This window comes from Crinia signifera, chromosome 1 (assembly GCF_055691185.1).
Source record: "Crinia signifera chromosome 1, ASM5569118v1, whole genome shotgun sequence".
NCBI classification, from domain to species: Eukaryota; Metazoa; Chordata; class Amphibia; order Anura; family Myobatrachidae; genus Crinia; species Crinia signifera.
This window is the reverse complement of record NC_139217.1, coordinates 453,485,085-453,557,173: the sequence shown is the minus strand read 5'-3', so window position 1 is coordinate 453,557,173 and position 72,089 is coordinate 453,485,085. Positions and strand designations below refer to the sequence as shown.

The 72,089-nt window shown below is 46.7% G+C and overlaps 2 protein-coding genes across 2 annotated transcripts in view; one reads left to right on the top strand and one right to left on the bottom strand.

Moving 5' to 3' along the window:
* Positions 1-2,349, bottom strand: part of ADAMTS12 (ADAM metallopeptidase with thrombospondin type 1 motif 12) — a 405,749-nt gene extending 403,400 nt beyond the window's left edge. The window contains exon 1 of the mRNA XM_083151803.1: positions 2,147-2,349. Coding sequence (XP_083007929.1) covers positions 2,147-2,273 — 127 coding nt within the window. The 5' untranslated portion in view covers positions 2,274-2,349. The remainder of the gene's footprint in view (positions 1-2,146) is intronic.
* A 52,163-nt stretch (positions 2,350-54,512) lies between these two features.
* Positions 54,513-57,412, top strand: RXFP3 (relaxin family peptide receptor 3). The gene has a single exon (XM_083155014.1). It carries the CDS (start codon positions 54,937-54,939, stop codon positions 56,209-56,211), a length of 1,275 nt encoding a protein of 424 aa, XP_083011140.1. The 5' UTR covers positions 54,513-54,936; the 3' UTR covers positions 56,212-57,412.
* The last annotated feature ends 14,677 nt before the right edge of the window (positions 57,413-72,089 follow it).

Genomic DNA, 72,089 nt, shown 5'->3' with positions numbered 1-72,089 from the left:
GCTCTAGGGTAACTACACGCTGTGCGCATGTGTCTATTCCAGGGGACAGAGGGGCTCACAGAGCCACTACTGGCCATGCCTGCACAGCATCAAAACAGGGGCCATGCCCCCTTGTCTCTAGGCCATGTATCCAAATTTTGGGCGAGCAAAACGGGGTGGTATTGGATGCATGTGGATTTTATCGTATCATTGGGGGACAACCATTAAGATTACCAGCGCTGTGAAGCCGGAGATGTGTCCAAGATGGTGAAATTCAATGCAAATGGTGTTATTCAAATCCTGTGCCTTGAGGACTGAAGGGTTGATGTATCAAAGAGTGCAGTAGTTACCCAGAGCAACCAATCATCTTTCAGGTAGCATTTCTCGAGCTGATTGGTTGCTATGGGCGACACTTGAGTTTTGAAAACACTGCCTTAAAGAATATCTTTCTTGACCCATTCCAGGAGGGACTGCGCTGCAACCACCTCTACAACTGCCACTGTATTGTATACAATAATTGTACCGTATATGGGCACCTTAAGCACTGGGCCCAGGCCTCTGTCAAATCCCAGAAGTGCATCACACCCACTTCCTAGTGAAGCTGGCAGGATAAGAAGAATGGAGGGGGCAGGGTTCGAAGATGCAAATATGCCTCAGTTAGCCCCACCTTTTACTCGCAAACCTGAAAATCAAGGCATTCTGGGGGTGGGGCCTAGCGATGTGCAGTCCATCCCCATCCGCAATGGCTAAGAGGAGATGACTTTGAGATGTACAGTAGAAAAGTATAACCGATGATGATGATGGTAACAGTAGTAGTAGCACTGACAGCAACCAATAAGAAGTCTACAGTACAAACATACAGTACAACGCTACAGTGTAAATATAGCCATAGACAGTCTTGGATACTTAGGATATTATACATTAAGCCAAATACAAACTGCTGTTTCTCAACAGCCGTAAAGTGAAGACAGTTGGGGAAGTAGCGCATGTTTCATCTGGATATTTGGCCGGAGAGGTGCCTATGCACCTTTATTACTGATTCAGAGTCTACCCATCTCAGACATTTTTCTGAAGCAGTACCACATCGGCAGCTGGACATCAACAATGTAAAGGCTCAATAGTGAATCATTTTTTTGGGTGTGTTTTGGGCCTGTAGCCAGAAGACTTGTGCCTTATCCTGTGCAGGTGGACAGTACACACCAAATTCATTTGCATGTCCTACGTTTAGGGGGAAATTTACAGAAGCTTCTAACCAAATTCTGCCTATGATTTTTTTATTGCATCCTAGAAAATGATATAAAGGAACCAAATTGGTCACTATGGGCACCTCTTGTAATTTTTAGAAATTTTGGTGATGTAGTCACAGTAGCAATGACAGCTGCTTTTTTGGACAGAGGACTGGGGTTAATAGATGCACACAGCTCAGAATGTGGACATGGGTGAGATTTAATAGGATGAGAGATTCAGAAAGTGAGAGATTTGGTAAGAAATCTCCAGTTTTTTTAAAGCGGCAACCATTTACACTGCAAAACCAGTTTGATTTTGCAGTGTAAATGATTGCCGCTTTAAAAAAAACTGGAGATTTCTTACCAAATCTCTCACTTTCTGAATCTCTCATCCTATTAAATCTAACCCACTGTATCATTATATTCTGTGGTTGTACTGGAATTGTCCTAGTGAGCATTGCATGACTAGACCAAGAGGTAAAAGATAGGTCAAAGCAATAAAAAAGAAATGATCATTTGTTGCTATCTATTATTAAACGATAAACTCTAACAGATAAATTACATTAGTGCTTTTCCATCACACTACATACAGTATGTGGTCTGGAAAAAGATTATCAAAATGAAATTAAATTCCATTAGCAGTACCGAGAAAGTAATGGAAATAAAAATACAGTGAGAAATAGTGTATAGCATAAAACCGCAATTAAAAAAAAATACTCTGCGTGTGTTTATGTATTGTTATTGCAAAGTTCTAAAGTAAATATTTACATTGTAGCTGAATACAACAAATAACATTGGTCTGTTAGGACATTATTTGAAAACTAACAAACAAAATAAAAAAAACAATAATATTATTTCACACACGTAACAATCTGTTCACAATTAGAACAACGCAGCAATATGCACAGGAGCTGGGGAACACTGGATGTGTAGTCACTGACCTTGTCTGTTGTGCGGAAGGTGCAAATCAGTCTGCTGGGAACTCTCAGTGGGACAAGGAGTTAAAATGTAAAGGAACTGGATGAAAATGGAAATATTTGTAATCCAATCTCTGTGCACACATTGCATGTCTGAGACAGCCAGGGAATAAAGAAAAACTATACATTAAGTTAAATAGAAAGAGGCCAAGAAATGTATCAGGAAAGCGAGGAGATAGTCAAGTAAATTGTTCTTAAAAGAAGAAGAAAAAAATACTGGAGAGAAAGTGCATTCCTCTTCTTTTTTTTTTGGGGAGAGGGGAGTGATTCCGGCCCCTAGTATCTGGTTTCTTAAGGGGAGGGTTTTATTTTTGGAGTTCCCAGGGAGTCCCTCTCCAATTTTATTGACACACTCACAGATTTAGTTTCCAGTATTAGTTTTTCATTAGCCCCAGGAAAATATTCATTTTTCCAGCAGTTGTTCGAGCAACCTTTCAGTGACCCTAAATCCCTCGCCTTGCACTGTCATGCTGCTGCAAGCAAAGTCTTGTGAGCAGGAGCCTGTTACTAGCATAATGTGTTTTTCTGTAGTTAATGCATCTATGATCGTATATAGAATCTGCCCTTATACTTTATGTTTGTGCCTGCTGTGGTTGAGCTAACGGGCCGCAGAATTTAAAGCTCATATGTCCTGCTGCTGAAGTTCTGGGAACGTTGAGTGTGGGAGTGTAGGATTCTAAGAAATCCTTGAAGTATTTTATATTCTGTAAGCCCTATTTTGGCAATGGCAGTCGCAATGGGAACTTACACTTTGAATTTGTGATAATTGTAATAAAAATGCAAACTCCTTTCTGACCAAAATTCTGGGTCTATCCCGGATCACTTAACATGGAATTTAAGTCATGTCACAGCGACTTGAAACTCGTTCACGCCACAGGCTGGACCCAGGATAAATCATCCCCAAGTGCCAAGGATCCAACTCTCCATAGAGGACTTGGGTCGAACAGGGCCGTCTTAAGAATATAATGGGCCCCTGGGCAAAATAATTTGAGGGCCCCCCTCCCCTCATAACCCCCCTCCTTTCATAACCCCCCTCCCCTCACAAACCCCCTCCCCTCACCTATGTGCAGCAGCAGCGGGTGGCGGGGATCCGGGCAGCGGTGGGTGGAAAGGTCTGTCCAGGAAGTGGCAACTCAGACCTTGATGTAGTGCTTTTTGCCGCCGTGCGGGAAGCGCTGCAGATTTTGGAAATAATGGCTGGGCGCTGATTGGCTGAGCGTCCGGCCAATCACCATATGGCCAGTCTTTTCAAAATCAGCACAGCAGCGCTTCCTGCCCGGCGGCAGACAGCACTACATCAAGGTCTCCGCTTCCTGGACAGACCATGCCACACGCTGCTGCCCAGGTCCCCTGCACCCGCTGCCCGGGTCCCCTGCACACGCCGCCCGCTGCCCGGGTCCCCTGCACACTTCGCCCGCTGCCTGGGTCCCCTGCACATGCCTCCCGCTGCCCGGGTCCCCTGCACACGCCGCCCGCTGCCTGGGTCCCCTGCACATGCCTCCCGCTGCCCGGGTCCCCTGCACACGCCGCCCGCTGCCTGGGTCCCCTGCACATGCCTCCCGCTGCCCGGGTCCCCTGCACACGCCGCCCGCTGCCCAGGTCCCCTGCACACTTTGCCCGCTGCCTGGGTCCCCTCCACCCGCCGCTGCCAGGATCCCCGCTACACACCGCCTGCCGCCTTTCCCTAGGACAGTGCCATCTTCTCCATTGTGGTGGGCCCCTACTATCCTTGGGCCCCTGGGCAACTGCCCATTAAGCCCAATGGGAAAGACGGCCCTGGGGTCAAATGACACTGGTTACCAACTCACACTACATGGTAATCCCAGTCGCCCGGTGTCCAACCTACAATGGGTCAGAATCAACTTCAATGGCTGCGCTCGCCATGCTTCGGGCACACTCGCTGTACTCTGCACAGTATTTTATCCTCCCATCATGCTATAGTGAATGGTAGGGCATGAAATACCCCCTGTCAGCACATCGGCTCAAAAAAACCTGAATAACTAATTTATTATTTATTTATTTACAGTTTCTTATATAGCGCAGAAGGTTCCTTTGCGATGAACAATTCTAGACAGCGATAAAACAAACTGGGTAACAACAGACAGACATGGAGTTAGGAGGGCCCTGCTGCAAGCTTACAATCTATAGGGATATAGGAGGGAAACATAAGGACAGGCAACAGTAATACTGTAGCATAGCAGTCCAACCAAGTTACAAGGCCAGAAGGGAAGCTATATAATACATAAGTGCCTCAGAGGGTTATGCGTGTAGAACTTAAATATGATAGGCTTGCCTGAAGAGGTGAGTTTTCAGGGAACGCTTGAAAGTTTGGAGGCTAGTGGAGAGTCTTATTGTGCGTGGAAGGGCATCCCATAGGATTGGGGCAGCCCGATGAAAGTCCTGTAATAGTGAATGGGAGCTGGTGATCCGTGCAGAAGAGAGACGCAGATCTTGTGTAGAGCGTAGTGGTCGAGATGGGAGATATTTTGTGATAAGTGCAGAGATATATGCTGGTGCAGTATGGTTAATAGCTTTATATGCTAATAGAAGTGTTTTATATTGAATACGGTAAGATACAGGCAACCAATGGAGGGACTGGCAGAGCGGATCAGCAGACGATGAACGTCTAGCTTGGAAGACTAATGTTAACCTATTTACCGTTGACCTTCCGACCCTGTAGACCTATCCCATGTCCACCTATTTCAGGTATCTACATAAGGCCTGTCGAGCTTCAGTGGTTGACCCAATGCATATTGATCTTAATAGGGTTGTCCTAATGACCATATACCTGACAAATATGCACACTCGAAAAGTACATGATACAATAAATAATTCCATTCATTAAAACTACTATATACAAAACATATCCTACACCCCAACAGTAACACAGTGCAGATTATGTTACACATCGCTCCTCGGGTAAACTGCTTGTAGGAAACACTTGTAAGATGTCTCGCTGTCTTATAGCGCCTGCCTGATAGCAGCGATTGTGACAGATCACAGCCAGGATGCCACTGATCCCCTGCAATATTTCATGTCCCCTGCCAGACCAGGCATGTCCAAACTCCAGCTGTTATGAAACTACACATCCCAGCATGCTTTGCCATGCTTTCAGCATAATAGCAAAACTGTGGCAAGGCATGATGGGACCTGTAGTTTCACAACAGCTGGAGGGCCAGAGTTTGGACATGCCTGCCCTAGACAAATGCAACTCTTGAACGGGAAGAATAATCCTTTCACTGGCTCAGCCAATCCCATCTCAACCAATCAGATTGCAGGTATTATCTTCCTGAAAGTACTAGGTAAATTATAAGTAGAATCTTCACTTAGTAAATATAGTAGTTGGTGCTGCTTTGGCAGTCGGGATGTCCCCCATCATGCTGCAGCAGAGGTGATTGTATTCATAGCAACTAATCAGTCTGTTTATAATTTTTTGGTACTCTTTACCTAGTAGGGTAAGGAAAAAAAATCGCGCCGGTCGCATCGCATGCGACCAAAAAAATCACATGCAATGCGACCGACGCGATGACCGCGATTTCCCATAGGGAACAATGTTAAATGTCCCAATTGACCCGATTTTCCATAGGGAACAATGTTAAATGGCCCACAGAGGCCAAATAGGCACCCTGAAGTGTGAAATGGCCCCCCCAATTGTTAACGCCACCCCACGATCAACGTCAACCCGATGCGTGGCGAGCGGCGGCGGTACGCGTCCTACGACCTTTTCACACCCCCACTATCCACGTCGGCGTGGAGCTTAGAATATAAAGTGTGGCGAGCGCAGCGAGCCACCGAGCCCGAAGAGTGGCGAGCGCAGCGAGCCCCGCGAGGGGACGCGGACACCTGTGAAGCCCGCGAGGGGACGTTTATACACCTGTGAAGGTGTCCGCGTCCCCTTGCGGGGCTCGCTGCGCTCGCCACACATTTCGGGCTCGGTGGCTCGCTGCGCTCGCCACGCTTTCTATTCTCAACTCCACGCCGACGTGGATAGTGGGGGTATGAAAAGGTTGGAGGACGCGTACCGCCGCCCCTCGCGGGCTCGCTGCGCTCGCCACGCTTCGGGTTGACGTTGATCGTGGGGTGGCGTTAACAATTGGGGGGGCCATTTCACACTTCAGGGTGCCTATTTGGCCTCTGTGGGCCATTTAACATTGTTCCCTATGGAAAATCGGGTCAATTGGGACATTTAACATTGTTCCCTATGGAAAATCGGGTCAATTGGGACATTTAACATTGTTCCCTATGGGAAATCGCGGTCATCGCGTCGGTCGCATCGCATGCGATTTTTTAGTACATGGGATGCCCGCGATGGCCGCGATGGGCACCCTTCTAGGTAAAGAGTACCAATTTTTTTATAACGCATCCTAAAAAATTAAGCCCGAATCTGATTGGTTGCTACAGGCAACATCACATCTTTTAAATTTTAAATGCTTTTTTATTTATCTAAGGACCTACCGGGGGGGGGAGGGGGGCGGGGTTAGGGTTTAGTGGGGTAGGGGGAGAGGGTAAGTATACTTATACCCAGTCCATGTTGGGATCCTGATAATTGGGATGCCGCTGATTTTCTGACCGCCGTCATCCCGACAACCGGCCCCATGTGTGTATTCCACCACCGCTACTCTGTGCTGATGGGGAACCCTGCGTCTTTCACTATATAACTCCTCATCGGATAACATATATAACATTCTTACATCGGAATGAACATTGGAATTCTGTGATGTATTTATATGTAATTTGTATATTTACATATTTAATGTGCCCTAATTCTCTTGGAGGTGGAGAGAACCAGTCACCTCCCCCATCGTGCAATATAATAGCTCACACAAAAAGCCACAAAAGACTAACTGACTATCAAACCCCATCACCCCTGTCTCACTAACCCCCCCCCCCCCTCCTGTGAATGTCCAGTAGGGATTACAGTCAGGTGCGTATATAGATATTCGTAGGCCCCATAGCAAAAGTTTGTAAGGCCCCCTATTTAGCAAGTGATTTGTGATAAATGTATGTAAAACATATTACTAGACAGTAAAGGTGGGCCCCCTTCAGCTCTGGGCCCCATAGCAGTTGCACCCCTTGCACCTATGGTAGTTACGCCCTAGATTACAGTATTGCATCATAGAACTTAAAGTAGACATCCCATTGGTGGCTGGTCGGCCAGCCCTTTAATCAGCAATGATCAGTCAGTGACTGTGGCGATGGAAATTGTTCAGGAATGACGATTTTTGTAAATAGCTTTTTGTTTCTGATGGTGATCAACAAAAGTGGGTTCATATTCTTTGATCCAATTTTATTCCTGGGCATTTATTCTTCCTTCAAGCTACATCCACATTAATACGTTTCTAGAAGCAAACAGGTAAAGAAACAATAGCATGCAAAGTGTATCAGTCTTTTTCCAAATCAGTGCACTTATTACACAGTATAAAAGTCATATAGTGTGACGAGGTGGCCCGTGCATGGGAATGGGCCAAGACTCAATTTTGAACAAACAATTCAATGCGAAATTCTAAATGAACAATTTATCAGAAGGGGAGAACTTATTTAGATCTGATCGCAGTAGAAATTTGTTCTCAAAATGGGCAAAACCATGTGCACTGCAGGTGGGGCAGATGTAACATGTGCAGAGAGAGTTAGATTTGGGTCAGTTATTTAGTTTCTGTGCAGGGTAAACAGTGGCTGCTTTATTTTTACACTGCAATATAGATGGGTGATTACTATGTTAAATGCACCCCCATTGTTAACGTCACCCCCACTATCAACGCCAACCCGAAGCGTGGCGAGCGCAGCGAGCCCGCAAAGGGGCGGCAGTACATGACCTCTGACCTTTTCATACTCCCACTATCCACGTCGGCGTGGAGTTGATTTTATATAGTGTGGCGAGCACAGCGAGCCCGAAACGTGGCGAGCGCAGTGAGCCCCGTGCGGGGACGCGGATTACTTCACATGTATTCCGCGTCCCCTCGTCACGCTTCGGGCTCGGGGGCTCGCTGCGCTCGCCACACTATCTAAAATCGACTCCACGCCGACGTGGATAGTGGGGGTATGAAAAGGTCGGAAGACGCATACCACCACCCCTCACGGGCTCGCTGTGCTCACCACGCTTCGGGTTGCCATTGATAGTGGGGGTGGCGTTAACAATAGGGATGCATTTAAAATAGTAATCACCCATCAGGGTGCCTGTACAATTAAAAATTGGGTCTGATCGCATCGCATGCCATTGTAATGGCATGCGATGCGATATTAAAATTGTACAGTGCCGCTCTTAAAACCCTAATATCGGGTCCCATCGCATCCCATCACATACCTTAAGTAGTGGTATGCGATGGCATACGACGGGCGCCGTGCTAGGAAACAAGTACCCAAATTTGTACTGCGATCAAATCTGAATAAGGGCCTTAGACCTCCTAGACCCCTAAGCAAATACTGGTTTGGGGCTCCCCGCCCTCAGACAATCCATAGCGCTGTACTTTTGCTGCTGATTGCAGGAGGTAGCGATAGATTACCTTGGCTCGGGCACAGACTACCGATAAATGCTCCGCTGCGTGAACATCGGCATTGTGTACAAATCAGAATCCGGCTCTAGGGTTAGGGTTAGGGTTTGGATGAAGCCTTAATACCTCTGTCCGCATACAGCAGATTATTAACCCATTTTGTAAGTCCAAGCTATTTTATCCTATCAAAGAATATCGAAGGAACTTTGGGAGCTTGGGCAGAGCCATGTGATGTCATGACGTCCCGTGGTAGCCGCACAATGCTGCTCTAAGAACGTTTTGCATGGCCAGGATATCTTAAGACTTACTGGGCCCTAGGCAAGCGTCTAGGTTGCTTTGTTAAAAAATCCACCCCTACCTCCATTCACAGTGACTAGTTCTGTCCCACAGCTGCGACAGTTGTGTGCATACAGTTAAAGGAAATTGCAGAATTATCACATTCCTATGACAACAGAGTTTCTTGCTTCACACCAAAGACAATTTTTGAAATCTACTCAAATGGCTCCGAATTCCTGGCAAGACAAGTAAACTAAGAGCACAGCCAAACACACAAGGCCGGTTTGAGAGATACTGTTATTTCAGGAACAAACATGCATTCCTGCTGCACATACTGGGAGCTGTTTGCTTCTCTCATGGGGTGGTGGGGGGTGAGGGGTTCTCCAAGGTAAACTATTTTGAATGGAGCCAATTAAATGAACATACAGTACAGTAGCTTTATAAAATACGTAACATAGGATTATACTTACGCTGCTGCAGTATGATAAAGTAGGAGAGCAAACAAACAAGGAGCATCAAATAACCTTGTGATTGCCTCTGTGTTTGTGCATGTGTGAGAGAGAAAGAGATGTAGGGTGACATTTAATGAGATGCAAAAATTTGATTTTTGCGTTTTTTTTCGCCAAAAACAGCCCAAATCGCACTTTTTCCCGAATTCGCATATTTGATGAGATGCGAAAAACTGCAAAAACCGCAGATTTTGCCGCAAAATCGCACATTCTGAAAGTGCGATTTTTAGTCGCGCCGGAACTCTCATCCAGATGGTTTCCCATTGAAAAGTATTTTTTTTAACACAAATTCGGGTACTTGTTTAGTTTCATGGCTGCAGTTACGTAGTTTAGGTAGTGCTGTTTTGAGAATACCAATACAGCACTATGATGCCTACGTAAACTACTTTACTGCTTCTGGAGCCCTGAAACTACACAATGGTTAATATCCCCACTATCCACGTCATACCCCAGTGTCCACGTGGGCGTGGAGTTGATTTTGTAAAGTGTGGCGAGCGGCCGCGGATACGCACCCCCTCGCCGGGCTCGCTGCGCTCGCCACGCTTCGGGCTCGGTGGCTCGCTGTGCTCGCCACTCATACTTGCCTACTTTCCCAAACACCTAAAAATAGTGTGGCACTCCAAGGCCCCTGAAGAGTGGGCAAGTCTCCAGACCAAAAATGAACCTGCCACAGCTGCCAATACCTCCTTTTGGTTGTTTAAAAATGGATAGCACTGGCGGCCCGATGGCCTAATTGGTATTGAATCGCGACCCCCTGCCTTACAATGTCGGTAGTCTCTGCATTGTCAAGTGAGATGGGGCCCACAATGATGTTGCGGTGCAGACAAATCCCCCATCACCGTCCCTATTAGTATCACACTTCCCAATCCCACCTCCCATCCAATGCAGAAATATGCCCCCCAATGTGCCAAGCTGGCTGGAGGGTGGGTGCTGCATTGCTCTGGCACTGTAGTGTAGGTTCTCTCTACAGCATCAGACCCAGTACTCCACTGTTCTCAGTAAGCTCAGCTGAGCTCACTCTGACGGGACCGGTCAGTCTGTCACTGCCCATATCTTCTCCTGGTCCTGTCAGTGACTCCAGTCCTGCTGCACACTACAATTACACCTGTTACTCCCAACTATGAAGTCACAAGTTTGAAAAACAGATACAGTGGGGGAAATGAAATAGGATGAGAGAATCAGAAAGTGAGAGATTTGGTAAGAAATCCCCAGCTTTTTTAAAGCGGCAATCATTTACACTGCAAAACCAGTTTGATTTTGCAGTGTAAATGATTGGTGCTTTTAAAAAAAAAACTGGAGATTTCCTACCAAATCTCTCACTTTCTGAATCTCTCATCCTATTACATGTCACCCAGTATGTATTATTCTGCAGCCTAACCCTAACCTACCTCCAAACTCCTCCCACCACACCCACAACCTAACTGTAAGTCCCACCCCTAGTGGCCACACATAAGACACACAGACCACCTGATAGCAACTATCTGTCCCAGACAGGTAGGGAGTTGATCTATTCAAAGGTGGAGGCTTATGCCAACGATCATCCAACTGGGGACATCCAAGCTACAGTATAGGAGTATTTTTTGTAACCACCAATGTTTTTTTTCTATTTATTGTCTGATAAGAGAATGAATCTCTGTGATATGACAAAGAGACTGCAACTATAAGAAAGACTGGCGTTGAGTAAAGAGAGACACATAGTGGCCCTTGTTCTGATTGAGTCGGACGGCTGCGTGTGCGGTCGGACGGCCGATGTTTGGTGTTTGCGCATGTGCAGAGGTGTTTCTGCGTATGTGCGAACGCCTCACACGTCCGAACACAGCGTGAGTTCCATGCAGAAAATGATCGGTCGGAACCATCGGAGCAGAGGGTGGAGAGGGACGTGAAGGGATGTTTGGGCTCATTACCATATGCGTACGCTCCGCGTTTGATGGGCGTTCCCATGAAAACGTTGGGTGTACGTATGGTAATGCAGCAGTGACGCGTGTGTGTGTGGGGGGGGCGGACATATGACATAGCCAGATGTCAGCTGGCCGCCCATATCCCTGCTTTCATGCGGAGAAATGTACGAGTGTTCTGAAGCACTCGGTGCTGCCTGACCACTCGGTCCATCGTTCGATGATCGGCGACCATCGGAGAATGGGGGAGGTTCCCACAGATGGAGGAGGTGTTCGCATGAAACATCCACTCGCGGTCCATTCGCTCGGCGTCTTACCGCATTCGTACAGTGTGAGCGATTCGTACAGTAGGCGGGGCTAAGAACACTCGGTGCCCGTCTGATTCAACTAGAATAAGGGCCAGTGAATCAAATCTATTATTAGGAACATCCCCAGACATTAGTGTTTTATAATATAATAACTAAGGGGCCAATTTACCACTATCCGCATTCTCAGATGTGGATGTGCTGTGATAACATCGGCCCAATTTACAGTGTGAAATTGATTACCATGGATGTATCAATTATTGCATGCAGGAAAATATTTTGTGATACAGCTCTCTCCCTGTGAATCTGCTTCACAGCCAAATTCTGTGCTCTACAGTTCCCAGCACCACCAGCGGCGCTGCCACTACCACTGCTGCCAGCACACCCCTCCCATCTCAACAACCTCCCTGCATGCTGCAACCCCACCCCTGGGGATCAGTGATCAGGGCTCCTGGAGGGATTCTGGTCATTTGAGCTCCCTGCTGCTGTGACCCCCAGTGCTGTAAAGTGAGCTGCAACTTACAGCATCACATTACTGCATCATTATCACAGGAGCAGCAAGGAGCCCGATGACAGCGGCAGTCACCGGAGCACTGGACCCTGGGTAGGTATGATTATTTTTACACTATGATCAGCTTGTGTGTCCGTTGGACACACATACATGATTATACTAGCCCTGTGCCCGCATTGCTCTCGCTGGGCAGGGGCAGAGAATGCTGTGTAGAAATGGGGATTAGCAGTGAATTCGCCAGCTGAAGCTGGTGTTATTATCACAGTGCTCACTGTGTTTTTGTAAAAAAAAAAAAAATGTAGTAAGTTCACCCCATTATAGGTAGGGGAAATGTGATCTGGTTACTTATATAATGCCACTTAAAGGGTTTGGAGCAGTTTTTAACATACAGTAACTGGTCCCAAAGGATTTTAGGTGCATTTAGGTGATATTAAAATAATGTGAAAAGCTTGTACAGTAGTAAAAATAATCTTAATAAATCTGCCCCTAAACAAATTTCATACCATATAAAATTAATATAAAAGTACATAATAATTTCAGTAACTAAATGGCAGTAAAATCACATTTAGGCATATAGATAAAAATAACAAAACTCGATAAAGATCTTGATTAAAACAATACGCCAAAACACTTTGGCCAGGTAGCCCGAAGTACATAGAGGTGTGCAAAGACATCTTTTGGCAGACTGCTTCAAAGTGGAAATGCTTCCCAGTATATGATATCTAGCGCATCTATATCTTGAATTATGATCTTTATAATGTTTATCGAGGGCAGAAGTTGCATTATTTCCATTCATTTCGGTATACAGGAAGTGTTTGTTATACAAGAAGTGTTTGTTATGCAGGAAGTACTTCAGCAGCTTTATTCACCATGTTTGATCTGAATAAAGTCACACTTATGCAGCTCTCCAGAGCAGAGTATCTCTTTGTTGAATATCCTTGTGAGATCATTGTGGATGACATCCTTGTTTGGGGTTGCACCATGGAAGAACACAACATGCGCCCCTACAAGGTTCTCTAAAAACTCTGTTAAGTCAGCAAGCAGTTATAACCTGACAAGTTTCATTTCAGTTACTAAGGTCCCCTATTTCAGACATCTCTTAACTTCAGGTTTAAAGATGAACCTCTATAAAGACACAGGCTACCCAACATATTCCTACCCACAAAAATAAGTTTAGTCTGCAGATTTCAGGGACATGAACAACTTCCTCTCAAACTTAAAGTAAGGTCACAGCCAAACTCTTCCTAAGAAATGGCTTTGGATGGACTGCCATACTGCTATTTCCCGCCTCAAGACTGTACCCACTTCCAGTGTGGTGCCCCAATTGTTTGATGTGTGTGTTCTTGTTGTGATTTCAACATGGTCTTTGTTCTGTGTGCCAGCAGCATTTCACTCCAGGGGCCCTCATTGAGACATGTTATGCTGAGATAGAGAAGGAACTGCTGGCTCATGAGTTCAATCATAGGCATCCAGCGTTGGTTGAGACGTCAACTCCTGATTACCATTCTCCGCAAACAACTGCACACTTCCTCAGAATGAATTTAAAGCTTCATGCTCACACTCCAAGGTAATATCTGTATGTAGTGGACAGTAACTCCATGTTGCGTATCACGTGCTCACCTCCAAGTCTCAGATGTCCATGATGGAGATGATGGACGGTATGTTATGGAGTCTAATGTCCACTCCTACAGGCACTTGGAGGAGATTTGTGATACTGCCAACAAATGTCCTCTGTTGTCCTACATACAGTAGCTGACCTTTTACCTCCAGGAAACTGTCTTGTAACCTCAAGTTTTTCTTTGCCTACAGTGATGAATCAACCTCTCAGATAACATTCTCCTTCAAAGTTTCTCATATGATCAGCAGCCCAGCACAGGCGACCCTGGGTGTGAATACACCATACGGTGGTCTAAAGATGCCCTGATTTGTCCCTGTATGGCTGCTGATATTGAGCAGGCTGTCTATGCTATTCAACCTGCACTTCTTTATGGGCCCATCATGCCAAGGAATTGCTCTCTCTCCATGAGGTTCCTGACCTCTCTTGTTCCATCATTGTTGTTGATTTCTTTGAATATCGGATTGAAGGGGAAACGCTCATTAGGTCTACAAGCATTGGGTCGACAGTCATAAGGTCGACATGCATTTAGGTCTACATGCATTAAGGTCGACAGGCAGGAAGGTCGACAGGATCATTAGGTCAACACAAGCATTAGGTCGACATGGGGTAGGTTGACAGTCAAAAGGTCTTCGGTCAACTCTTAGGGGTGAGCCAACATTTCCACTTTACATGACCACCCATCATTATGGACAGTCCCATGCCCAATAGTGAACCTACTCAGATACTGGACATACCCCCAGCCCCTTTTTGTTACCAGGTATGGGAAAATGTACAAGGTTGGGTAGCAGACTAGAATGTGAAAGCTCTTTTGGAAATGACACAAAGTCCATCACAGTGCAGACCCCATTCACACCGCACTGGCAACCCAGGTTATTCCCAGGTTGGTGCCATTTACACTACTCATGGGTGAAGTCATGGTACTTGTGTAGTTTCACGGCGGCAGCTTATGCTACATTTGAAGCTACATTATTAGCGTAGCCCAATGGCTACCTTACTTGTGTAGTTTCACGGCGGCAGCCTAAGCTACGTTATCAGCGGAGAGGCGCTCCATCTGTCTGAGACGCAGGAGCGTCTGAGACGCAGAAGTGTCTGATACGCTTCTGCGTCTGAGTAACTATTGCGGCAGGGTACAGTAACCCTGCCGACAGGTTTAGGGGTTCGTTAGCGCGTGCGTCTCCTGCACAAAGAGGGGGTGCAGACGCAAGTGCGTCTCATGCGCAATAAAGGAGGCATTTGCCAGTGCTCCATGTTACATACTGGCAAATGCCTCCATTTGAAACTCCCACTATCCACTCCAGCCCAAAGCGCGGCGAGCGCAGCGAGCCATGCAAGGCGATGCGTTCAACATCCTCCCAACCTTTTCATACCCCCACTATCCACGTCCGCGTGGAGTTGATCTTATAAAGTGTGGTGAGCGCAGCGAGCCTAAGAGCCCGAAGCGTGGTGAGCGCAGCGAGCCCCGCGAGGGGACACGGAATACATGTAAAGTAATCTGCGTCCCCTCGCCACCCTCCGGGCTCTCCAGACTTTATAGAATCAACTCCACGCCAACGTGGATAGTGGGGGTATGAAAAGGTCGGGAGGACGCGGAACGTGTCCCCTTGCGGGGCTCGCTGTGCTCGCCACGCTTTGGGCTGGCTTGGATAGTGGGGGTGTTTCAGGAACACATACACACCTGCCATAAACGGCCTCTGGAACACTAAGCTATGCTGTGTTAGGCGCCGCGGGTCCCGCCGCCGCCTCCTGGTTCCGTCAGCTGCATCTGTATTGCAGGGACGGCGGCCATCTTCTTCCACGTTGCTAGGCAACGTCCCAAACTTCCGCCGCAAGCGCCACAGCAGGGGGATGTTTATTCACAGCGCACCTGACGTCGCAGCGTCACAGGGGGTGGCACTTTTGAATAAAAGCCGGCTTGCCTGACAGTCAGGCGTCGGTTATAGCGTCTTGCTAGTCTCAGCATTGCTGTGTTCCTGGTCCCGGAATCTGCTTCAGAGTCACCCTGTCTTGCTGGTTCCCTGCTGCAGTTGCTCCTGACATTCGTGGGCACCCTCTGCTTTTGGAGTCCACGATCCTTGGAAGCTTGGAGGTCCTTATCTGTGGTCCATTCATCGTCCAGATAAGTCAGGGGTCACCCTGCAAATACCTCTTTCCTAATCTGCCTCAAATTATATCATCTTCTGAGCATTGTTTATATATTATACCATCTTCTGAGCATTGTTGCCATTGTCTTTTTGTTATACCATCTTCTGAGCATTGTTGCCATTGTTGTATATTATATCACCTTCTGAGCATTGTTGCCATTTGTTTCTGTATACCACCATCACGAATTGTTGCGATAATCCTCAGTCTTCTGAGCATTGTTACCATTGTTGTATATTATATCACCTTCTGAGCATTGTTGCCATTTGTTTCTGTATACCACCATCACAAATTGTTGCGATAATCCTCAGTCTTCTGAGCATTGTTGCCATTGTTGTATATTATATCACCTTCTGAGCATTGTTGCCATTTGTTTCTGTATACCACCGTCACGAATTGTTGCGATAATCCTCAATTATCTCCTGGTGTAGTGGAGTCCGGGGCCCCTGGCCTTGTGTGGGCTTTAGGTAGCTGTCCCCTTGCTCTCCTCTGGCCTTGGTGGGCGTGTTGTCTCTCTCAAAAACCAGGTGGCATCGGGGTTGGAGCCGGACTAACTGGCTCCTTCGGACGCGGCTATTATTGGCGAAGTCTAGTTCCGCACACGTCCGCCAACCCCAGCTCGAGGCAACGGAGGTAGGGCAGGCTAGGTGGTCCCCGGACCCTTACATGTTGATTCTGACAGGGACGTTCGCGGAAACACTACGCTACTTTTAACTACGCTGGCCGCAGAAACACTACGCTCATTCTGACAGGGACACTACGCTGACTATGTAACTGCCGCCGTGAAACTACACAAGTACCAAAGTCTGTCTTTTCTGCTGGTGCTTGGAGAACAGATCATCGCCAAGTGCTGGTGATCCAGCTACTGTATGTCTTTACTTTTAATGGGAACCGTGGCAGATGACTTGGGTCACCCATTTACAATGCTCCATTACAGGGTTGGATTTACGGGTCTCGGGACCCGGGTTATTGTTTTTGGGAGCCGCGGCCTGGGTTATTGCAGCTGCGTAAATGTAGTATTAGAGACCCACCCTAAGGATCATGCCAGTATCTTGATATACTTTCACGGCATTCATGGTATTCATATTCATTTATATTGTATCAGGTACAATGGCCCTGATTATGAAATGGGAGTAAACCAAAAAAGATCACGTAACTGCGCACAGTCCTAGAGAAACTATGCTGTCCAGTTGCACAACAGACAAAGGGGCCAATTCATTGCGGCGCTCATTGCGATACGAATTTGCCCAAGCCCCAATGGTTGGGGTTTATACATGCACATTTCTACACATGTGCAAACACTGGCAGTGACCAGCTTCGGTGAGTTTAACAGTCGCCGCGCCTTTCGCTGCGGGGAATGAGGACCAGGATGCAGCGGGGAACAGCCAGCCTCTTATGGGCATCCCCATAAAAACGCTGTGCGTTGCCCTGTAGAAGCAGGCTTGGCTATGCCTGCGTGGGGCGGATGGCTGACATCACATGACCTCAGCGCCCGCCCTGTCTTCGGTAAACGGGGACAGAAATAAAAGTCAGTATAGACTGGATTTTATTACCGAAGGGGAGAGAAATTATTCAATAGTCAGCGACCACTGAATGATTTATCTCCCCTTCGAACGCATGCAATGTGAAATGTTGACATACACATCCGCTTGCATTGTACAGAGGGGATTTGGCGACGGGGTTGGGGGCGGGCATTCAGCCGGGCTACGCTTATGGGCTCGCTAGGCACCGAATGCACACAGACCAGGGAGCCAATGTGATTCAAGTCCAAAATGTCTAATCCTAACCCTGAACCCGAATATTATCATTTCTGTTGTTGACATCTTGGCCATCTTGGTGAACTTTTTGAAAAAGTTGCCAGGAGACAACGAAACGCGTTAGGAGCACTCTTAACCCCGTCTTGAACCAGCCTCCATTTCAAACCCAGCACCTCCAGTCCACTTGGTCTATCTGGATACAAAATTGAGAAACCACCACCTGCTCATTTCAGGGACTACAGCCTAAGGAAGATCTTTTCCTAAAAGTGGATACTACAAATACGACCACTTACACCCTGCCAGGTATACGGACACCCTGCACATCCAGCAGCTACAAAATTGGACCCTATAATTAGAGGACTGCTTAATCAAACAAGGAGGCATTTTAGGAACAAGCGGGACAGTCATAAGTATAACTAACTACTTTTATACTGTTTATATTCCCAAACTCTTCAGTATCCTAATATGTCTATTATGTGATTTTATATCTTATATTGCCTTGGCGTTAATTATACTCACACACATGTTTTTTTTTTTATAAATACATTTTTTGTGATACCCAATTGATCAGAATAATTGATAATATTCTTTTAAGCGCTCCACAAACTACTCTTTCTTTCTACATCAGAATGATGACGATACGATGGTTTGTGAAGATTAGTTTCGGGTGTTTGGGTATTTTGTAGATGTGTTTTGTACTAGTTAGTACAGAACAGATGATGCTTATTTGATTCTATACAAGATATCTGGCAAATTCTCCCAAAATTTGGTAATGATGAAGATGGCCCAGGGTGGTCATGGTGATGTTGTCATTCCAGACAGTTAATAGGCTTCTAAGGTAAAGCGGTTCACCAAAGAGTGAAAATATTTATTGGCATTTCTCACTGGTTGCCACGTTCTCCTCCAATCTCTACGCTAGAATCATTATTTATAAAGTATGTATATCATTGTTACTGGTTAGGGTTAAAGTCGATAATAAGTTGCTTACTCTTTGGCATCGGCTGTCGGGGGGGAATTTAAAGATCGTTTTGAAAATCAAAAATAAAATTTGATTCCATTAGGCAAAAAATATTATATTGCAACAGCCCAGACAGGGTACCAACCAAAGGATAACAAGACACTAAAAAAGCTCATCTGCATATAAAAATACAAATATATATATATATATATATATATATATATATATATATATATATATATATATATATACACACACACAATATGACACTGACAGGTTTATAAATAATGTAAAGTAGAGCAATGCCAGAAGAACCAGCTGCTTCTAAATAACGAGGTCACCACTTAACCCCAAGCAAATAATTACAAAATTAAATGAACGCTGAATAAATATGTCTGCCAATATTATCATGTACTGGAATTAACATGCGCTGTCTCCGAAGTGTAGACCTATTACTGAGTGCGACTGGAGCTGTGCAGCTGATCGGTACATTGGTGCCAACAGCTGACCCACTAAACATGCAACTTTTTCCTGCAGCAGCTTCGCTGTGTTAAGTTGATTCGTTTTTCTAACACACTCCGGCTCTACCGAATGGCCACCCCTCCCCGCCGTGCGAATCCCTTCGGTAACAAGCGAGGGGATGTGTTCTGTAAGTCAATACTTGCTTTCCAGATGGCCACTGTACTCCGAATTCAGGGTGGGTGTCATGTAATGTCAGCCGCCAGCTCCAAGCAGGCATTGGCACACCTGCATTAGCAGGGGTATGACCCTGGAATATTTTTATGGGGACGCCCACAAAAGGCTGGGCGTTTCTTTGCTCCCTCCCCCTGCCCGCCCCCTCCCCCCCCTTACTGAGTGAACACCATAGCGAGTTTGATACTTGCTGAAGCGTTCGCAGAGCAGGTTTGCACCTGCGCATATTCGCACATGCACAGGCCCCCCCCCCCCACACTACTAAAAACGGGGCTGAATCAGCCCTCAGTCAGTATTGCCTGGCATAGGTAGACTGTGCAGGTAAGGACATTTTGACTAGACCATAGACTATCAATAGGTAGACAAAACTGCTTAGTCATAATTGTCCATTAGCCAATATCTCACCGTGGGATACGGTCGCATTGTCGACCCGACTTAGGTCGACGGTCATTAGGTCGACACCGTTGGGCTGACAGCTAACAAGGTTGACAGGGTTCTAGGTGGACATGGATGAAGGTCAACAGGTGTCTAGGTCGACATGGGACAAGGTCGACATGGTTTTAGGTCGACAAATGCGTTAGGTCGACATGGGTTAGGTCGAAAGGTCGCAAGGTCGACATGGGGTTTTTCACTGATCTTTGAGCCGACATGTGCCGACAGGCGGTATTTCAAGCCCTACCATCCACTAGGGCATGGTGGGAGAATAAAATAGTGTGCTGAGCGCATCGAGGCACCGTGCCTGAAGCATCGCGAGCGAAGCGAGCAATGCGAGGGGCTGCGGTTGACTTCCAACTGTGTCCATGTCGACTGTGTTGACATTCGGGTCAAAAAACTGATAAAAAACCATGTCGACACGGCTTAAGAATTACAAGATGTTGCCGCAGGGATAATGCAGAAACTGGCCCTATGCCACAGGCCACCGCTTGCTGATAAATACACAAATTTGCTCATTATAAAGAGACAGAGCTCAGCATTGCATCTAGAGATTGATCATATACCATCTCTGATTGGACAGATTCATTCATTTAAGAATGCGCGGTTACGATATATTTGTTCTCCCAAGACCTGGGCTTAATTCATTCAGAGTATATTACCTCTCTGTGGAGATTGCAAATAAAAATGTTTTACCAAGTAATTACTTGTGTCTTGTGTATTTTCATGTAACTCTCCTATATACTGTAGTTTCTGATTAATATGACCTTGTTATTATGCACATTATTTATGAGCTTCTGATGTATTTGTTAAATTTACATATACAATAAGTATTTGGAATCCCCTTGTCCTTCTTGGCTGCCTTCATCTGTATAGCCTATTGTCTGCACGCTCCAACTTATCAACACCTCGAACTGTGTTCTATACAGGAACTGTTTAAGCTTAGTACTAAGGTGTAAATTGCTTGGCGTATAGGACCTTTGACAAACGATGGGCGTCCTGTTGTTCTTCCATCATTGATCATTTCACACCATTATCCCACATCACCTTACACCTGCATTAATGGACAATACATTTTGTCAGGTCTCTCTTTCTGCACATTCAACAAGCGATTAATGCTTCTCTCTTCACAGAAGGGGGAATTTGTATTGTGGGCTCATTTTTGGGATGGCCATCGCTTCTATCGCAATAGTTCATATGGCCATCGATAGTGCTAAACTATGCAATGGATGACCATCGATATTTTTACATATTGATGGTCATCCATTGTGTTTGACTGATTGGCCTGTGGGTCAATTTAGAAAAGGGGTGGGGCTTCGTGGGTGTCAGGGGTGGAGCTATGCTCAGTGTCCCACAGTGTCCCTTAGATTTCGCTGCTTGGTGGAAAGGTGGAAAAAGCTTTTGAAAAAGCTGCAGCCAAGCAGCGAAACGCGTCAAGGCTTACACCCCTGGGATCCACCATTACTGCTTACTCTCATTGCCAGTGTTCTGAACTGCATCTACTCTGCCAGTCCTCCACAAAGCTAGGGACTGTTATACACCCTCCCAGGTTTTCATCCTTTGAACCAGCAGCTTCCACAGCCAGAAATCCTCCATATAGGCGTCTCCAGAGGTAGGGGCTGAGACTGTCGCCCTGTGGCTTAGAAGGAACAGAGGGGTGTGCTATCCCCCAGAGGCGACACTAGGAACAGAGGAACCTGGATACGGACTGTACAGTACTATCTATTGGGCCCAATAGGAATGGACATTTGCATCAGAGCCAACCAGCAGCCATTAAGGGGAACCAGTGTGTTTATATAAGCAAAACAAAACGTGACACTTGAAACTTGTATTTTTATTAATTACACTTTTTTATCCAATTTTTATTTATCCGTACAAATGCATTACTAATAATAAAACGTATTAACATTTTAAATCCGGTGGTTAGCGCTGTTACCCTTTTTCCTTTCTTGTTCTCTCCTGACACTACTGCGACGGTTTCACCCTGTGGTGCTCTGTGCTGCCCTCCGCCATTGCTACAGACCGCAGCCACGCTGCATACAAACCAAAGTTCCCTCGATTCCCATGGTATGGGTGCGGCCATCTTGTATTCAGTAACATGATTATTTCCAGCCATTCACAGACTTCCTGTTTCTCACATCACAGACTCTAGCCAATCCCTGTGCAGCTCTCCCTATAAGTATAGTTAGTTGAGGCCTAGGAAATCGCCAGTACAGAGATGTTTCCAGAGTAAGCTGCAAGTCTCCACAGCTCCAGTGAGATCCTGCTGCATGGCCTGGCTTCCTCCAGTGTCCCTGGAGGCTCCTCTCAGTTCCAGCATTGCTTTCTTCAAAGCCGTCTGTCCACTCCTCAACCATCGATGTGCCTGTGGTATCCATTGATGGTCAGCATCATCAGACATCACTGACAACATCCATTCCACAGCTACCGCTGATTCCTGTTTCCTACCAGTTCCATTCTGACCAGAGACTCCACTCAAATAATATCGAAGCCACTCCTTTAGCTCCTGCTGATTCCATCCCCTACCGGTTCCACTCCGGTCAGGGACTCTACTTGTGCAAACCAGAGTCCAAAGACTTTACAGTTAATATTTGTTTCTTTCTTCCAAGTCTATTTTCATCAGATTCCGCTGGATTGGGCTGATATATCGGATGAAAACTGGCCAAATCAGACCTGTTTAATATCCGATCATGTGGATCATGCAATCATATGGGCAGCAGCTGATTCAATTAAATTACAGTTTTGAAATCATCTGCCAGCCTGATGCTACAGCAGTCTGTTCCCCAACGGCAGCTGGGAGCACATCAAGTGCCAAATCGTATGTAGCCCTCTTGGCAGAGCTGGCCCTAACCAATTTGATGCCCTAGGCAAGTTTTTGGCACCACCACTACAGCCAGCCTCATCAATGCTGCGATGTGCACACATGGGTATACTCTGTATTTTACTAACACACTGACAAACACTGACACAGGGGTGTAACTAGAACTTTGTGGGCCCACTAGCAAAATCTTGAAGTCCCCCCCCCACTCCTTTGTTGTCACTAAAATACCCCGGGGGGGGGGGGGAAGAGTGAGAGACAAAGAGAGTGTCAGGGCAATAAAGGAGACGAGACAGAGAGTGAGACAGAACTAAAGAGAGAGAAAGAATGTCAGAGATGGGCATAAGAGAGAGAGAAGGGGAGAGTGCAGGGGAGAGACAGAGGGGATGGAGAGTGAGGTATAGAGAGAGAGCAGGGGATGGAGATAAGCGAGACAGGGAGGGAGAGAGAAAGATGAGACAGGAAGGGAGAATAAGTGAGAGATATAGGGAGAGAGGGGTAAGGGAGATGGAGGGGAGGGAGAGTGAGAGAGGCATCGGGAGAGAAAGGGGGAGGAATAGGTAGAGAGGGCAGGGAGGGAGAGAGGCATCAGGGGAGGGGGAGGAAGAGAGAGACAGACATAGGGAGGGAGAGAGGCATAGGGAGAGAGCGATGAGAAAAAGGGGCTCAGGGAGAGAGCAGGAGAGAGAGAAAAATAGAGGAGGTGGGGGTACATCAAAAGTGCCATAGAGGAGGAGTGAGAAAGAGAAAACGGAAGGAGAAAGAGAAAGAGAAAAAGGAAGCAGAGCTAGAGCGGGGCAGAGAGAGAGAGTGGAGGTTTGTTGTGACAGGAAACACTGTATACCTCCTAACCCCCCCCCCCCCCCCCCCTATCCCGTATATGTGGCAGTGTATCTCGCTCTCACGCCACCCGTTCTGACGGAGCTCCCCGCTGCCGTCCATCGTCTCCCCGCCCGCTGTCGCCAGTCCCCACCGCCTCCCTGCACCCCCCTAACCCTGTCCATCTCCCTGAAGCGGAAACAGACAGGGTTTCTGCCTCCCAGATGCTGAGTGACTGGAACATGCGTGTGTGGGATTCTCATGCGTCCCAGTGTAATGGAATCCCTCTCAGCCAGCGCTCACCAGCGGGGACATTCTGGCAGGTGCTGGGAATGAATGAGAGGGGATCCATCTGTATTATGAATATGTTAAAACAGGATATACAAGAAAACGTGATCACGCGCAACGCAGTGTCTCCGCCCTGAAAACGCCACTGCCCCGTCGATGTGTAGGCTGTGGTTGCATTTTTCGCAAGCTGGGAGACATTCATTATATTGGATAAAGGGAAAACATTAAATGTTCTGCCACGTGTATAAACATGATTGTTCATTTGTAGTGTCTTGTTTTTTTGTTCCGTGTATTTTCACTTTCTTAGCATTTTTGTGCTATTTAATCCCCCCTCCTCTTCCATTTTCCATGATAAATCCACAATAAGATATTTTTCCGGAGTCCTTTGTGGTCACTGGGAAATAAATTCCTGATAACAGCTGCCGGGGGAACAATTAGCCTGCAGTAAATTGCTATGGCTGATTCAATCCCTCCCATAGTTTATGTATACTATTTATTCTCTCCAAAAATCAGCTTGGATGTAATTGCCTTAAAAGTCTTCACTTAAGCAGTGTATAATTATACATATCACCCCGCTGATAAAAACTTAAATTGCCCTAATAGCAAAATACATTTGCATATAATCTTATTCATGTAAACAGTATTTAATTATCAATTAGTATCCAAGACACAAACAAAGATACTGATCTCTGTATAGAGATATGTAATGGAAAGATCATATACATAGATCCGGATATTGGCCATTAATCAGCACAATTATTAGAACAATAGTCTTCTATTCTTCTATTGAGAACCAGCAGCTACGGTGAGTCTTTTTGTAAGCAATGGCCAGCAGGGACACCATCACATTTTAAGGTTGGGGGGTGGCAAAATATTATTTAATTTTAGCACCCCTAAATTGGCAAATTTGCCCTTCCCAGGGGTAGCTGGACAACCCACCGCACCACCTACCTCTATATGTATATATTTCTATCTTTCTAACTATCTGGGGGTTGGGATGAATGGGAAGAGGGGAGGAATGTATGAAGTGGAAGGTGAGAAGGACACAAGGCTGGTCCCAGACCAGAGGCAAGCCCATGATAACTAGCAACACTGTTAGGGCCTTGGAGGTGGGTATAGAAGTGTTGGCAAACAGGAGACCTAGCACAGATGGATGGTGAGTGGGAGACCCATCACTGCATACACTGGTGAGAACGAGACCTGCCCCTGCCAGAGGTACACAGCGTTGCTTGTACTGGGGAGTTTGAGGATTAGGAAGCACAAAGTGATACTTGTCAAAACTAGACTACACTAGGGGGGCTATTCCCACCTGGCGAATGCCGGACCGCCCCCCCAACCCCCCTCGCAGCACGGGTTCATAACATATACATCGATTTGCATTCTAGGGGGAACCACCCCCATCATTCGATGGTCGCCGACCAACGAATGATGGCGAAGGTGCACGCATATCTAAGTGACTCTCAGGTCACTAAGATATGAGTGTACCCTCGGGAGGAAGTGGGCGGGCAGCTAACGTCCGCTGTCATCCGGTTGCCCCCCCCTCCCCCCACACACACACTACCGGGTGATTCGCATGGGAACCCCCAGCATTCTCATGGAAACGGCCATGAAATGCTGGCCCCCTGGCCGCACGCCTATCCCATGCCCCCCCGCCTGCAATCCTGGGTGCGTGCGCCTGGTGAACACAGAAATGCGTCTGCACCTTAATGGGGGTGCTATGGGGACCACTGTTGAAGGCACGTCCAATCTGACAGAGCGTAGGCCACGGGCCGCTATCCCCACTGCTAGTACCCCCCTTGCACAGCCTCACCCGCTGTTGCGGGTTGTCTCTGGCCACCACCCCATCCATACCTCAACAGGGAGGGGCTGTGCCGCACGCACACAGCCCTCTTCATTGGTGATTCAGCACCTGCCCTGCTGCCGTTCACACAGGCACAGGCGGTGCAGTGGGCAGCAGGAACCGGGAGCCCCCAGAGAGAGCCCCCGCCGCGCGACGTGACATGAGTGAGGAGTGCCGCCCGGTAAATAACTAAATATAGAGAGGGTGCCGACACTGGGATTACAGGTATTAGATTGTCAGTCCCGAGCCCACCATTTCTGGTGGCAGCCCTGCACAACAGTAGTATACAGCCTGGATCTAACACATGTAGAGGGCCACAACATGCACCAGCTAAACGGCAGTAAACTTTAAACATTTGATACCTTTATTTAGATATGTGTCTGTTTAAACATTCATTTATCGGAAAGCTTTATTACTGTATTTCCTGCTTGAAATATTGTATTTATTATAGAAAGTAGGCCTGCAAATAATTTGGATACTGTAACAATTGGTCCTTGACCATTAGAATAAGAACAGTATCTTTATTTCATGCACATTGTGCCTCGTATGTCCGCAGCCTAGCAAACAGGTAAACTCCGCCAGCTGCTCTGCCGAATGCCCGCCTCCCCCGCCGATCCAATCCCCTCACTAGCGTGTACGCTAACATATCCCCTTGAATGAGGCCATTTCTCCAACAAGAAAAAATCATTCGATGGTCGGCAACCATCAAATAATTTCTTCTGGGCTTGCAAATATAAATCGGTGGAGACTGACTTATATTCTCTGGCTCCGGGACGAAGACCGGAGAGCGGGCGGGAGACACCATGTGATGTCAACCACCTGCCCCGTGGCACCATGCATCATGGCCGCATTTACATGGGAACGCCCAGCGTTTCCATGGGGATGCCAATGAAACGCTGGGAGTTCCCATGTTGGTGCGCCACCACCACCACCCCAATCATTAACCATCCCGAGGTGGAGGCACTTAGTTAATGGATGTGTGTAGATCCACTTCTGTTTCTTGAACAGGATGTGAGGTTAGATGAGGGCGGAAGTTGTTAGGTGCCCTCATAGCCTTATTTTTACTTCATCTGTAATTTACATGAGTATAGGGTATTTTATTGTAATATTATTGTAACCTTGTGGGCTCGCTTCACTCGCCCCAGATTTATATTCCCCTTCCTGGTATATGTGGACCCAGTGTATGATGGGAAAAGTCAAGAAACAAAAGTGGATCTAGTTCCAACCCGTTAAGTAAATAAGAAGTGAAATCTGATTGGTTGCTATGGGCAACATATAGAACTCCCATCTTAGCAAATTTACCACGCATTGGCCTTTATTCAGATCTGATCGCAGTACAAATTTGTTTGGAAAATGGTCAAAACCATGTGCACTGCAGGTGGGGCAGATGTAACATGTGCAGAGAGAGTTAGATTCGTGTGAGTTATTTTGTTTCTGTGCAGGGTAAATACTGGCTGCATTATTTTTACACTGCCATTTAGATTTCCGTTTCAACACACCCCACCCAAATTTAACTCTCTCTGCACATGTTACATCTGCCCCACCTGCAGTGCAGCATGGTTTTTCCCATTTTCTAAACAAATTTGTACTGCGATCAGATCAGAATAAGGGCCATTGTCTGTAAATTGTTCATAGCACAGTCTGCCGAATGCGCACAACAAAGAACAAAAGGAGTTATTATTATTATCGTCATTATCATGTTTTGTTCTAATACTTTGAGAAAAGTATAATAATATCCAAGACAAATGGGTTTTAATTATATAGTATGTATATAGTATATATATTACACTGGATAATGGGAAATAGTGAAATGTTCTGTCACGTGTAGGAACGTGATTGTTCATTTGTACAGTGTTTGTTGTCGTTATACAGTTTCTGCTATGTTATTATTTTTCTTCTAACCGTGTCTATTCAGTATGTACTTACTTTATAAATAGTCTTTACGTAGCATTTATGTAACAAAAAACATCTCAAGCAATAGAACATGGGGCATTTATTTGCCTGACGTGTTCAATTAAAATTCGCACATTTTTGCTTTTATCTTAAGTTCTATTTGAATTTCACTGCCGGAATGAAGTCCGCATGTTGACATTCAAAATGTTGACAATCATAATACAATGCCAACAGTTATTATTATATACCATGGGTCCTCAAACTGCGGCCCTCCAGATGTTGTGAAACTACAAATCCCAGCATGCCTTTCCACAGTTTTAACTCTCCCTTATAGCAAAACTGTGGCAAGGCATGCTGGGATTTGTAGTTTCACAGCATCTGGAGGGCCGCAGTTTGAGGACCCATGTTATTTACTGTTGTTATTGTTTATTTGTACGGCATCACAAGGATCCTGCAGCGACATACATAATGTAAATGAGCAAAAACAAGAAAACAATGAATTAAGCCCCGTACACATGGGGCAACTGCTGCCTCTGTGCTGAGCAGCAATAGCGTAGGGATGGCCATTGACCATCGATGATTCCAAATCATCAATGGTTTATGGCCGATGTAGAAAAGTTTTGCCATCGATGGGAAGAAATAGAAAGTTTCCCTCCAGCGATGGCAAGCATAACGGAATCGTTTTCTTTTCTCCCCCAAGGGACCAGGACACGGAGTATAGCTCCGCCCCCGGCACCCATGAAGCCCCAGGTTCTGATTGGCGCACAGGCCAAACAGTGAAAGACAATGGATGAGCATTGATAGGTAAAACCGTTGATGGTCATCTATTGCATTGCATACCACCATCAATGGCCAGCTGCACTATTGACATTGGATGAGCATCTTTGTAGCATTCTGGGAGAGAAAGGATCTGATCCTGAAAATATTTTTTGTGGTGGAAACGACAGGTCTGTGAGAGGTGCTGGATACGTGGTTTAAAGGATATACAGGCATCAAGAATAACACAAAGGCAGCGTACTAGGGGGCTAGAGGACATAGTTGTGGAGTGGAGAGGATAGAAGCCAGACTGAAATGGGTCAAACAGGGAATGGGAGGAAAGAAAGCCAGTAAGATGGTTGTAGACAATATGCTCAAGCGGTTTGGGGGTAAAAAGGAGAGAGTCGGTAGTTGGAGAGCAATAGATCAATGGCAGTTTTTTTAAGAATAGAGCTACCAGGGCATAAATGAAGGTAGAGGCAACAGTTACTGATGGGAGGGAGAGATTAAGGAGGTGGGCAAGATGGGAACAGGCAGAATGAGAGATGTAGTAGAGGAGGTGAGAGGGGATCGGGGCTAGTGGAGAGGTGGTTGGAGGTTGGGGGACAGGGACCAGATAAGGGCCATTACTTCATCTCCGGATACACTGGAAAAATCATTGAATTTGCAGCGACTCGCCAATCATGCCTACGTGACATCATCTTTCATTATATGTAAATGACTAAAGATCTATACATTGCAATTACATTTTCATTAAATGAAACACAAATGTGTTAGTGGGCACTATGCCCATTCCTAATGTGATTTAATGGTGCTACACTATAGCTAGTGCCACCTGTTGTGTGGGATGACGGCTGGCATTGAGTTATACTGTATATAATGGACCATTTAGAATGCATATATGTTAATGGGGTTTTTAGGAACCATTGACTAAAAAAAAGGAAATTACGAACCTGCTTATTTTTTCCTCCCTGCAAGAGACGTCTATACCGTTATTCCTATATGAACACCCCCACTACAACACCCCCACCCCCATTAACATCTACCAAAAACATACAGAAGTACACTATAAAAATAAAGGTAAGATGTAAGACAATATATCATATTATGTGTACTAGATGAATCCTTATGGTCGCATGGCATTGGGCATCAAAGGTTCTATACAAATCAAATCATTTTTTACTATAGTACTCTACCCAAAACTTGCCTTTTATGAAGCTCATTTAAATCATTATGTGGCTTATTCTAAAGGCAGAAAGAGAACTGATAACAACACACCTTGAAAAAGCTCTACCATAGAGCGAAACGCGTTGGTGGATCTGCTAAGTGACTGACCCCTTGCTATACAACTATAACAGCTGATACAAACCCCACGAGACCGGACCAGCCTCCAGACCTTGTTTTGGCATCAATCTTGGGAGATAACCTACCATCAGGCCACTTTCCATCTCACCTGGAATTTAAGGAACAGCAGGAGGTGCATATACTCCACAAAGTCAAGCTGCAAATCCCTCCCCCAGCCATCCAAGTCCCTCTTCACTTGAGGCAGAATAGGAACGGATCCAAGCGGGCTTATCATTACCCCCCATCCAGCTGGACTCTTTGCAAATATACGGTACCGTATGGACATAAACACTTGCAATTTTCAGTCACTTCACCCTAGAACCTAAAGTCCCCCCATTAATTTTATTTATATGTGTTAAATACATGTATACATGAGAGCTCTCGGCCAATCACTGGCTGCCCATTCATTTGTATTGTTTGCATAGGGTCGGAAGGGATGTCTACACATGTGTTTTGGGACGATTTTATGGCCCTATCCATCCAAATTGGGTGAAATCGGGCCCAAATCTCATAGTGTATGGGGGCCTTAAGTTCCATGAAGATGCCTTTTGTCTGCATTTTTATGCTGACTTCTAAGCCAATTTTAAGAATACTGTGACACCCTCTTGCAGCATCTGACAGTTCCGTCTCTGTGCATCTGTAGTCAAACCATTCGACCATCAAAACTCCCACCAGTCATACAGTAGGTACAGTTTTTCCATCGGAACCATGGGGTTGATTCACGATGGCTCGTTAAGCAGCATATATTCGCTGGGAGCTATCCCATTAGCAGAAGTGACAGGTTCCCTGGGGGATATCCTATTAGCAGTGGTAAAAGGTTCCCTGGGGGCTATCCTATTAGCAGCGGTAACAGGTTCCCTGGGGGCTATCCTATTAGCAGCGGTAACAGGTTCCCTGGGGGCTATCCCATTAGCAGCAGTGACAGGTTCCCTGGGAGTTATCCCATTAGCAGCAGTGACAGGTTCCCCGGGAGCTATCCTATTAGCAGTGGTAACAGGTTCCCTGGGGACTTTTCTATTAGCAGCGGTAACAGGTTCCCTGGGGGCTATCCTATTAGCAGTAGTAACGGGTTCCCTGGGGGCTATCCTATTAGCAGCTGTAACAGGTTCCCTAGGGGCTATCCTATTATCAGCAGTAACATGTTCCCTGGGTGACTATTCTATTAGCAGTGGTAACAGGTTCCCTGGGGGCTATCCTATTAGCAGCGGTAACAGGTTCCCTGGGGGCTATCCTATTATCAGCAGTAACATGTTCCCTGGGGGACTATCCTATTAGCAGCGGTAACAGGTTCCCTGGGGGCTATACTATTATCAGCGGTAACAGGTTTCCTGGGGGACTATCCTATTAGCAGCTGTAACAGGTTCCCTGTGGGCTATTCTCTTAGCAGCGGTAACATGTTCCCTGGGGGACTATCTTATTAGCAGCGGTAACAGGTTCCCTGGTGGCTATCCTATTAGCAGCTGTAACAGGTTCCCTGTGGGCTATCCTATTATCAGCAGTAACATGTTCCCTGGGGTACTATCCTATTAGCAGCGGTAACAGGTTCCCTGGGGGCTATCCTATTAGCAGTAGTAACAGGTTCCCTGGGGGACTATCCTATTAGCAGCGGTAACAGGTTCCCTGGGGGCAATATACTATTAGCAGCGGTAACAGGTTCCCTGGGGGATATCCCATTAGCAGCTGTCACTGGTTCCCTGGGGACTATCCTATTAGCAGCGGTAACAGGTTCCCTGGGGGCTATCCTATTAGCAGCGGTAACATGTTCCCTGGGGGCTATCCTATTAGCAGCTGTAACAGGTTCCCTGGGGGCTATCCTATTAGCAGCGGTAACATGTTCCCTGGGGGCTATCCTATTAGCAGCTGTAACATGTTCCCTGGGGCTATCCTATTAGCAGCGGTAACATGTTCCCTGGGGGACTATCCTATTAGCAGTGGTAACAGGTTCCCTGGGGGCTATCCTATTAGCAGCGGTAACAGGTTCCCTGGGGGACTATCCTATTAGCAGCGGTAACATGTTCCCTGGGGCTATCCTATTAGCAGCGGTAACATGTTCCCTGGGGGACTATCCTATTAGCAGTGGTAACAGGTTCCCTGGGGGCTATCCTATTAGCAGCGGTAACAGGTTCCCTGGGGGACTATCCTATTAGCAGCGGTAACAGGTTCCCTGGGGGCTATCCTATTAGCAGCGGTAACAGGTTCCCTGGGGGACTATCCTATTAGCAGCGGTAACATGTTCCCTGGGGCTATCCTATTAGCAGTGGTAACAGGTTCCCTGGGGGCTATCCTATTAGCAGCGGTAACAGATTCCCTGGGGGACTATCCTATTAGCAGCGGTAACATGTTCCCTGGGGGACTATCCTATTAGCAGTGGTAACAGGTTCCCTGGGGGCTATCCTATTAGCAGCGGTAACAGGTTCCCTAGGGGACTATCCTATTAGCAGCGGTAACATGTTCCCTGGGGCTATCCTATTAGCAGCAGTAACATGTTCCCTGGGGCTATCCTATTAGCAGCGGTAACATGTTCCCTGGGGGACTATCCTATTAGCAGTGGTAACAGGTTCCCTGGGACTATCCTATTAGCAGCGGTAACAGGTTCCCTGGGGGCTATCCTATTAGCAGCAGTAACAGGTTCCCTGGGGGATATCCAATTAGCAGCTGTAACTGGTTCCCTGGGGGACTATCCTATTAGCAGCGGTAACATGTTCCCTGGGGGCTATCCTATTAGCAGCGGTAACAGGTTCCCTGGGGGCTATCCTATTAGCAGCAGTAACAGGTTCCCTGGGGGCTATCCTATTAGCAGCAGTAACAGGTTCCCTGGGGGCTATCCTATTAGCAGCGGTAACAGGTTCCCTGGGGGACTATCCTATTAGCAGCAGTAACATGTTCCCTGGGGCTATCCTATTAGCAGCGGTAACATGTTCCCTGGGGCTATCCTATTAGCAGCGGTAACATGTTCCCTGGGGGACTATCCTATTAGCAGCGGTAACATGTTCCCTGGGGCTATCCTATTAGCAGCGGTAACAGGTTCCCTGGGGGACTATCCTATTAGCAGCGGTAACAGGTTCCCTGGGGGCTATCCTATTAGCAGCGGTAACATGTTCCCTGGGGCTATCCTATTAGCAGAGGTAACATGTTCCCTGGGGGACTATCCTATTAGCAGCGGTAACATGTTCCCTGGGGGATATCCTATTAGCAGTGGTAACAGGTTCCCTGGGGGCTATCCTATTAGCAGCAGTAACAGGTTCCCTGGGGGACTATCCTATTAGCAGCGGTAACAGGTTCCCTGGGGGCTATCCTATTAGCAGCGGTAACAGGTTCCCTGGGGGATATCCTATTAGCAGCTGTTACTGGTTCCCTGGGGACTATCCTATTAGCAGCGGTGACAGGTTCCCTGGGGGCTATTCTATTAGCAGCGGTAACATGTTCCCTGGGGGCTATACTATTAGCAGCGGTAACATGTTCCCTGGGGGACTATCCTATTAGCAGCAGTAACAGGTTCCCTGGGTGCTATCCTATTAGCAGCGGTAACAGGTTCCCTGGGGGCTATCCTATTAGCAGCGGTAACAGGTTCCCTGGGTGCTATCCTATTAGCAGCTGTAACATGTTCCCTGGAGGACTATCCTATTAGCAGCGGTAACAGGTTCCCTGGGGGATATCCTATTAGCAGCTGTTACTGGTTCCCTGGGGACTATCCTATAAGCAGCGGTGACAGGTTCCCTGGGGGCTATTCTATTAGCAGCGGTAACATGTTCCCTGGGGGCTATACTATTAGCAGCGGTAACAGGTTCCCTGGGGGCTATCCTATTAGCAGCAGTAACAGGTTCCCTGGGTGCTATCCTATTAGCAGCGGTAACAGGTTCCCTGGGGGCTATCCTATTAGCAGCGGTAACAGGTTCCCTGGGGGCTATCCTATTAGCAGCTGTAACATGTTCCCTGGAGGACTATCCTATTAGCAGCGGTAACAGGTTCCCTGGGGGCTATCCTATTAGCAGCGGTAACATGTTCCCTGGGGGACTATCCTATTAGCAGTGGTAACAGGTTCCCTGGGGGCTATCCTATTAGCAGCGGTAACAGGTTCCCTAGGGGACTATCCTATTAGCAGCGGTAACATGTTCCCTGGGGCTATCCTATTAGCAGCAGTAACATGTTCCCTGGGGCTATCCTATTAGCAGCGGTAACATGTTCCCTGGGGGACTATCCTATTAGCAGTGGTAACAAGTTCCCTGGGACTATCCTATTAGCAGCGGTAACAGGTTCCCTGGGGGCTATCCTATTAGCAGCAGTAACAGGTTCCCTGGGGGATATCCAATTAGCAGCTGTAACTGGTTCCCTGGGGGACTATCCTATTAGCAGCGGTAACATGTTCCCTGGGGGCTATCCTATTAGCAGCGGTAACAGGTTCCCTGGGGGCTATCCTATTAGCAGCAGTAACAGGTTCCCTGGGGGCTATCCTATTAGCAGCGGTAACAGGTTCCCTGGGGGACTATCCTATTAGCAGCAGTAACATGTTCCCTGGGGCTATCCAATTAGCAGCGGTAACATGTTCCCTGGGGCTATCCTATTAGCAGCGGTAACATGTTCCCTGGGGGACTATCCTATTAGCAGCGGTAACATGTTCCCTGGGGCTATCCTATTAGCAGCGGTAATAGGTTCCCTGGGGGACTATCCTATTAGCAGCGGTAACAGGTTCCCTGGGGGCTATCCTATTAGCAGCGGTAACATGTTCCCTGGGGCTATCCTATTAGCAGAGGTAACATGTTCCCTGGGGGACTATCCTATTAGCAGCGGTAACATGTTCCCTGGGGGATATCCTATTAGCAGTGGTAACAGGTTCCCTGGGGGCTATCCTATTAGCAGCAGTAACAGGTTCCCTGGGGGACTATCCTATTAGCAGCGGTAACAGGTTCCCTGGGGGCTATCCTATTAGCAGCGGTAACAGGTTCCCTGGGGGATATCCTATTAGCAGCTGTTACTGGTTCCCTGGGGACTATCCTATTAGCAGCGGTGACAGGTTCCCTGGGGGCTATTCTATTAGCAGCGGTAACATGTTCCCTGGGGGCTATACTATTAGCAGCGGTAACATGTTCCCTGGGGGACTATCCTATTAGCAGCAGTAACAGGTTCCCTGGGTGCTATCCTATTAGCAGCGGTAACAGGTTCCCTGGGGGCTATCCTATTAGCAGCGGTAACAGGTTCCCTGGGTGCTATCCTATTAGCAGCTGTAACATGTTCCCTGGAGGACTATCCTATTAGCAGCGGTAACAGGTTCCCTGGGGGATATCCTATTAGCAGCTGTTACTGGTTCCCTGGGGACTATCCTATTAGCAGCGGTGACAGGTTCCCTGGGGGCTATTCTATTAGCAGCGGTAACATGTTCCCTGGGGGCTATACTATTAGCAGCGGTAACAGGTTCCCTGGGGGCTATCCTATTAGCAGCAGTAACAGGTTCCCTGGGTGCTATCCTATTAGCAGCGGTAACAGGTTCCCTGGGGGCTATCCTATTAGCAGCGGTAACAGGTTCCCTGGGGGCTATCCTATTAGCAGCTGTAACATGTTCCCTGGAGGACTATCCTATTAGCAGCGGTAACAGGTTCCCTGGGGGCTATCCTATTATCAGCAGTAACATGTTCCCTGGAGGACTATCCTATTAGCAGCGGTAACAGGATACCTGGGGGCTATCCTATTAGCAGCGGTAACAGGTTCCCTGGGTGCTATCCTATTAGCAGCTGTAACATGTTCCCTGGAGGACTATCCTATTAGCAGCGGTAACAGGTTCCCTGGGGGCTATCCTATTATCAGCAGTAACATGTTCCCTGGAGGACTATCCTATTAGCAGCGGTAACAGGTTACCTGGGGGCTATCCTATTAGCAGCTGTTACAGGTTCTCTGGGGGACTATCCTATTAGCAGTGGTAACAGGTTCCCTGGGGGCTATCCTATTAGCAGCGGTAACATGTTCCCTGGGGGCTATCCTATTAGCAGCGGTAACATGTTTCCTGGGGGCTATCCTATTAGCAGCGGTCACAACGGTCAGTCCGACTTTTATTTATGAGCGCTTGGACGTAGAAAGGGCAGACGGCTGAAGTCCTGTGACATCAGCCACCTACCCCGATGCACATGCGCCCGCTGATACACATGCGCAGATCCACAACATCGGTCCCCGAACCAAATTCAACTCTTTACAAGCCAACCTGAATCACCCCCTATAATCTCCAATATAAGCAGGTGGGCATCTTTGTGCGCAGACTCAGACATGCCCACGACACACCTGCTTCGGCCTAGCCACGTCCCATTACCACCCCAGCAGTATCCACTTAATCTCCACAGACTGTGCATCATATTCCGAACTGGGACTCGGTTATACTCGGAACCCCTAACTTGTGTGTGTTCGTATTCCTGGAAAACCGAACCGCACATCTCTACTTAGAACATCAGCCAACATGTGGCAGGTATGTCATAACTGGTTTGGGGGCTGAGACTGCAATACTGTATGCAGCTGTCATGGCTCCGGCCCCTTACTTCCTGGGTCCATACTGAACGGCCACAGGTGTACTCAGAACTGACTGATCTCTGACAGATGCTATCGGGGGTATTCAATCCAGGATTCTGACTGTGGGAACGTCCCAACAATCGGAATCCCGGGCGGTTTTCATCTGATCCTACATTAACTCGACAGTTGGAAATCAGTGTTCTGTCTGTCGAGTGTTAAAAAATTAAGGGAAAACGGCCACGGATTGTCCGACAGTGGGGATCCCATATTGAATACCCCCATAGTCTTTGTTATCGCTGGGGATTGGCGATGCTGCAGATGGGCGTTTCAGTACAAATCAAGGCAACAGCAAAGTGTTCATATTATACACAGCTGATGTGTAGATGAGGTGTGCTGATGTGTAGATGGTGTGTGCTGATGTGTGGATGGTGTGTGCTGATGTGTAGATGGTGAGTGCTGATGTGTAGATGGTGTGTGCTGATGTGTAGATGGTGTGTGCTGATGTGTAAATGGTGTGTGCTGATGTGTAGATGGTGTGTGCTGATGTGTAGATGGTGTGTGCTGATGTGTAGATGGTGAGTGCTGATGTGTAGATGGTGTGTGCTGATGTGTAGATGGTGTGTGCTGATGTGTAGATGGTGTGTGCTGATGTGTAGATGGTGAGTGCTGATGTGTAGATGGTGTGTGCTGATGTGTAGATGGTGTGTGCTGATGTGTAGATGGTGTGTGCTGATGTGTAAATGGTGTGTGCTGATGTGTAGATGGTGTGTGCTGATGTGTAGATGGTGTGTGCTGATGTGTAGATGGTGAGTGCTGATGTGTAGATGGTGTGTGCTGATGTGTAGATGGCGTGTGCTGATGTGTAGATGGTGTGTGCTGATGTGTAGATGGTGTGTGCTGATGTGTAGATGGTGTGTGCTGATGTGTAAATGGTGTGTGCTGATGTGTAGATGGTGTGTGCTGATGTGTAGATGGTGTGTGCTAAAGTGTAGATGGTGTGTGCTGATGTGTAGATGGAGTGTGCTGATGTGTATATGGTGTGTGCTGATGTGTAGATGGTGTGTGCTGATGTGTAGATGGTGTGTGCTGATGTGTAGATGGTGTGTGCTGATGTGTAGATGGTGTGTGCTGATGTGTAGATGGTGTGTGCATCCTGTATTTCTTTAAACACTTTCTTTAAAGTAGGACTACAGGTGCTAGCGGGCCCTTTATGTCTAGGCATGCTGGCACTTGTTGTTCCTCAAGTACCGGCATGAAAGGACAGACTTGCTGATATCTGTAGTCCACCTATGAAGAACAATACTAACATTTATTTTTACACCATCAACCCCACACACCCCGCCACAAGGGGATGGGGGGGGGGGGGGGTATGGATCATTAGGTCACCAGCAAGGAGGTCAACAAGCATTAGGTCGACACCACTAGTTCGACATGACTTAAGGTCGACATGGGGAAAGGTCGACATGGGGAAGTTCGACAGTGTCATTAGGTCAACATGTGTTTTGTTTACTGTTTTTTTTTAATAAACTTTTTTTTTACCCAAATGTCAACACAACGTAAATACTAAAATGTAGCACTGCATGCCCTCGCCTCGCTCGCTGCGCTCCCCATGTTTCGGGCACGGCACCTCGCTATGCTTGCCACACTATTTTATTCTCCCACCATGCCCTAGTGGATGTTAGGGCATGAAATACCGCCTGTCGGCACGTGTTGACTCAAAAAAACTGTAGAAAATCCCATGTCGACCTAATGACCCTGTCGACCTTCCCCATGTCGCCCAAATGACTCTGTCGACCCAACCCAGGTTGACTTTATGTCAACCTTCCTGCATGTCAACCTAAAGCTTGTCGGCCTACTTGCTGGTGACCATTGACCGTATCCCCACCATGACTTCAAGAAATAGCCTCAGGCTTCAGCCAAGGGTTGGGTGGTTCTTGGGAAGGGTGACCCCTTTTTAGTAGGGACCAACTTGTCTAATACTTCCAACTCTGGGCTGACCAGTTTGGGAGTAGTGTACGGTATGGTAGGGGGTCATTATTCTGTACATCTGCTTGTTATGGTGTATCGCTCAAGCATGTTTAATATGTTGTAGCCATTTGGGGGAGCGATAGGGGCGCCGCAGGGCATATATTTCAAAATGGGGGCATGTTTCCCTTATTTTTTAGCGTAGAAAGACCTGGGTTTGCTTTTTATGATACAGACCTCCTGGTCCTCTCTGAACACTTCAGTGGTCATTGTGAGTAAGCCGAGGCTTATGCCCCGTACACAGTTGAGCATCCTTGCTGAGCAATCTAGTATCGCTCAGATCGTTCAGAACAGATTGATTTATTATTTATTTACTACCAGTTTCTTATATAGCGCACACATATTCCTCAGCGCTGTACAGAGTTTATTTGAACATTCACATCAGTCCCTGCCCCAGTGGAGCTTACAATCTATATTCCCTACCACATGTACACGCACACACAGACATTCTAGGGTTAATTTGTTGGGAGCCAAATAACCTACCAGTATATTTTTGGATTGTGAGAGGAAACCGGAGTACCCGGAGGAAACCCACGCAAGCACGGGGAGAACATACAAACTCCGCACAGTTAGGGCCATGGTGGGGATGGAACCCATGACCTCAGCGCTGTGAGGCAGTAATGCTAACCATTACACCATCCGTACTGCCCAGTGGTCTGTCACGGTCAATGGAGAGAACACTGGCAACACGCAGGACTGCACACCGCCGGGGGCCATACACACGGAGCGATCCGTGCTTCATTTCTAAGCAATCTAGACAGATCCCTTAGAAATTGTGCTGTGTCCCGTGTGTTATCGTAAGGGCCCATTACTCAAATGGTTGAAGTGATGGTGATCCGATGTTTCATCTCCATCCATAAATGCCTCCTGCAGTAATACATTAGGAGGATTATTCTGGTTGTTCCATCAAGCCTCGCCTTGCGAATGGTGGCCTTACCACCACCCATTCGCAAGGGCGATTGCCTCGCAGGGCCTGTGAATAGATGCTACGCAGTAACCTCCATTCGCACCCTAGGGGGATCCACCCACATCCTTCAATGGTCGGCGACCATGACTCAAGTCACTTACATATGCGTAGATGCTCGGGAGGAAGTGGGCAGGCAGCTGATATTCATTGATGTCGGCTGGACGCCCCTTCGCTCCCGCGTCATCTGGGAATTTGCGTGAGAATGCCCAACGTTCTCATGGGAACGCCCATAAAACACTGGGTGTTCCCATATGCAAATAGAACGGCCGGCCGTCCCACGCTCCTCCACGACCCCGCACGCACACTTGGGTGTGTGCGCCCGACGAACACCCTGTTCGCTGTGGCCACACGCACCCTGCGTCTGCACATGCGCAGAACTGTGTCTGCAAATGCGCATATGGAAAACATCGCCCCCCCATGCGAGCGCATGGGGGAGCGAATGAACCAGAATAAACCCCAATATTTTCTTGCCACTTCTGCATCCAAAGACAGGATGCAGCAATGAGAATAGCATTCATTTGCGAGCCAGGTCCTTGGTCAATTTGCAAAACCGTCAGAAAGTCAACCAAATTCCCCAAAACTGACAAGTAGGAAATATGCCCCCCCGAGGCTCCATACATCTCCCCTAGAGCTCAGTCCATATAAAAGTCTGGTAAAAACTTTTTCTTAAATTCTAAAATTTATATTTTGCCATAATATGATATGGAATACTTTTGCCTTCCAAAGTGAAACCTTGATTGAAATAAATAAACCACACATCTTTATACAGTCTGATTCTTTTTGTAAAGTTCTTTATCGATGTTACAACAATAATAGCAAAATCTAATGTCTGTCTATTACGTGCGTTATTGATCTTAGCACGATGTTGTGGTGTTCAGGTTCCCCAGGCTTCTTCAGGAACATTGGGAGATGATTACCAAGTACAGCACCTGTTGTTTACGGAACAGGGGAGAGTCCGCAGCCAGGGGAGCGAGAGAAGTACAAGAAACAAAGAACAAAACAAAAAAAAAAAACACAAAACGCAAAAAGGCATTCTGCAAAATATTACGCATACAAAGCAGCTTAATAGCCAATAACTATAAGCTCCTTGCAATTATGTTCAAGCGTACAGTTACATCTATGAAACGGACTCCAACTTTCCATAGCCTTTGGTGGGATGTTGGAGACGAACCTAACAATATACAAAAAATTGAGACATAAAGGATGTACAATACTGGACCTGCCCATATACTGTAGCTCTGGGGAGAGGATAGAAAACCTAATTGCAACAGTTCCTTCCTGTTCCTTCCTTGATTAATTAAATCATACTAACCAGGACATCCAAAATCACATGACCATATGTTTGTTTGTTTGTTTTATGTTGACATAACAAATATGTAGAAATTGGTTTCAGATAATAGTCGGCCGTGGCAGGGTGTATGCGAGGGTCACTCAATGATTCAGATATCTCAGTCTAGGTCTAGGAGTATAAAAATATGTATTAATGACCAGTTATTTAAATAGCGCATAGATATTTCGCAGCATTACGGAGAATATTTGGCCGCTCTGTCATAGTGGTGATTACACTTGATATTCCTACCGCGTGGACACCCATATACTCTAGAGTTCATTGTTGTAAGAACCAAATTATACTTCCCGTATGTCTTTGAAGATATGGGAGGAATCCAAAGCAAATGTAGGGAAATCATGCACACAGATAGGGCCTTGGCAGGGGCGTTGGGATGTAGGTACAGATTTCCTGGGCCCATGTGTGCTGGAGGGGCCTGGTGGGGGGGTCCATGTTGTACCTGTTCGCAGCAGCTGCCTCTTTCCCCCATACATCACACGCTGCTGTGAGCTGGGCAGATGCAATATCCGCTATGTGCATGATGTAGGAGGGAGAGCAATCTTGCATCCACAACCCGACCTGGCTTGGAACCGTGTTCCAAATACCGGGTCAGATCTGGGATTTTGGTGTAAAAGGGGTATAAGTGTACAATTAGTAGCCTTTCCTATGTTAATTATATAACATAGCACAGCACATAGGGGTCTGATGCACAGGCTTGTTGTTACCTGTCTGTGCGTCTACATGCAGATAGCCAGCCCACACATCAGCTTTCTATCACCAGCCACAGCTGTCATCATTATTGTAGGGACTTACACCCGCGCTGGGTGCAACAGATCCGTCAGACAATGGCGCCCCATCTTCTGGTTCCTATTGTTCCAGATCAAAATATTTACATGCACAGAGGATCTGTAAACCTGTAATGTACAGTGTGAAGTGGATGCGCCCATCCCAATGTGACAGTAATTATAATGTATGTAAGATCTATAATAACAGCAATGAATAATGTATGCTTCATAATACCTAATAAAAGTCAAATGAACCTTTGGATATAAGAAAATAACTTACTACATTATTCATTTATAGATATATATTCATATATACTGTACTTATACATATTTATTGTATATGTTTGTTATAATTACTGGTATACGCATGGAAGTCATGCTTTAATTGATTAAACATGATAAACAACATACCACCATCCACCCACACAGCAGGTGGCATAAACTATGCCTATATAAAATAACAACATTAACATTAAAAGGCTACAAATAATCCCTGATTTGCAGACGTCGGCAAGTTCCCGGCGACTGTGTCCAATGTTTATTGATATAGAAAATCCAAGTTGTTGTTTTTGCATATTAAATGATTGCCCCAATGCATTAATTAGGCTATTCACCAGGAACTCGCATGTGCCGGCATTCACCCCCTGGAGTCTATCCCGAGTCTATACTGCATGTTACAAGCTATTCAGTAAAGTGCAGCATACATTCACAGATTGACTACCGCTCAACTGACCAGATTTTTGCGAAACAGTCCCTTTTTTTGGGACTGTCCCTCGTCTCCGCCGGGGCAGTCAGTGTTGCACGCCGCCGTCCGGGAGTCCCTGCACCCGGACGGACGGCGGATGCGGCAGCGTGTGACGCGGCGGGGGACGTTGCCGGGCAGCGTCCCAAGCCTCAGTCTGAGGCCAGGCGTCAGGGCGTTGCTAGGCGCTGGACAATTTCTTCAGCTCTCTAGGGTTATTGTATGATGATCCCGATCGTGAAGCCTCAGCTGAGACTCATCTGAGAGCCCTTAAGCAGGGAAGAGATCCAGCAGAAGCTTATTGTACTGAGTTCCGCCGATGGGCTAATGATTGCGGATGGAACGATCCGGCTTTACGCAGTCAGTTTCGCTGTGGTCTGGCTGACGAAATTAAAGATTGCCTTATTCAATATCCGGCACCAAAATCTCTGGATAAATTAATGGAATTGTCCATTAAGATTGACCGTCGTCTCCGTGAGCGGAGGTCTGAACGAGGGTCGTTTGCTCGGGTGGTTTCCTATGTTCCTGTGGCTCCTGAGGAAAGCGAGGAACCTATGCAATTAGGTGCAGCTCGCATTTCCCCGGAGGAGAGGGCCCGCCGACTTAGCTCAGGACTTTGCCTATATTGTGGGTGTAAAGGACATATCCTGAGAAACTGCCCCAATAGGCCAGTAAAAGGTCGGGCCAAGTGAACGGAGAGAGGGTTCACTTTGGCCTTCAGCTTTTTTCCTCTCTAGATTCTTTATTAGTACCGGGGTGTGTTGCCTTTCTGGAAGATACGTTCTCTGGGTCCGTGTTTGTTGACAGCGGCGCGGCAGGTAACTTTTTGGACTTTGCCGTCGCCCAGAGTTTGGGTATTCCCCAACTCAAGCTCCCCATACCCATCACGTTACGGGGTTTAGATGGGGGTGTGCTCTCCAATGGAGCCGTCTCCTTCCAGACTCCTCCCGTGCGAATGACCATTGGTCTTTTTCACCAGGAGGAGATCACCTTCCTCTTAACTTCATGCCCTTCCGTGACCATTGTATTGGGTTTTCCCTGGTTGAGGAAACACAATCCCGTTATTGATTGGAGCCGGGGAGAGATTGCTCATTGGAGCTCCAACTGTCAGCAACATTGTTTCCAAAGGTCTCTCCCGTTAACCTCCATCTCTGTTGTGGGGGTTCCCTCGCCTTACCGTGATTTTTTAGATGTTTTTTCAAAAGGCAAGGCCGATAGCTTGCCTCCGCATCGTCCGTACGATTGTGCCATCCAATTAGTTCCCAATGCTCCGTTACCCAAGAGCAGGTTATACGCCCTGTCCATTCCAGAGACTAAAGCAATGGATGATTACATTCAAGAGAGTCTTGCTAAAGGCTTCATTCGGCCATCTAAGTCTCCTCTCAGTGCCGGTTTCTTTTTTGTGGCTAAGAAAGATGGTTCGTTAAGACCTTGCATTGATTTCCGTGCCCTCAACAAAATTACGGTAAAGAACACCTACCCCCTTCCTTTGATTACGGTTCTGTTTGACCAATTACGATCTGCCACCATATTTTCCAAAATTGATCTGAGGGGTGCTTATAACCTCATAAGAATCAAGGAAGGGGATGAATGGAAGACGGCGTTCAGTACTCAGACCGAGCACTACGAGTATCTGGTAATGCCTTTTGGCCTTTCCAATGCCCCAGCCGTCTTTCAGGACTTTATCAACGACGTCCTTCGGGAGTTCTTGGGCAAGTGTGTAGTTGTCTATTTAGACGATATTTTAATTTTTTCCCGGGACTTAGAGTCACATAGAGTACAAGTACGGCAGGTTCTGCAGAAACTGCGGGAAAATCAGTTATTCGCGAAGCTTGAAAAATGTGAATTTGAGGTGACTCAGGTATCATTTTTGGGATACATAATCTCTTCCCGAGGGTTCCAAATGGACCCCAAGAAATTACAAGCCGTTGTGGATTGGGTCCGGCCCACTAGTTTAAAGGCAGTCCAGCGGTTCCTTGGCTTTGCCAATTATTATAGGCGTTTTATCCATGCCTTTTCGTCCATCGCAGCGCCATTGGTGGCCTTGACCAAAAAAGGGGCGGATCCATCTGTATGGAATCCTCAAGTAGAACAGGCTTTTAGGACCTTGAAGCAAGCCTTCATTTCGGCTCCAGTCCTGAAACATCCTAACCCTGATCTGCCTTTTATTGTGGAGGTTGATGCCTCTGAAGAAGGGGCGGGGGCAGTTCTTTCTCAAAGAGATCCTGAGTCATTACAGTTCCACCCTTGTGCCTACATGTCTAGGAAGTTCTCTCAGGCAGAGTCCAATTACGATGTGGGCAATAGGGAGTTGCTCGCCATCAAGTGGGCCTTTGATGAATGGCGACAGTGGTTGGAGGGAGCTGCCCATCAGATTCTTGTCTTGACCGACCATAAGAACTTGCAATACATTGAATCGGCTAAAAGGCTGAATGCTCGCCAAGCTCGATGGGCTCTCTTCTTTATGCGATTTAATTTTATTATCTCATATAGACCAGGATCAAAGAACATCAGAGCTGACGCTCTTTCCAGATGTTTCCTTCCGCAACAGGAAAATAGGGTCAAGTCGGGGCCCATCATTCCTACGTCCTGTATTCATGCTGGAGTGAGTCAAACCTTAGAGGGTCTTCTGCGTCAAGCCCAGGGACAAGCTCCAGCCCAAACACCTGAGAACAGGATGTTTGTTTCTCCTTCTTTAAGACGCAGAGTTCTGGCGGAGTGTCATGACTCTAAGGTTGCTGGTCATCCAGGAGTATATAAGTCTCTTGCTCTTCTGTCTCGTGTGGTCTGGTGGCCAGGGATGGCCAGGGACAACAAAGACTTTGTGTTATCTTGTCCGGACTGTGCCCGACAAAAGGTTCCACGTTCTCGGCCATTAGGAGAATTGTTGCCTCTGTCCGTTCCCGGCAGGCCTTGGTCTCACTTGGCCATGGATTTTATTGTTGGTCTCCCGATCTCTTCCCATTGTCAAGTCATCTGGGTCGTCATCGATAGATTTTCTAAGATGGCACACTTTGTGGCGTTAAGACAGTTACCCTCGGCTAAGGAGATGGCCACTCTATTCCTACAACACATTTTTCGATTGCATGGTTTGCCCAGTGATATTGTGTCCGACCGTGGTCCACAGTTTGTGGCACAGTTTTGGAGACTCTTCTGTTCAGCCTTAAAAGTGAAGACCAGTCTTACTTCTGCGTTTCATCCACAGGCCAATGGGCAGACAGAGCGCCTCAATCAGTCTCTCAAACAGTATTTGAGGGTCTTTGTTTCCAAACTGCAAAATGACTGGGTCAGTTTCCTGCCGTTAGCCGAATTTGCGTATAATAACGCACATCATTCGTCCTCTAAAACTTCGCCCTTTTTTGCAGTGTACGGATTCCATCCACGGGCTAACTCTTTGGGACCTGATGCCCCTGGGTCTTCTTCAGCAGCTGCCTCTCGACTCAGAGTCATATGGAAGAAGGTCCATTTGGCCCTTAAAGAAGCCGCTTTCAGAGAGAAGGTATTTTCTGACAAATCCAGACGGCCTTGCCATTTTAAGGTTGGTGACTGGGTGTGGTTATCCACCCGTAATATAAAGCTTCACCAACCTTCGGCGAGGTTGGGGCCTCGGTTCATTGGTCCTTTTCGGATTGTCAGGAGGGTTTATCTGGTAGCATTTCGTCTTGCTCTACCTAAGTCCCTCAGAATTGCGAGTACCTTCCATGCGTCACTTCTTAAGCCAGTGGTTTTCTCTCAAAAGTTTCCTCGCAGGATGAGGAGTGGCTCCGCCCCAGTGATGGTGCACGGGCAACAGGAATTCCGTGTGGAGAAAATTCTCGATTCCAGACTAGTGAGAGGTTCGTTGCAGTTTCTGGTACACTGGAGGGGATTCGGTCCCGAAGAGAGGTCTTGGGTTTCCGATGGAGACTTGCATTCGCCAAACCTGAGAAGGGCTTTATTTCAAAATTTCCCACATAAACCTGGTGGAAAAGGGTTGTTAACCCTTCCTCAAGGGGGGGGGGGTACTGTTGCACGCCGCCGTCCGGGAGTCCCTGCACCCGGAAGGACGGCGGATGCGGCAGCGTGTGACGCGGCGGGGGACGTTGCCGGGCAGCGTCCCAAGCCTCAGTCTGAGGCCAGGCGTCGGGGTGTTGCTAGGCAACGTCCCCGAACTTCCGCCCGGCGGCCGGGTACGAGCGCGCCTGACGTTAGTCAGGCGGCGCGAATTTCAAATAAATAGCCGGCGTCTGCTGGGCACAGACGCCGGTTATAGCTTTTGCTGTGAGCACCCAGTGTGCTCTCTCCGGTCCCCTTGGCATCCAGTCCTGTGGTCCTTGGCCCTGTGTCCTGCTGCCAGTCATCCCTCCTGTCCCAGCCTTCCGTGGAGTTCTTTGCCTGTGTCCTGCTGCCAGTCATCCCTCCTGTCCCAGCCTTCCGTGGAGTTCCTTGCCTGGGTCCTGCTTCTGTCTGAGCCTGCGTTTGGCCCACAGCTTCCATCTTTCCGTGGGTCACGTAAGTGCTCCAGTGGAGCCTCTGTCTTTTCTTTGTATCTCCTGTGGCCCGCCCTGGCAGTGCCCCTCCGTGGGTTCTGTCTTTTTCTCTCCCCTTCCATCTCCGGTGGCCCGCCGTGGCCGTGCCCCTCCGTGGACACATTATTCTCTTTTCAGCCATCTCCAGTGGCCCGCCGTGGCCGTACCCTTCCGTGGGTTCAGTCTTTATCATCTCGTATTGTATCCTCCTTATCCTCTGGTTCTATCCTAGCTTTGAGGGGTCGCCGTTCCTGGGGACTCCTCTTCATATTTATTGGTGTCTGCGACTTGGTCGCATCCCGGCTTGGCCAGGTGCCGGCAGTCAGGGGTCCACTCCCAGCTAGGCCCTGTAGTTAGCGGTCCTCTTGGGTACCTTGTGGCGATCATTTACCCCTTGTCATCACTTAAGACCTGGCTGCATCGGGGTCGGAGCGGGCCTAACTCGCTCCTTCGGACGCGGCGGCCACAGGTGAAGCCTAGCTCTGCAGGGGTTTACCATCTGCCTCAGGGACTCAACAGAGTTAGTGTAGCATCCGCTGTGGCCGTCCTAACCGGCGGTCCCGGCTACGGGCTCACGCCTGACCACCAGTCTTCATCAGTCAGCTGTCACTCCCTGAGCCCCAGGGGCATCATAACAGTCAGTGTCCCGCATGGGGGGAGAGCAGTTGGGAGTCCCCCCTGTCAGTGTTGCAGAGCAGCAAGTAATAGATGTGTGCGCATGCCTCTATCCATAAAGAGAGGGGGCAGGGGGTGTGGCGAGCTGCTCTCAGAGAGCTGGCCAAACCCCCAACAGTGTCGAAAAGGGGGTGTGGCCCTGTGACAGGGGCAATTGCCATGAAGCCACACCCCCTTTGTAGGAGGCCACGCCCAATTTATGGAGTCCCACCACAAAATTTATAAATGTAGGACATTGAGTAGCACAACACATGAAACATTACCTTCACATTAATGGGCAGGTAATTGCCTTGTACTGCTGCTCCTCAATTTAAAGACACTTACGGGGTATCCTATTAGCAGTGGTAACATGTTCCATGAGTAATCCTATTAGCAGCGGTAACAGGTTCCCTGGGGGGATATCCTATTAGCAGCGGTAACAGGTTCCCTGGAGGATATACTATTAGCAGTGATAACATGTTCCATGGGTAATCCTATTAGCAGCGGTAACAGGTTCCCTGGAGGCTATCCTATTAGGAGCAATAACAGGTTCGGAGGTGATGGGCCAGGAGGAGGTGGCCGAGGAGGTCGTGGCCCAGGAGGAGCTGGCCGAGGAGGTCGTGGATGAGGAGGAGGCGTGTGAGGTGGTGGAGGTTGAAGGAAGTGGTAGGTAAACATAAGGCATCATTAATAATTGGTGGTACTACTATTTGTTAGGTACCATGTTGAATCTAGTGTGTTTTACTCTATTATTAATTAATAAACAAAAGTGGGTTACAACAGACACACTTAGGGGTTATAGGCCCAAGCTGAAAACGTGGAATCTGGAGGCTCACGTAGGTGATGAGTGTTTATTTATGGAGGGCCTTTCTATACAAGCACAAATACAACATTAATGGAGTATGGTCAGGCGTGATTTATAATGGAGTCAAAAGTGGGCAGTTCCCCTGGACCCCCCTCTAGCCAGTTGGCCCGTGTTGTTGCCATGTATTTTGCAAAGCTATTATGTAGGATGGATTGACCTTAGAAATTGTTTGGTGTATGGAAGCGGATTAGTGCTGCACTTTCACCTATCTGGCAATGTGACAATGATTTAGGAAGTAAGGGGTAGAGGGACTAGGCTAGCCTTTAAATGTGGTATCCATCCATCCATCCATCCATGTATCTATGTATCCATCTATGTATCTATCTATCTATCTATCATGCAGTTTAGCTTTTAAGCAGTGACATGCAGGTATATATGTATGGCGAAATGTGGCATGTTCTATTGGATGTAGCTTTCTAGTAGATTGGTGAGTGTTAAGGCAGGAGAAGTGTGAGTGAGGCTCAAGTGTTGTTATGATTTTGTTACATACATTGGCAATTTTATCACTCACATATTCTGTAGTGTAAGCCACTGTGTGTGTGTGTGTGGGCCCATTTCTTTTTTCCATTACAAACAGTATTGCCTATGTAATTGTTTGTATGTATGAATTCTCATGCTGTAGGTACTTAGGATTGACTGTACAAGGTCGACCTGAATAGCATAATTAATGTTGATCCCCCTTTACCATGCCCACAGATGACCAGAGGCAAGAAGGCGAGGGGTTGAGAGGGGCCCTCCTCAGGCTGCGCCAGCACCTTCTCCACATGGCTGCAGAGGTCCAGAACGTGTGCGACCTCCTGGTCTGAAGACTTTATTTAATTTTAGTTGTTACATGTTAATAATTTTTTGTCATAAAAGTTAGAAGTGGTCTGTGTGTTATTGTATAATTTTACAGTATAAGTATAAATATAAGTATATAAGTATAAATAGTGGTGTTTATTTATGTAAGGTGCAAAAGGGAGATACAGTATATATAGATGGGTTTAGTGCATAAAAGTGGTTGAAAGTGAAGGGTAATGTAAAGATGTACATAGTGTGTTGATGTGTATGTGTGTGTTTGCAGGTGAAGAATAATTGATGATGTAATATGCATACATAACACATGGGTGTAAAGGGGCAAGAAAGAATGTTGTGAACTTAGCATGATGTAAGGGTTAATCTAAAGTGGTAGTAAAGTGTTTAATTATCAATTAGATAAATAATAGATGACCAATACAAACACTCCCTTTTTAATGAGGTTGCCTAATTGCATAAGTGGGTCATGTTACAGATTTGGGTGTTCTGATAAGAGTGGTGATTTGTGCGTAAATACACCGCATCGGTGCGTACGGCCAGGTTCCCGTCCGTTCTGACGCGGTAAGACCGTGCTTACGCTGTAAGACCGTGCAGAATCTGTGCGTGTCCACCGCACACGCAAGGTTTGTATGTCGTCCGTAAACACGCCCTCTTCTTAAACAGTGAGTCCGTCCGAATGCGGAGGCTCGGTGGGCGTTTCTACGGATGATGTCCGCACAGCGTGGCGTGCGGCCCGCTACGTAAGAATTCGGGAAAGTACGCACCGATCAGAATAAGGGCCACAGTGACATTGCCTTTACTGGCTTTAAGCTTAAGGTGTCCATACAGAAGGTGATATACAGTACATGCGATTTGGTCATTTTACATGCAATTGCGGTGATCAATCTCATTAAAAAACGACCAAATCGCATGTAGTTGACTGCAGGTCCGATGCGATGTGCGGTCTGGTAATTTCTGTAAAAAAAAAAAAGGTCCGGCATTCAACCATTCAGTAAGATCATTAGGTTGAAAGTCAAGAGGACAACCCCTGTTGGTCAACAGGCAGTAGGTCGACACGTTAAAAAGGTTGACATACATTAGGTCAACATGGTCCAAACATCGACACAAGCTAAAATTATGACATGGGAAAGGTCGACGTGAAAAAAGTCGGCATGAGTTTTTCATATTTTTTGTGTCTTTGTCGACATAGGTCACCATGGAAACAGTGTAAGTATAATGTGTCCCTTCGCATATTCTTTCTCTATGCCCACTGGAAAGGCAAAGTATGAACAAGTCGGTTGAATAAAAAAAAAACTCATGTCGACCTTTTTCAATGTCGACTCTTTGACCATGTCGACCTGGTTTTATTTTGTTCTTTAAACATTTGGCACTATCCTATGAAGCGTAATGCTGAAAGGTGGTTCTCAATAAAGGCGCCAAAGTCAGAAATTACATAAATATCTCTTTTGTCTCCTATCTCCGTACCCTCTTCATACTAATTATTTTAATTCAATATAATTGGTAAAGACATTTTCAAAATGAAAACATGGCATAGCGGTTAAGTGTCTTTATACCCAACCACTTTCACCGACACAACTGCGACACTCCCGTAACTTGCCCATAAAGCAGACATTATCAGTATGTGCGCTAAACCACCTTCTAGGAACACCAACTACAGTACATTTTCAATACACATCTTACTACATCTGTCTAAAATTTTGACAGCGACTCTGTATAGACACAATTTGAACCAGCGGCAGCTGCAGCCCCCAGGCCCCAGCTCTGACCATATGGTGCAAGATGGATCGCTAAGTACATAGAGATGTGCAGACTCGGATTCCAGAGATCCGAGCCCCCACGGACGTCATCATTACGAGCCCAGTTCCGAGCAGTGCTCGGATATTCCCGCCTGACTCCGGTCCGTCCGTGTGGGCAGAACGTCATCGCCCGGCACTGGATTTCGCGAGGCTTTAAATAGCGGCTGCTGCGCCCGCCATCTTCACTCCAGTCTAGTAGTGGGTTGGGAGAGGGTGTGTTGGTCCTGCTGCTGGGGCTTAAACTTGAGCTTGACCTTGAATGCAATATTTTTTATTCGCTGGGGCTGTCTCTCAGTGCTGCTGTGTAGTCTAACTGTGTACTTGTAGTACTACTACTGTCTCCTCTGTGCGGTCTACCTCTGGTGTGCTGTGCTGTAATTATTTTATTCGCTGGGGCTGTCTCTCAGTGCTGCTGTGTAGTCTAACTGTGTACTTGTAGTACTACTGTCTCCTCTGTGCGGTCTACCTCTGGTGTGCTGTGCTGTAATTATTTTATTCGCTGGGGCTGTCTCCCTCAGTGCTGCTGTGTACTCTGTTCTCCTCTCTGCTTAGGGTGGGCTCTCCCTAGCAAGGAGGACAGTCTAACTGTGTACTTGTAGTATTACTGTCTCCTCTGTGCTGGGGCCTACCTCTGGTGCTGTGCTGTAATATTATATATTATATTAATAATTAATTATATTATATATATAGTCCACTGGTGCTGCCTGCACTGAATCTGCCAGTATTATTATTTAGTTACTCAGTCCACTGTTGCCACTGGCAGTGCTACTGCCTACCTAGTGTACCTACCTAGTACATACTAGGCTGCTATATATAATTTAATTTAAAAATAATACCTGTGCTTCGTGTGACTGTAAAAAATAATTCCATGCTGCTGGTGCACTGACGTGTGCCACTGAGTGCCACTGCCAAGCAGTACCTAATATAATATAAAATTAATTATTATAAATTCTGCTGATGCACTGCATAAAGCTACTGGTGGTGTGTAACTACCTTTTGTGGTGACCACTGGCAGTGCTACTGCCTACCTACCTAGTAGTTTAGTTTCTCTACCTACTAGGCTGCTATATTATTATTAATACTTAATTAATTTAATTATATATAGTCCACTGGTGCTGCCTGCACTGAATACTGTGAATAGAGGTTGCCAGTATTATTTACTCAGTCCACTGTTGCCACTGGCAGTGTTACTGCCTAAGTGTACCTACCTAGTAGTACAACTACATACTAGGCTGCTATATATAATTTAACGCGGGTGTCAGGGGCGAGCAGCTGACGTCAGCGGATGTCAGCTGACCTCCCTGTTTCTGTACCAGGGCGCCGAAAACCTACAGATGGAGCCGGCCTTCTCTTTACAGGGGATGGCGGCAGAATCGCCAGCCGCCATCCCCCGCCAGCCGCCATCCCCCGCCAGCCGCCATCTGCTCTGCAAAAGGGGACGCGCGCGCACGAGATGCACGTGCGTCCCCTTCCGACGGCGCTTCCCCCGGGTCCCCACCGCCTCCCCTTCCCCCCGCCGCCTCCCCTAACCCTGTCCGTCTCCCTGAAGTGGACAGGGTTCCCGTCGCCCCGCCGCCTGGAAACTGAGACACGCGTCTCAGTCAGATGAAGCCAGATGGAGCGCCTTGCTGCTGGTGGATCGCCAGCGGAGACAGTCTGGCGATTCGCCAGCAAGAGGGAGCCCGGCTCCATCTGTAAGTCAGCAGAGAGTGACTTAGATTTGGGAACGCTTAGGAAATCATTTGATGGTTGGGACCATCTAATAATTTCTACCCCGCACTCAAGGCAGCGAATGAGTTCATCCATTAGCATGCGTGCCGGGACATTCGCTGTGCGAGAGGGTGGGCGATGTTCGTGCAGGGTGGCCGGTGGCGTTTGATTGGCTCGCAAAGCTGCGAAATCCGCAGCTTACCAGAATGAGAGCCATTGTGTGTAAGTGTGCTTTGATTGTGAGTGTTTATTTTGCCCTTTATTTTTTTTGTTTGAGTATTCCAGTTAAATACCAGTCATAGCAAGAAACAGCATAATCCGTCATAGCCCAAATGATTGATATTCCTATCAATCAATCTTGCATGACAAAATCAATTTACTTACCTACTATTTCAGCATTGAAGCGTGCCTGACCCTTGTCTTGTCATCAGTTTTCCAGCAGTTTTGAAAACTGCTTCTTGAAAAATAAAAAATGATCTAAAATATTGTTGGTTCACTGACACTTAATTATATTCTATTCTAAAGTGTGTTTTGTTTTTTTTTGGTGGTGGTTTTACAACCATAAAATTGCTAGAAAGCTGCTGGAGGTGTAGAATCAGCTATTTATTAAATTTAGCCACTAGACTGATCAGCCCAGGGCTGGAATATCAAGGATGTGGGGACCCCACAAATATTATGTCCCCCCCCCTATCAAAAGGGGTTCAGTGGTCCTTAGGCAAACAGTACTAAGGTAGACCACTATAGGTAGACATGCATCAAGGTCGACATGTCCGAAGAGTCCCTGCTAGTGTCTAACCTTAACCCCCACAGTCTAAACCTAACCCCCACCCAAACCCTGCAGTCTAATCTTAATCCCCCATTCTTGGTGAGTAAACCTAACCGCCCTACCCAGCAGACAAACCATAATCCCACCTTCTTGTTTCCCATACCAATTGGGCACCAGTTGTCTGGATTCTGACATTGGCCTCCTGATCTAATTGAGGTTTCAGCGCTGATCACATGAAGGCAGTTGGAATGCCGGTGTCGGTAAAGTGGATGCTGGCTGCATCTCCATTTAATTATATCTTACATTAGAACCCAAACCAAAATGAATCCTCGGACTACACTAAGGGGTCCCAGTGAAGCACAGATGCTATAGTTCAGACCCTGCACTAAATTTATGGATCCAATTTGATCACATACTGTACAAGTATTGCATCATTTCTCATGGCTATTGTCTCTTACCATTCCTGTCAATTGACAGGCTCAGCTGAGGTGTGGTTGGTATCGGTGACCTTATAAATGTATACTACTGTATGTTGTATTCTACAGGGACCTTTTACACTCCTGCAATACAAATCTTCTCCTATATACAGTATGGTGTCTGTATTAAAGTTAACACAATGATTGGAGTTTAAGCTAGTGTTTAGGCTTTTTCCAGCCAATGCTCAGGAATCAGGAATGCTCCTGATTAAACCAACTGCAGTTTTCATTATTTAAGCTTTTAAAGGGATCCAGTCATTAAAATGTAGTGTTTATATCAGACATCTATTAGTAAGTAAAAATCTGTGAAGTATACACCATTTTTTTTATTACATATGTTAATGTTTTCCAGACTGTTTTATTTTTAGTGAAGATTCTATTTAAAAAAAAAAAGCATTGTATTAATTGACATTGGACAGTGTCTCTCATATATATATATATATATATATATATATATATATATATATATATATATATATATATATATATATATATATATATATATATATATATATATATATATACTGTGATGTGACGGGCTGCCTGTGATTATATAATGCTAGTGTTTTGGTTCTACAAATTCCTCGATTATAGTCCAAGTAAACAGCAATTTCGAGGAATTTGGAACATTACTTCCCCCTAGTGGTCTTTTTGTAAAAAAAGAAAAATTTCATCAGTGTGTTTCATTTTAGCGGATCATACGTCGGTAACACATTTGTGTGGCTTTACCAGTTATCAAAATCTTTGAAGGTTGCATGATATAACACATACAAATGTTTTATCTAGACACCTTGCTTTCACACACTGTTTTTATAGTAGCTGTGAGTCAAATACAGTATTTTATGAACACAAAAGGATTCTATATCTGCTTTGAAGCATGAATGAGGTTTTTAAAAACATTGCTGTATCTATTTATTTTACTATCAGATTGTTTTTAAGTCAAGCTATGTACTGGGAGGGGGGAGGGGGCAGATAGTTGTCCCTGACCTCTGTGCACAAAATATCAGCACCTTGGAGAGCACCGATCATTGCAATAATCAATCAGCACCATGGACAGCTCTACACGGTCCCTGCGCTTTTGCAATGATCCGTCAGCACCGTGGACAGCTCCCACAGCTGCTCTGCGCATGAGCCAGTTCAAGGCGAGCACCAGCGCTGGGTGATGGGGAGTATAAGTTGGAGATATGAAGAACTCATTGGCACTTTTGAACGGGAAAGAGACAAGCACACACATACAGTGCTGTACCTGCATTGCACTGCGCTGCTGCGCTTGCCAAGTGTGCTTTCCCCAGATCACTGGAAATGTTGGACTGTGTGCTGCATGCATAGAACTGGATTAAATACAACCTTAACAATTAAATGTCATAGCTTCAGTCCAGCTTGCTGTCTACTCCAGGGAGGAATACAGATTCGCTTGGATATAAAGCATTTGGTTACTGCTGGGCAGTGATGTTGGAATGGACTGGTCGCAGGGGCGCACAGAATCTCATCTGAGGTTCTGTGCCATGGAATGGGTGTCAGCTGTAACCTTACTTACTGCTCAGTAGCAGAAAGAATGCAAGAGGCAGATCAGAGCGATCTGCTGTGGATGTTTCCACTCTTCTTTGAAGAGAGGCAGCTAAACAGAACCAATGACTCCCTGCAGGACTTCTTCAAAGGCTTTAACTTTGAGAAGTCGGACATAGTAGGGGACAGCAATGCCACAGTAAGGATAATGGTCTCCATTGTGTATTCGGTGGTTTGTGCTCTAGGGCTGGTGGGGAATGTGCTTGTGCTGTACCTCATGAAGTCTAAGCAGGGGTGGAAAAAGTCTTCAATAAACCTCTTTGTGACGAGCCTGGCCATCACGGACTTCCAGTTTGTCCTGACACTGCCCTTTTGGGCAGTAGAGAATGCCTTGGACTTCAGCTGGCTCTTTGGCAAAGCCATGTGCAAGATAGTCTCTTATGTGACAGCCATGAACATGTATGCGAGTGTATTTTTCCTCACGGCCATGAGTGTGGCAAGGTACTACTCAGTAGCTTCTGCGCTGAAGTCCAAGAGGAGACCTGCGGGGTGCTCTGCCACCTGGATAAGTGTACTCATCTGGGTCTCCGCTATTGTTGCGTCCTTGCCCAACGCAATCTTCTCCACCACAGCCACGGTCTCCAGTGAGGTCCTCTGCCTGGTTAAGTTCCCAGTGAAGAACGGAAATGCCCAGTTTTGGCTGGGACTTTATCATGCTCAGAAGGTCCTCTTGGGGTTCGTGATTCCACTGGTGATCATCACCATCTGTTACCTGCTCCTGGTGCGGTTCATCACGGACAGGAACATCAGCTCCTCCAGCGTCAAGAGGAGATCCAAAGTGACCAAATCGGTGACTATCGTGGTGTTGTCCTTCTTCCTCTGCTGGCTTCCCAACCAAGCCTTAACCACCTGGGGGATTTTAATCAAATTTAATGTAGTGCAGTTTGGCTATGAGTACTTCACCACCCAGGCTTACATTTTCCCCATCACTGTTTGCCTGGCGCACTCAAACAGCTGCTTGAACCCCATTCTCTACTGCCTGATGCGCAGGGAATTCCGCAAAGCGCTGAAGAACCTCTTCTGGAGGATGACCTCACCATCCCTGACCAACATGCGCCCCTTCACTGCCACTACCAAGCCGGAGCAGGATGATCATGCTCACGGCATGGTGCCCCTTAATCCAATTGAGCCCGATGTCATCTGCTATCCCCCCGGAGCTGTCATATACAATGGCAGATACGACCTGCTCCCCAGCAGCTCCACTGAACGGCGTTACTAACTCTGCACTAAGTACTATTGCATTATGACATGCACACTGCCAAGAAGACGTCAGGGCTGAGATTTCCAAATACAGTGTATATATATATATATATATATATATATATATATATATATATATATATATATATATATATGAAAGAGTTTATGTTAGAATTTATATAAAACCCTCTTTTAATTTGGATCAATAAAATAGCCACAGACAAGTTTATATGAAACTGCCTATGTAATATTTTTTAAGGCGCATACTACAGTGTGTTCTGTATATGCAACTATAAAGGAGCCTTTTATTTTTGAAAGGGTCCTACAGTAGGTTTTTTTCTTAGCGAACCAGAAATAAGCAATCAGTACCTGGGAACAGTCGTTTTCAGTAATATATTTTATATATACAATCAGTCAGTATGGGTCGTGAAAATGCACAGTTATTATTGTGCTTTGATAACTTTATTCATTGTTACGCTTTAAAAAATATTTAATTCATGCATAAGTGCCATTGAAATACTCTTTGTCTTCTGTATGAGAGGGGCGAGAGATGCCTGTCAATCAAGTATGGAATGTAGATACAGTATGCTAAAATGTAGAACCAAATTATGTATATATATATATATATATATATATATATATATATATCATGGTTGCCTACCTGACCCTCTCCTTCAGGGAGAAAATGCTGTGTTCCTGGACTTCCCTGGTAATGTATGATTACCAGCACCTGTAGGGAGGTAGGTAATTGATAAGAAAGGTGTTTCACTGTCACTGGTGATGGCAATCCTACATTACCAGGGAAGTCCAGGAACAGAGCATTTTCTCCCTCATTGAGAGGGTCAGGTAGGCAACCCTGATGGAAGGAGATACTATTAAGCATATTCTACTGTAAACGGTGTGTGCGGGACAATGGTATTAGAAGAAATGTTCTTAGAAGACCCAATGAGCAGTGTAAATATAATTACTATGAGCCATCTGCTCCCCCCACCCCCACACACAATGGTTTACGATCCTAACAGCCATATACTGTAAAAAAAAACACTTAAAGGTGCCATATACTGTACAATGATGAGGGCAGACATTTTCTAGTGATATAATTTTTTTTTTTTTCAAATAAACAAAATTTTGTGAAGCCAAATGTCTATCTTTTAATACAATATTATTTTCTTCATTTAAATACTCTTCAGATTATAGTTTATTAAACTATTGAACTTCAACGGCCTTTTTTTTCATGCCAAAATTGCAGAAGTATTGCTGGTATGGTTTCAAATGATATCACAGAGATAAGTGCATTTAGTAAATCCCCAGGAGCGCTACTGTTACCTGGATACTATCTCCTCCATTTAGTGTATGTTCCCAAGGTAATGGGGCCGGTATTGTTCCTGGTGCTGGCTGCATACTGTAAGTAGCCTGTGCATTGTCATTTAGCCCATCTGGAGGGGTATGGGGTCATTGGGTCAACACATATTAGGTTGACATGCATTGCGTCGACCACTGAATGTCGACATGGCTTAGGTCAACACATTATATAGGTCGACATGACTAAGGACACAAGCATTAGTATGACAGTTAAGTGGTTGGAATGAGTTTTTCAAATTTTTTATCACAAATTTCAACATTGTTGACATGAGCGCCATAAAAGTGTACCCCGCTTTGCTCGGCACACTATTCTATTCTCCCTCCACGCTCTAGTGGATGGTAGGGCATGACTATCGACACATGTCGGCTCAAAAAATGTAAAAAAAATGTCATGTCAACCTTTTGACTGTTGACCCAGCCATTGTCGACCTAATGGTTGTGTTGACCTTCCAACCCTGTCGACAATAGCCATGTCGACCTATTTCATGTGTCCATCTAAGCCATGTCAACCTTCAGTGTTCAACCCAATGCTTGTCGACTTAATATGTGTCAAACTAAGGACATGGAGAACCCCGTCAGACCAGGATGACCCAGCTGGAATATGCACTATGAGTAATGAATGTCTTTATATGTTACTGAGGATTATTATATTAAATGTGCACCTTTATCAAAACTGTTTCATTTACATTTTTGGGGGAAAAAATCCACAAACCTTAGACGAGTATGAATGATTTATTAGGTACTTGTTTCCTAGCACGGCCACACCGATTTTGATCGGGTCGGAAAAATTGCGTCGATCGCATCGCATGCGACCAAATCGCATGCGATGCGACCGACGCGATGGACCCGATTTTTACATTGATTCAAATGTGAATAGGGTCCCTGGGACCCTATTTTACATTGGATTCAATGTAAAATTGCCCCCAGACCCCGGTTTTAACCCCCCTGATGGCTCAAATGCCCCCATTGTGAATGGCACCCCACCATTGACGCCAACCCGAAGCATGGCGAGCCCGCGAGGGGCGGCGGTACACGTCCTCCGACCTTTTCATACGCCTACTATCCACGTCGGCGTGGAGGTGAGTATATAAAGTGTGGCGAGCGCAGTGAGCCACCGAGCCCGAAGCGTGGTGTGCGCAGCGTGCCCCGCGAAGAGACGCGCATAACTTTACAGGTATATGCGGCCCCTCGCGGGGCTCGCTGCGCTCGCCACGCTTCGGGCTCGCCACACTTTATATTCTCAACTCCACGCCGACGTGGATAGTAGGGGTATGAAAAGGTCGGAGGACGTGTACCGCCACCCCTCGCGGGCTCGCTACACTCGCCACGCTTCGGGTTGGCATCAATCGTGGGGTGCCATTCACAATGGAGGGACATTAATTAATACCCATGACGGGGGCATATAAAATGAGAAATGGCCCATATTGGGCCATTTCCCATTGTTTGCTATGTAAAATGTGGTTAATCGCGTCCATCGCATCTTGTGCCATTATAATGGCACAAGACCGACGCGATCAATGCGATTGCAATGTTAAAAATATTTTAACATTGAACCCTATGGCAAAATCGCGTTTATCGCGTCGGTCGCGTCGCGTGCCATGTTAATGCACGAGACTGACGCGATCAATGCGATTTTGCCTTTGCCGGCAAAATGGACCAGATTTCAAAGGATATCGGGTCCATCGTGTTACTCGTGTACCTTAACTTAAGGTACACGAGTAGTAACGATTGTGGCCGTTCTAGGAAACAAGTACCATTTATTATATGGATAAAATGTAAAGACATATAGGGCCTTATTCTAGTTCACTCTTTCTGCCAAAATCCTTCTTAAGGTGCCCATACACTAGTAAGATTTATCTTCAGATCTGGCTGGTTGGAACATAAACACGGTTATGGATAAGTGAAAGTTTGGCAGTTTTCCAGCATTTCCAAGCAAATGGTCAACTGTTATTTGCTCTCACCCATAACCATGTTTTTGTTCCAACCAGCCAGATCTGAAGATAAATCTGCGTGTGTATGGCCACCTTTAGATGGACAAAACCATGTGCACTGCAGGTGGGGCAGATGTAACTTGTGCAGAGAGAATTAGATTTGGGTGGGGTTTTACTTCAAAGTGAGAGCTATATTAAAGTGTAAAAATAAAGCAGCCAGTATTTTCCCTGCACAGAAACAAAATAACTCACCCAAATCTAATTCTCTCTGCACATTTTACATCTGCCCCCCTGCAGTGCACATGGTTTTTTCCATCTAAGAAGGATTTTGTCAGAAAGCATGAACTAGAATAAGGCCCATAACCACATGTTTCTATGATCGGCAACCATGAAATGATTTCTCCTGCCAGCGGATGCATGCACACATTCCCTCGCATGGTACCAAGGGGATTCCGTTCAGTTGTAAAGTTTTCTGTACAGGTCGTGTTTTCAGGATTTACTGACCCAAAAAGATGAAATCGACTCTGAATGACTAAGTAAATCCTAAAAACATGACCTGTTCAGTGAACTTAACTGTATAGTATGGGGCTGACTCTAGTAAGTAACTTTGCACCTGGACAATCCATGGTGAAATGCAAGGGGTGCAAATACATTTATTTTATTTTTTTGCATGCAGGCTAAATATTGACAGCTTCTGCACGTAGAACACAAGGGCTGGGCAGCTTTATGTAGCCCTTATGTATCACTTATGAGATATTGCATGCAATAATTGGATTTTGTCGACAAATCGAATGTTTGTATGCACATTTTAGGGACCGGAGGGAGCGCATTTGGCAGAATCGGGTTTGGGGAGAGGGGGCCGGAGGGGCCAGTGCTGTCATCCGTCTGGGCGGCAGGGGTCAGTGGTGGCAGCATAATTTGAAAAAAACAACTGTTTATGACAATGGGCAGCCCTCTGATTGGCTGAGCTCTCTCTTCCCCACGCATAGGACAGCTCTACCGGGTGAGAGGATGCCCACAGGTAGTCTTCCTGCCGGTGCCGGTTGCAGTGACTCCGAGGCTCCTCCTCCCTGCACCCGGAAGGTTAAGTCACTGTTGCTAGGCAGGAGGAGGTTACAGGATCCGAGGAGCACACCAGCAGGCGGTCCAGTCAAGAGGCGAGGGAGGCCAGAGCCTGGGGTGTGGGGGTCGGTGGGATGCGGAAAGCAGCCCATAGGCTTCTATAGGATGACCCCAGAAAAAGCTGGCATACCCTCTGCATCTAAAACTCGGTGGTCACTGATTGAAGAGAAGCCCGGAGAGGCCAGCCGGATCTCCTGGTCGGGGGGGTGGGGGGAGTGCTGATGACTCAAAGCCCCACCCCTAGTCCATGTAAACACTGCGTTTCGCAGGTCCGCGTGTAGGGGGCCGGTTCTAAAATGACGCGATTTGTGTCATTTTAGTCCCGCCCCCCTCCCACGGACCTGCGAATTTCGGCAGTTCTTCCCAGCAGCTCAAGGGGGAGCGGGGCTCTGGGGGGAATGCGGGAGACTTGCCCACCTTCCCGGGAGGCCGGGAGGGGGACCTGATTTTCGGGAGCCTCCCGGTCATTCAGGGAGGGCAGGCAAGCATGGATGATTTGCCGTATCCGAACAACAAATTGTCTACATTGCACAGTGTGTACCCACCAGAGGAGTAAGTTCATCCCAGTCACCTAGAGGCAAGCTGGAGTTTGCTGCACCCGGCCGCTTTAAAAAGGGTAAACAAATATGGTGTGTGTGCTGTGGGTGTATATAAAACACACATGGCCTACAGAATTCTATAGATAGATATCGCTCTCATCTGGTCTGCGGAGATCAGAGCCTGCAGTGAATTGGCAGGGCTCCAGCTTCGCTGTGTGACAGTGACCAGTGGGACAGAATCAGACTCACAAGGTTCCGCAATCAGCGGCATGTGGCTCAGCGACCACTGGTGGGTCCCACCTTGTAGTGCAGCAGCAGCGGTGGGAGATCTCCTGTCCCCTATTCCAGGTGTTAGCTCCTGGGACAGAGCTGATTAATGCTGGGTACACACCAGGACGACTAGGGCCCGATCCCCACAATCTAGATCCAATTCCGACCAATTGGATGTAGATTGTGTGGTGATTGGGCCCTTTTCTGACCTGCTGTGGACCGATACCGATCCGATGCGCGGTCCCGCGGGTCGGTAGGTCGTTATTGAGATCCTACCTGCTGCAGGCAGGATCTCAATGACGACCATACAGCCGGGTGTGGGTCGCCATCGGATCGGACCCGCTCACAGTGCACATCGTGAGCGGGTCGTGCCCCCCCGCGTCACCGTGAGCGGGTCGGACGAGACACTGACGACCCGCTCACGATGTGTATCGTGAGCGGGTCGTCCTGGTGTGTACCCTACATAACACTGCAGCAGCCACAGAGCTCCGTTGGAAGAGCAGCGGTCACTTTTGGCTCCCGCTGTAAACCAAACATGTGCTGCTGTACGTGCAGGTGCCCCTTTGGGTGTGGATCATCTAACAGACCACACTTAGGTCGACAGTCATTAGGTCGACCACATTGAGTCGACAGGGGGGAAGGTCGACAGGGTTGTAGGTCGACATGGGTCAATGTCGACATGGGTTTATGTCGACATGGGTTTAGGTCGACATGGGACAAGGTCGACAGTCGTTAGGTCGACATGGGGTTTTCACTGTTTTTTTACCCGAATGTCGACATAGTCGACATGGATACAGTTGGAGGTGACCCGCAGCCCCTCGCATCACTCGCTTCGCTCGCAATGCTTCGGGCACACTATTTTATTCTCCCACCACGCCCTAGTGGATGGTAGGATATGAAATACCGCCTGTCGGCACATGTCGGCTCAAAAAACACTGAAAAACTAATGTCGACCTAACGACTGTTGACCTAAAGCAATGTCGATCTTGTCGACCTTGTCCCATGTCGACCTAAACCCATGTCGACCTTGACCCATGTCAACCTACAACCCTGTCGACCTTCCCCACTGTCGACCCCACGTGGTCGACCTAATGACTGTTGACCTAAGTGTGACCGTTTCCCGCCCCTTTAGGGCTTGGAGCCCGGAGGCTGATGTCTCCATTACCCCTGGTACTCACTATTACGCCCTCACTGGTAAAGAATGCACACCATGCCTGGAGTTCCAAAAAGTACAGTCCTGCGAAGGATAAGAGAAAACATACATTTCAGAATAAGACAGGCAATAAAACATGTTGGTACAAGCATCGCGCCAGGGAATACCCATCTTCTAGTGTTTCTGAAAGTGGCTGGAAAATTATTAATATAACACCCTCAGATTTATTCGCTGTATAAGCAATTACCGATATGCTACTGTATCTCATGCACATACTGTAGGCTGGATTCTGAGTAGGAAAACACACACTAGACAATACTTTAAACAAATGTGCAGATAACGACCATTCGCTGCGACAGAATCTTAAAATCGGCTACATCGTTAGCGATGTGGGCTCCCGAGACATCCTCCATCATCTGTACATGTAGCTCAATGGGGGGCAATGTTGCTAGCAATTCCATGTTGCTAAATGCAGTATGGCCGCTGCTCCCCTCCCAACCCCCACGTCGTTCTGTCGCTGCCAGCATTGACAACTGTGGATGCACTTACCAGTGCCGGCTACCGCGCTGGGTTCTGTCACTAACGAACTTGCTGGGCACAAACATCGGGAAGTGTGCAGCCAGCATAACATCTTTTATTTTTGCATGCAGGGTAAATACTGCCAGCTTTTGCAAGTAGCTCACACATGTGGGATAGACCCGTGTCTTGATTCCGGGTGCGACCCGGCATTTGCGGTCTGAAAAGGGTATTAGTATTCCACTAGGACATAGGTGCATGTTTTCCAGGTCTCCTCACAGAATCACAAGTAAAAGAATTATCTCCACCTGTGGATCTTTTCATATGTGTCAATGAGTAATGAGTGCACCTGCCGGGTAACATGGAAACCGTGAACTGTGGGGGGGGGGGGGGGGGGGTGAGTTTGAGAACCCCTGCACAACTCCCAACAATAAGGGGGAGATGTATCACATTTTGGAGAGTAATAAAGTGAAGAGATGTTACCAAGCTGCTGTCAGTTTGATGTACAACCCCACCCAAATCTAACTCTCTCTGCACATGTTACGTCTGCCCCACCTGCAGCGCAACCAAATGGGCTTTGCAAAACAGCCTGAGTCAGGCCCTTAATCCCCCTCCACTTTAACTCTTTTAAAAAATTTTACATCACCACTAACTGCTTGCACAGATATACTCCTTTTCTTTTCTTTTGCATTACTCCCATCTCTGTATCCAGTGTCACAGGCGGGTGGTGGATGCTCCGGTGCTCACCCACCCTCCGGACACTGTACAGGGGGGGGTTCAGGTGATTGCGGCGACAGGCCGCCGTGCCGTTTGGGGGGGGGGGCGGAGGGGGGGTGTCAGATGATGCGGTGACCACCGCTAAGTAATACCAGGGGTAGGGAGGGGGATCGGGTGATGCGGCGGCAGCCTAGTCGCTCTGGGGGGGGGGGGGAGTTGCCGCTCACCTCCACAGGCACTTACTGCTGTAAACTGGCGCCCTCTAGAGCTGCCAAGTGGTGGCGCCAGTCCTGTCTGTATCATCCCTGTGCTGTCAGGCGATGCGTAGCTATTGACTATTCCTGACACTGTGACAGCTGTATAACATATAGGGGGTTATTCTAGTCCATTCTTTCTGACAAAATCCTTCTTAGATGGACAAAACCATGTGCACTGCGGGTGGGGCAGATGTAACTTGTGCAGAGAGAATTAGATTTGGGTGGGGTTTTTCTTCAAAGTGAGATCTATATTGAAGTGTAAAATCATGCAGTCAGTATTTTCCCTGCACAGAAACAAAATAACTCACCCAAATCTAATTCTCTCTGCACATGTTACATCTGCCCCCCCCGCAGTGCACATGGTTTTGTCCAAGAAGGATTTTGTCAGAAAGAATGAACTAGAATAAACCCCATAGAGGCAGTGTAATTCCAGCTCCCGGTGGTCTGTGCTGTATTGTGATGTCAATGTCAGTTTCTGTGCACATAATATGTATTTAAAGGGGTCCGCATCACTGGCGGCTGCACTGATTTGATTTGCAAACCAATGGGGCAGCATCTATAGGAATACAATTACTTCATACTCAACTTTCTGACTGCACCAATACGCACAATGATTTCCATGGAAACAACTTCTAAAGGGTTAACAGTGCTCAATACTTGATTGATAGATTTAACTTCGACTTAAAAACGAACCCATTTGCCATCATTTTACTTTATGCGATAGAATACGAACACTTTCTAGGCTTCTTTGTGCTTTACACAAATGAACTTGCAGAAAACATTGTTGTCTTAGTAAATAAAGCCCCATACACACTACACGACGGGGCCCGCGGTCGATATAGTAAACCATATCAGCCGCGACTGCAGGTGGCTGATTTTGTCCGTACACACTGACCGATATCAGCCACCGATATCGTTCAGGGACATCATCGGGACCTGATAAACATGCTATATTATTATATATTGTTATTGGCTATATTAGGCTATGAAGACATCAATCACCGTTAACTATATTGAGTGTTCAAACTAGACAATATCGCTCATAAAGGGGCTTCTGAAAGATACTGTTCACAATATCGTCTGGTGTGTATTTGGCTTGAGTACGTAGGTTCAGTGCATAAAACCAAGTATGAAAGATATAATTTTGGGTTTCCCCAATTATTAGGACATTTGGCCAATTCTTTTGTAGTGTAGTCGTATTTTGAGGTAAACACAGATAAAATGGGCCAGAAACTCTTAACGTTGAATATCAGATCGTTTAGATTAACTAAAAGATGTCTGTCAAAAAGTTTGGGCGTTGCGTACTGTGTGGGACCTCATCATTCTTGCGAAATATGCAAATAATCAATCAATACATCTGAAAGTCAGTAAACATCTTTCATTAAATTAGCATAGGATGTACCGCCAATATCCACTGGCAGAAAAATCTGTTTGACCAAAAACAATTGTCTAGCACATACTGCAAATAGAGTTTACACCAGTATCTATATACAAAAGGCTAACTACTCCTCACCTCTATGAGGTGAAGTACTGCCAATAACCACTAGAGGCTACTCAATTGACCAAATTGCTTCTTTATGTGCTAAAAGAAAGTGGAAGACATTTTTGCGAACTTGTTGGATATGGAGAGACAGAACTTGGAGGTAGGAGCAGATAGGGACTGGGCAGTGGCTTAAAAATGGCTCTGCAGACCCCGCGGTGGCTTGGGGGCACTAGGTAAGTTTGGGCGCCACGGGGTCTGCGGAAGTTATTGTTAATGGGGCCGCCGCCGGTTACCAATTGCTGTGGTCGGGACCAGCAGAGCTTCCTGCTGTCTGCAGTCCAGGCGCTCCTCCACCTCCTGTTAGAATGTCTTTTGCAAAATGGCCACACTCCTCACTGTTTTTTGGGCCGACATGTGCCGACAGGCGATATTTCATGCCCTACCATCCACAAAGGCGTAGTGGGAGCATGAAATAGTGTGCCGAGCACAGCAAGGCACCGTGCCCGAAGCATGGCGAGCACAACGAGCAATGTGAGGGGACGCAGTGTACTTAAAACTGTGTCCATGTCTACTGTGTCAACATTCAGGTAAAAAAACTGTAAAAAATCCCATGTCGACCTTTTGATTGTTGACCTAGACACATAATGCTTGTGTCGACTTAACAACCTGTCATCCTTGTGCCATGTGGACCTAGACCCCTGTCGACCTTCCAGTATGTCGACCTAGTGGTGTCAACATAATGACTGTTGACCATTTGTAGGTCGACCATACCCGGAAGGTGAAATCCATAGAGCCTGAAAGTGATGCTATTCACCAGATGTACGTTGTATGGAAGTTTTTACACCTTATCACCACGTAGCCATGAAGTTCAGATACAGTAGTTCGGTGAGTTGACACATCTATATATATATAGAAGGCTAACTACTCCTCACCTCTATGAGGTGAAGTACCGCCAGTGACCACGAGAGGCCAATCGTCGGACTAATCCTTGGTGAGCTAAAATATGACATAACAGAAAGTGAAAGCCCTTTTTGCAGGGACACTGATCTGTTTCCAACTTTTTGGATATGGACAGAGGGAGCTGTGAAGACAGAGATTGGAGGTACTGTAGGAGCAGATAGGGACTGGGGTGGAGAGTTTGTGTCACAGCTCAAAGTGAAAGTAAAGACAGAAGCTGTCATTTTGACAGGCTTTTAACGAGTAATAATAATAAAATGCATAAAACCCCAGAACATCTATCATTTAAAAAAAAAAAGCCCTTTGAATCCCCAGGAAAATCCAAGCCCCATCCTAAAACCCCGACCGCGCATGCGCGCTACCAGTACCACTGAGAAAAAAATTCTACTTGCACCACTGGCTAGCACTGGCCCCTTCTGTTGTGTGTGTAACTTGGCCTCGATCCCTTCATACATGACACGCCCCTGCGTTCGCATGCCATGCAAGCTCTCACACCATCTAGAATCTCATTGAAACTAGTTTCCAAAAGTAGGCAAGTATCTGGTAGAGTACAAAGCCGCCAACAGGGGGTGCTGTGGGTACAGCTGACCCGGGCCCTGGCCTCTGGAAGGGCCTGGCTCCGGCCTCTGGAAGGGCCTGGGCAGCACAATCTGCCCACCACACCCCCCCCCCCAACTGCCTCCGCTCCTTGAGCCAATCAGAGCTCATGCACTGTTAGCTGGTACACGAGCTCTGATTGGCTCACAAGCTGGAGCTGCATTTTCATTGGCCGCTGGCATCCTGCACTGAAGAAGCCTGTGCTTCGGGACCGGTTGCGTTCAGAAGGAGGGGATGAGGGAGAAAGAGTTGGCAGTAAGTAATAGGTGGGGGGGGGGGGGGGGGGTTGAGGGGGGGGGGGCATATTGGAAATCAGTCCCAGGCCCCCAAATTCCTACTGCCAGCCCTAGTAGCCTATACTGTATTTACTAAAGGTCAACTTTCATAGATTTAAAATTGATCTAAATCGATGTTGTGTTCAGGCTATTTTGACAGGCTTTTATCTATCAGTGTATACAAGTGAAGCTGTGAAAGATTTGTGTTTCATTTTCCACAGGGCAAATTACATCTAATATCCTCCCAGAACAAGCCATTAAGACCATCAGGAAATTGCCAGTTTGGTGCTTTGTAGATTTTAGCTGAAGGCAAAGAATAAGTGGATTAACAGGATCAGTTGGGGGGACAATTTGTTGTCATATGATAAAAGGATTTTACTTTGTAATTTGAATAACATACGTTTATTTTATAGTGTTCCTGTGATCCGCACATTGAAGTGCTGCTATCTTACAGCATCACCTGTATTCTGCAGATCACTGAGTTCTGTAGCTCGGAAGGGACTTCCAAAATGAGCGCGATCACAAAAAAACTGAGATAGCAGCATCAACCTTTGAATAATGGGAAATAATGGGAACCCTATTGGGAGAAAAGCTCTATACAGTACAGCACAAATAAAATAAACGCAGTCTTCTTAACCACTTCAGAAATCTAGAACAGCTCTACAGGGTGTAGAGAAACAATCATCACCGCTTAGGGCACCTGTGATCTCCTCTCTTTCTGGCCTTGGACCAGGTCAAGCCTGATAAAGGATACCCACAGTGCCTGATTAACCAATAGGCTGTAGAAAAGATATTTTATAGCGGTGGTTCTCAAGGTCTCAAGGACCCCCAACAGTGCATGTTTTTCAGGTCACCTGGCAGGTGCACAGGTGCACTCATTATTCACTGACACATTCTTAAAGATCACAGGTGGAGTTAATTATTTCATCTGTGATTCTCAATCTCGGATCCTGAATACAGAGGTTGAGAACCACTGTTCTAGAGAACATGAGTGCTCTATATACTGTCATCAGCAGATACAAGACAAAGGGAGTGAGGGCCAGATGTATCAAGCTTCAAAAAGGGATAAAGTGCAGAGTGATAAACAACCAGCCAATCAGCTTCTACCTGTTATTTTTCAAACCCAGTCTGTAACATGGGAGCTGATGGCTGTTTATCACTTTCCATTTTATCACTTTTTGATGCTTGATACATCTGAGTCTGAGTGATGCACACCTCTCATAGTTGTCTACCCTCCTGCATTCTGCAGGAGACTCCCTGAAATAAAAGCAATCTCCCTCTCTTCCTCATTAGTCTACCAATCTCCCTAATGTCATCTAGCCCACATTACACTGTTACATTTTGGGGTAAAAAAGGAATGAGAGACAGATACATTTACATTGAATCATCAGCACCATTTCCCAGCACTTTACCAAGTACAGTATAGTATCTCTTACTAACTGCTTTGGGGCTCATCTACATTTAGATATAAGCAGGGCTATTTTTGTGCAGGCTCCAGCAGGAACTGTGGCCCTTATTCTAGTTCACTCTTTCTGACAAAATATTTCTTAGATGGACAAAACCATGTGCACTGCAGGTGAGGCAGGTGTAAAACCCCACCCAAATCTAATTATCTCTGCACAAGTAACACCTGCCTCACCTGCAGTGCACATGGTTTTGTCCATCTAAGAAATATTTTGTCAGAAAGAGTGATCTAGAATAAGGGCCACAGTTCCTGCTGGAGCCTGCACAAAAATAGCCCTGGATATAAGTAATTTTACAAGATTCCTCTCAGATGTAGCAGTACACACCCACGCTTCTAGGTGCCAGGTTCACAATCTCTTTTCACAATTTCTCCTTATATGGAACTAGACACGCCCTTTGGGAGGAGTATGACACGCCCTCTCAATAGGGCAACTTGCAAAATTCTATTACCAACTATAATCTCCCTGAAACTAGTTTCAAAATGTAGGCAAGTATGATACCTCTGTGTTTATTTCCACACTGTGCAGGCAACTCAGCCAAAAAATTGTCTGTGTAATATTGTCCAGCATTTTTTCCTCCTCTTTGTCAGTGAAATTTCTAAGCCTGGCTTCCAAGTTTTTCTTAAGAGCTGAAATTGAATGTCTTCATTTTACAGCTGCTATAGCAATCTCTGTTCTTATGGGTGTGTACTCTTCTCCAGGGTTTAAATACCAACATCACACTTAATTCAATCAGCCGCAGGTTGTATTTTGCGGCCACTGCTCCTGGGTAAAGTGCCCAGAGATATTCAATTAGAGGCCGGTGACCAACCCACAACTATCCCCGAGGCAGCACTTAAAGTGGGATTTTGTTTGTGAAGAGAGAGCCATTTATAGAGATATACAGTAATGCAAGAGTTAGATAAAAGTGCACTAAGGATTGAGATATAATTATTGCTGAGTGCTGAAGATAATTGCGCTACTAAAACTGAGCTATACACACATTATTACTTTAGAGCTGAAGGTGCTGTTTTCTGTGAATAAAGGACGATCAACATTAGATGCTAATGTTACCTAACTGCCTGTTGTGGACTTCCTATTGAGCATTACAAATACATGAGTGTAATAGGATATTAGCCACCTAACAAAAGAGTTCTCCAACTAAATAACTCTTTGTTCATCTTCAAGTAAATGACTGATCTCTACATTAGCCCCAAAGTGTGCAAAGTGTGTTTGTGTGAGATATTGTATCTGTCTACATTTATTCTACTGTATATGTAAAAGACCTGTTATATTCCATTGCTGTTTATATTAATTAAGTATGACGATAGTGATATCTGGTTGCATCTCACATTTATTATTAAACTTGATATTTCTGTTTTCAGTGTCAGGAAGTGAGATAATACGGCACTAGCAAATTTCAATAAAACTGATGACACATTGACAGCTAAATCAGATGCTAAATAAAATATATTTCCTCCTGAGAGTCTGACCATTTTTTTTTAAAAAGCGACAATAATTTAAACGTCAAAACCAGATGTACCTTCCAGGCTGTTATGTCTCTCCCTCTGCCTTCTCTTGCTGGCCTACTTGCTTTGGGAGGACCGTAGAACTTTTTTAACAATTAATTACACAAAGGTGTAAACAAACATATATGAATCAATGTAGCATGGGCCAAATTTATCAGAATTTCCTCATACAAAACATAAGGGGAGATTCAGTATAGGCTCATACACACTTGGCAATTTTGAGCTGAAAGCAGCTTACTTTTGGTGTTGCGCAGTGTGTATGCCCTGGCGATGAGCGTGGATCGCTGATGTGCGCTCCCGCAACATCGTCGGCCGCCGCTGTCCATCAGGCTGTTTTTCCATCTGAGTGGACGGCTTTCCATAGGACCTGCTAAGGAAAGCCTTCCACCCCAGTGAATATTGCAGGGCACTGAGCGATTTTCCGGCCAGCGATTTTCACTAAATTGTTGGCCATACACGCTGAGCAAAAAAGGCCAGTGTGTATGGACCTTAAGGATCTCAAAATTAGATTTTGGTTAATTATGTTGTTTCTTTGCAGGGTAAGTACTGACTTATTTTTACACTGCAATTTAGATTTTATTTTAAACACACCCCACAGTGGCGTAGCTACGTTTTGGGCTCCCCCCCAGGTTAGGGGGGGGGGCGCCCATACCCACCCCCCACCACCGCCCCGTCGAGCACCCCCCCCACGCCGCCCCTTTCGCCCCGCCGCCTATGCTAACCCCCTCCCCCACAGTCTTACCTATCGCGCTGGTCCCGGTGGCTCCGTCCGTTCATCTGCTGAGGACCAACACAAAATGGCCGCCCCCGTACATCAGACAGTTTCAGAGAACTGTTTGCTATATGGGGGCGGCCATTTTGTTGTGGTCCTCATCAGAAGAACGGAGCCGCCGGGACCAGCAAGATACGTAAGTCTGCGGGGGATTGGGGGGTAGGTAACTATAGCACAGCAGCCCCCGGCGCCCCCACATGCACAGCGCCCCCCCGCGGTGGCGGGGGCTGCGGTGCTATAGTTACGCCCCTGACACCCCACCCAAATCTAACTCTCTCTGCACAAGTTACATCTGCCCCACCTGCAGTGCAGCATGCTTTTGCGCATGCATAAATATGTGCAAACCCTCGGAGCCAACGCCTTTGGCAAGCTTCACCCTAGCCGGAGCATTCACTTAATGGTGGGTGGGCAGGGGGTGGACACAGGGGACCACTCAGCGTTTTGTGGGCATGCCCATAGAAACAATGGGCATACCCCAGTGAATGCAGGTGTGTCCACGCCTGCATGGGGTAGGTGGCTGAAGTCACATGACCTCAGCAGCTGAATCCATTAAAGGTGAGTATAATTGTGTTCTGATGCTGTTATCTTCAAAACAATTGTTCGCAACAACATCTACCACATTGGCCCTTATTCAGATCGGATCGCAGTGCAAATTTGTTCGGAAAATGGACAAAACCATGTGCACTGCAGGTGGGGCAGATGTAACATGTGCAGAGAGAGTTAAATTTGGGTAGGGTGTGTTGAAACTGAAATCTTAATTGCAGTGTAAAAATAATGCAGACAGTATTTACCCTGCACAGAAACAAAATAACTCACACAAATCTAACTCTCTCTATAGATGTTACATCTGCCCCACCTGCAGTGCACATGGTTTTGTGCATTTTCCAAACAAATTTGTACTGCGATCAGATCTGAATAAGGGCCATAATGATGAAGAAGACAGTCGGCAAGCAGAGGGATGAGCACCATCTAGCC

Bases quoted from the DNA above. Each gene is read 5' to 3' on its own strand.
- RXFP3 (XM_083155014.1), top strand. From the start codon at position 54,937: ATGGGTGTCAGCTGTAACCTTACTTACTGCTCAGTAGCAGAAAGAATG.